The 72,089-nt window shown below is 42.6% G+C and overlaps 1 protein-coding gene across 1 annotated transcript; it reads left to right on the top strand.

The window, feature by feature from the left end:
* The first annotated feature begins 33,447 nt into the window (after window positions 1–33,447).
* Window positions 33,448–36,217, top strand: LOC134568490 (tripartite motif-containing protein 14-like). Its single transcript, XM_063427110.1, has 2 exons — window positions 33,448–34,616; window positions 34,815–36,217. Exons 1-2 carry the CDS (start codon window positions 33,458–33,460, stop codon window positions 35,366–35,368), a joined length of 1,713 nt encoding a protein of 570 aa, XP_063283180.1. The 5' UTR covers window positions 33,448–33,457; the 3' UTR covers window positions 35,369–36,217.
* Window positions 36,218–72,089: the final 35,872 nt, after the last annotated feature.

The following is a 72,089-nucleotide window of genomic DNA, read 5'->3' as shown; positions in this document are numbered from 1 at the left end:
CAAAGATTAGCGGTAGATAAACCATTACACCCGTGTGGTTTTTTTTTCCAGGAAACTTTCTGGGGCTGAGAGCAGATATGACATCGGAGACAGGGAACTGTTAGCAGTCATTAAAGCCTTAAAGGAGTGGAGACATTTGTTGGAGGGGACCCTACACCCTATTACGATTTTGACAGACCACAAAAACTTGTCATATATTGGGGAGGCTAAGCGCTTATCCTCTAGACAAGCTCGTTGGTCCTTATTCCTGACTCACTTCAATTATGTACTGACTTACAGACCTGGTTCTAAAAACTCTAAAGCCGATGCATTATCTCGCCAATATGAACCTTCTACTGTACCTGAACCAGTTCTTTCTTCTATAGTTCCGAAGTGCAATATCATTGCTAATACGAATCTCAGGATTCATTCTCCATTACTGGCCGAGATCATTAAGTTGCAACATCTCGCACCTAAACAGACCCCTGCGGGTCGTCATTTCGTTCCTCCTGCTTTTCAACTGGAACTTTTACAGTGTTTACATAATAGCAAGATGGCGGGACATCCTGGTATTCGCAAAACTTACGCCTTGATCTCTAAGGACTTCTGGTGGTCTACTTTACGGAGGGATGTTGAGGAGTTCATCGCTGCATGTGAAGTTTGTACTAAAACCAAACAACCCCATACGCTTCCATGTGGACTCCTGCAACCCTTGGAGGTTCCAGAGAAACCATGGTCCTGTTTGGCCATGGACTTTATTGTCGATCTACCTATCTCTAAAAGACAGACTGTTATCCTCACCGTGGTTGACAGGTTTACTAGGATGGCACACTTCATTCCCCTGCCTAAACTTCCGTCTTCTCCCGAATTGGCAGAGATATTCGCCAAGGAGATTTTTCGCCTACATGGGATACCCTCTCAAATTGTATCGGACAGAGGCTCCCAATTTGTTTCCCGCTTTTGGAGGTCCTTCTGCTCTCAACTTGGTATTAAATTAAACTTTTCTTCTGCCTATCATCCTCAGTCTAACGGAGCTGCTGAACGTACCAACCAGAAAATTGAACAGTATTTACGATGCTTTGTTTCTGAACACCAGGATGATTGGGTCGGTTTGATTCCTTGGGCGGAGTTTGCACACAACAATCTCGTTTGCGATTCTACTCATTCAAGCCCCTTCTTCATGAATTATGAACCGTCTATTCTTCCTTCGGATTCTCCTTCCCAGGGGGTGCCGTCGGTTGATGTTCATGTTGCCAATTTGAGGAAGTTGTGGGATCAAACTCGACAAATCCTTGTGCACAACTCTATGTTGGTCAAGAAACACGCTGATAAACGTAGAAGGGCGGCTCCGGTCTTTGTTCCAGGTGATAGGGTATGGCTGAGCACGAGGAACATCCATTTAAAAGTGCCCTCCATGAAGTTCGCTCCTCGTTATATTGGACCCTACAGGGTGCTGACCCGTATCAATCCGGTTGCGTATCGTTTAGCTCTTCCTAATACCTTACGCATTCCGAACTCGTTTCACGTTTCATTGCTGAAACCACTCATATGTAACAGATTTTCCTCCACAATAGCCCCTCCTCGCTCCGTTCAGGTGGAGGGTCAGGAGGAGTATGAGGTCAACTCTATTATTGATTCTCGAATCTCCCGGGGGAGAGTACAATATCTGGTTGATTGGAAGGGATATGGTCCTGAGGAGAGGAGTTGGGTACCTCAGGAGGATGTTCATGCTCCCCGTCTCCGCAGGGCGTATCACTCTCGCTTCCCATCTCGTCCCGGTTCATTCCGCCCGGTGGGCGTATCTGAGAGGGGGGGTACTGTCAGGGTACCTGTGGTCTCTACCTCCAAAAGAGGTAGAGACTTAGCTGTTCCACCATCCAAACAGTCTGATGACTCCCTTCCTCGCGGTCTATCCGGTCATGCAAGGCCGGCCGCGAGGGAGTGACTGCCTTTTACACCATCTAGGCAGGAAGTCATCATCAGGACACTCCCCCGGATCGACCTGTCAGTCAATTGCTGCAGGACCAATCAGGACGTCTCGGAGGTGTGGTTACTGCTCTGAACAGGGTATTTAACAGAGCTTCTTTCATTAGCTCATTGCCCTGTCGTGGTTCTAGCTTGTTCTAGTCACTCAGTGCTTGTGTATTCTATTATCCCTTTTGCTTTTGACCCGGCTTGTTTACCTTACTCTGCTTATCTCTGTTACCCTTGATTCGGCTTGTCTCTTGCTTACCTGTCTTCTGTTACCCTCGACCTCGGCTTGTCTTTGACCATTCTATACTGTACTACTTACATTAGTCCGGCCATTCTAAGGTCCGGTATACGTATCTGGCTACTGTTTGTACTCTGCGTGTTGGATCCCTGTCCCGATCCTGACATCTTTGTCCTCTGGGTGGCCGCCATTCGGGAAACGAACACGTGGCGGCGGCCATAAACTCCCGAACAGCGGTGTTTTGCCGTCGAGTGTCTGGAACTAAAATCGGACACTCGACTAGGCAAACACCGCTGAGACCTCCATACTTCCAGAAGTTCGTATGAGAACTACCGAACGGCCTGCCATTCGGTAGAAAGAACCCCACGAACTAGGGGATTCATTCGAATCCCCCTTAGGCTCCATAACCCAGGCAATTCGTCTGTTTTCATTCCCTTGTCTGTGACCGACCGCAGGGCCAAAATGCATGGAACTGTTTTCGGATACTTTACCCAGGCGGTCGGTCAAATCTGTACCTGGTCATAACTCCCGAACCCCTGGTCCGATCTGGGTGATTTTTGAGTATGTTGCTCACCCAGATCAGGGCTATCAGGGGATACCCTTACGTTTAGGGTACCCCTATGTTGAGGGGTACATCCAGAAACTGGGGAAATTCGTGTACAGTATAAGGGGATTATGATGTGCGAGGAGGGGAGGAGATGTGTGGGAGGTTACTAATCACCGATTGGACACTGTACTGATTGTTAGAAACTCCTCCCTTGCATGGGAGCATGCTTTATAAGGCACTGTGGAATAAAGCTTGTCAGTTCTGCTCCTGAAACTGTGTGTCGTCCAGTTATTGGGATTGCTGTTGGGATGCTGCTGTATTACTTTACCTGCTGGAAACCTTGCCTGTGGATTTATCATCACCTTGTTCCTGAGCCTCACTGGGATCGTTAGTGGAGAATAGCTGTGAGATATCGGCTCTCCGCTACACATATGAAGTCCCACTGCTTAATATTACTGGAAAGAGAGGTTTTGATCTCCGTAAAATGGAAATCGCCTGGTCTTTAGGGACCAAAGGAGTACCTGCATTACCCTGGTAAAGGGGTGGGTTTACAAGATTTTTCCCAGGATCTTGCCTACTCTGGGACCCTAGAGGTCCAAAACATTGATAATATGGTACACCTTTTCTGGTGGTTTCTCTACAACTACATTTAGTTAATTCAACAGCAGTATCATGCCATTTTTGTGCGACTTCTACTAAGTCATTATCTTCTAACCAACCTCTGTAATTTGCCATAAATTCACTCCATATATGTGGGTCTAGAGTGCTCTCTGAGGGCATGCCAGCTTTCTTAAGTAACCTCTTAACATTCTTAATTGCTCCTTGTCCTTTGTGATGCTTGACAATAGTCAAAGCCGTAAATCCTCCTTGAGTGCTCTGAGAGCTACCCATCTTAAAACTTGTAAGGGTTAATTACTTCCTTACACAAGACAAACTGTACAAAAACAGTGTATAAGACACTTAGGACCGCTGCAGTGGAATTTTCACAGTCTTGTCTTGGTTATTGTAAACACAGATAAGGAGATCTACCCTTGGAGGATTCTAACTCAAATTATAAACCAAATGACAAGGCAAACAATAAAAATAACTTAAAACCCACAGATATATTCCACTATCTCAAGATTCCTGTCCCAAGACATAACACAACATCCACCTGAATATAACCATAATACCACAGAAAACAAGTTCTTTAGATCAGACGTTTTTAAGTGGTTCCTTACCCAGACAGACCAGTAGGACGTGGATCTGAGAGCGAAATTGATAAAGGTAGAAAAAAAGGTTTTCTTACCTTGCTGCAGCTGATTTCACTGTCAGAGGGACGTCCACCTGTACGCTAGTGTCCGAGTCTTTCGACCGTCAGATCACGGGGTCACGGCACCAAAATGATATAGATCCAAATATTGCTCTTTGTTATATTCAGAGGAAGCCCAAATTAATATTACACGTGCACTTGGAGAAGTGAGAATTAGACACCAGACACCTGTTGGTATTCAAAATAAGCCTCTGCCGTTTTATTCATCAGCTGGGTTTTTATACATTAAAAAGTAAGTGCTTACATGCAAATACTCATAGGACAGTAGTAGGAAGGGAGTACATATAACAAATAAGTTCAGAGAAAGAACAGAATGATTAGAGAAGAGACATCTCAGGTGGGGGCTATCTACTCCCGGAACTAAACATATATCGCAGAACGACAAAATAAAAATAAAAAAATCTTTCGTTGATATTTTGTGGGGCCCAACAACCTACCGCTCTGCAAGTCACCCCCCCCCCCCCCATTCTCAAATGAGACCTGGCAGCTTCACCAGCTCTCTCTCTCTGCCAGGTCTCCGTGCGCTGGAGCACCCCCGTGCGATCGAAAGGCATAAAACACAGTTAAAGTAGAAATACATGGGGAAACACACATTTGATAATGGGAAATCCACAAATACAGAAGGGGCAATTCATAGGCAGGCAGCGGTTCCGCCACAGTTAGTACCTACCAAAAGTACTGCAAGGAAGGACAATCAATGAACTAGCGTCATGGGCGCCCAAGGCTCATTCATGCACGTGGGAGTGAAGGCTAGTTATAGAATAACTGTAATTCAAAACGCTGAAAAACTTGCTTGCTGTGGCGGCCAACCCGAGAGGAAGAGGGCAAAAGAAATTAATCCATCTTCACTGGGCGAAGGCACGGTGCAGACTGAGCTCCGCAGGCGGGGTAAGGCTTACAAAGCCTTGCCCCACCCTGCACTTAGGCTAAGAACACTCTGATTGGTTGGTTTAAGCCAATCAGAGTGCTCTTTGTCACAGTAGGTCCCCCTCAGTATTGTCATTTAGGGCCCCCACCCACTGCTCAGGTGTGGGGGCTGGGGGGAGGACAATAGGTCCCCCCCCGTATTGTCATTTATGGCCCCCACCCACCAGTCAGGGGTGGGGGCGGGGGGGAGGACAGTAGGTCCCCCCCGTATTGTTATTTAGGGCCCCCACCCACCGCTCAGGGGTGGGGGCCGGGAGGGAGGAGAGTAGGTCCCTCCCTTATTGTTATTTAGGGCCCCTACCCGCAACGCAGGGGTGGGGCCGGGGGGGTGACAGTATTTAGAGCCCCCACCAGCCGCTCAGGGGTCGGGGTTGGGGGTCGGGGGACAATAGGTCCCTTCCCACATTCTCATTTAGGGCCACTACCCGCCGCGCAGGGGTGGGGGCCAGGGGGGAGGACAATAGGTCCCCCTCCCGTATTGTCATTTAGTGCCCCCACCAGGGTGGGGGCTGGGGGGGAGGACAGTAGGTCCCCCCTTATTGTTATTTAGGGCCTTCCCGCAATGCAGGGGTGGGGGCCGCGGGGATGACAGTACTCCCCCCCTTATTCTTATTTATGGTCCCCACCCATCGCTCAGGGGTGGGGGCCAGGGGGGGAGGACAATAGGTTCCCTTCCACATTTTTGTTTAGCGTTTTCCCCCACTGCTCAGGGGTTGGGGCCGGGGGGAGGATAATAGGTCCCCCCCACATTCTTATTTAGGGCCCTCATCCACCGCTCAGGGGTGGGGCTCAGGGGGGGAAGGGCAATAGGTCTCCCCCACATTATCATTTAGGGACACTACCTGCCGCGCAGGGGTGGGGGCCAGGGGGAAGGACAATAGGTCCCCCTCCCGTATTGTCCTTTAGTGCCCCCACCCGCCGCTCAGGGGTGGGGGCCGGGGGGTGGGGGGAGGACAGTTGGTCCCCCTTATTGTTATTTAGTGCCCCCACCTGCAATGCAGGGGGGCCGGGGACCGGATGACAGTACTTCCCCCCTTATTCTCATTTATGGCCCCCACCAATCGCAGGGGGGGGATAATAGGTCCCCCCCACATTCTTGTTTAGGGTTCCCACCCACCACTCAGGGGTGGGGGCCGGGGGTGAGGACAATATGTCTCCCCCCCTTATTGTAATTTAGGGCCCCCACCCACCGCGCAGGGGTGGGGGGTGGGTGGGAGGACAGTAGGCCCATCCTTATTGTTATCTACGGCTCCCACCCACCGCTCAGGGTTGGGGACCGGGGGGGAGGACAATAGGCCCCCCCTCCTATTGTTATTTCGGGCCCCCAACCGCCGGGGGGGGAGGGGGCTACTAGGATTTATTTTGTGTGTGTGTGTTTTTTTTTTTTACAGTGAGCAGCCACTGACTGCTCACTGTTTAGTAGACATGCCCCAAGATATCCCCCTTTAATAAATTACAAACTGAGATGCTTAACTTACCTTCCTCTACCCACCTTATGATCCCCAACTGGAACTTGTTAGACCACAATATTTTATACATGTCCGTAGTCTGGTTTTAACATGTATGATTACTGGTACGCTCCAACCTGGCATTTATAGATGCCTCTCCGACTTACACCTGGCCCAACATACATTGATGGCAATGGGCAGTTGCAATTGGGAGACTGAGACCCTGTATGTGTATATGTTCCCTTTAAATCTACAGATCTGTTTAATTGGAAAACCCATTAGCCCTCATACATGGAAAACCCACAAGCTATGACTGATTTGGTCACATCGATCATACAAACCCACAACCCTACTTGGGCAGATTGTCAGCAGTTATTATTAACTCTATTTCAGTGGCGTACTAAGGGGGGGCCGGGGGGGCGGCCCGCCCCGGGTGCCACTGACTAGGGTGGTGCCATGACTTCCAGTGTCATGTGTCACCCCCCATCATTACGCTGCGCACAGCCGCAGCACCTTTGCGGCCAAACACCGGTGGGACTTCCTTCTTTATGAGGGGGAGGAGCGTTGCGGGCCGCGGCGTCGCGCAACGTGATGACGACGTGCGCAGCGCCATCAGTCCGCCTTCACGAATCTTCAGCGGAAGGATCCATTTCCGGGCGGTGAGGCACCCAGTGGTCGGACTCGGCGGGCAAGCAAGGCATCATCAAAATGTAAGTAGAAAGTAGTTATTTTATGACTGGGGCTGAATTAATTAAAGGGGGGGTGTATTAATTAGAGGGGGTGTATTAATTAGAGGGGGTGTATTAATTAGAGGGGGGGTGTATTAATTAGAGGGGGTGTATTAATTAGAGGGGGTGTATTAATTAGAGGGGGGGTGTATTAATTAGAGGGGGGGTGTATTAATTAAAGGGGGGGTGTATTAATTAGAGGGGGCTGAATTAATAAAAGGGGGGTGTATTAATTAGAGGGGGGTGTATTAATTAGAGGGGGTGGATTAATTAAAGGGGGTGTATTAATTATAGGGGGCTGAATTAATTAAAGGGGGTGTATTAATTAGAGGGGGGTGTATTAATTAGAGGGGGTGTATTAATTAGAGGGGGTGTATTAATTAAAGGGGGGTGTATTAATTAGAGGGGGCTGAATTAATTAAAGGGGGGTGTATTAATTAGAGGGGGGTGTATTAATTAGAGGGGGTGAATTAATTAGAGGGGGTGTATTAATTAAAGGGGGGTGTATTAATTAAAGGGGGGGTGTATTAATTAAAGGGGGGGTGTATTAATTAGAGGGGGTGTATTAATTAGAGGGGGTGGATAATTAGAGGGGGGTGTATTAATTAGAGGGGGCTGAATTAATTAGAGGGGGCTGAATTAATTAAAGGGGGTGTATTAATTAGAGGGGGTGTATTAATTAGAGGGGGTTGATTAATTAGAGGGGGTGTATTAATTAGAGGGGGTGTATTAATTAGAGGGGGTGTATTAATTAGAGGGGGTGTATTAATTAGAGGGGGGTGTATTAATTAAAGGGGGGTTGTATTAATTATAGGGGGCTGAATTAATTAAAGGGGGGTGTATTAATTAGAGGGGGGTGTATTAATTAGAGGGGGGTGGATTAATTAGAAGGGGGTGTATTAATTATAGGGGGCTGAATTAATTAAAGGGGGTGTATTAATTAGAGGGGGTGTATTAATTAGAGGGGGTGTATTAATTAAAGGGGGGTGTATTAATTAGAGGGGGCTGAATTAATTAAAGGGGGGGTGTATTAATTAGAGGGGGGTGTATTAATTAGAGGGGGTGAATTAATTAGAGGGGGGTGTATTAATTAAAGGGGGGTGTATTAATTAAAGGGGGTGTATTAATTAAAGGGGGGGTGTATTAATTAAAGGGGGGTGTATTAATTATAGGGGGATGAATAATTAAAGGGGGTGTATTAATTAGAGGGGTGTATTAATTAGAGGGGGTGTATTAATTAGAGGGGGTGTATTAATTAAAGGGGGGTGTATTAATTAGAGGGGGTGTATTAATTAGAGGGGGGTGTATTAATTAAAGGGGTGTATTAATTAAAGGGGGGGTGTATTAATTAAAGGGGGGGTGTATTAATTAGAGGGGGCTGAATTAATTAAAGGGGGGGTGTATTAATTAGAGGGGGCTGAATTAATTAAAGGGGGGTGTATTAATTAGAGGGAGTGTATTAATTAGAGGGGGTGGATTAATTAGAGGGGGTGGATTAATTAGAGGGGGTGTATTAATTATAGGGGGCTGAATTAATTAAAGGGGGGTGTATTAATTAGAGGGGGTGTATTAATTAGAGGGGGTGTATTAATTAGAGGGGGGTGTATTAATTAAAGGGGGGTGTATTAATTAAAGGGGGGTGTATTAATTAGAGGGGGCTGAATTAATTAAAGGGGGTGTATTAATTAGAGGGAGTGTATTAATTAGAGGGGGTGGATTAATTAGAGGGGGTGTATTAATTATAGGGGGCTGAATTAATTAAAGGGGGGTGTATTAATTAGAGGGGGGTGTATTAATTAGAGGGGGTGTATTAATTAGAGGGGGTGTATTAATTAAAGGGGGGTGTATTAATTAGAGGGGGCTGAATTAATTAAAGGGGGGGTGTATTAATTAGAGGGGGTGTATTAATTAGAGGGGGGTGTATTAATTAGAGGGGGGTGTATTAATTAAAGGGGGGTGTATTAATTAAAGGGGGGTGTATTAATTAGAGGGGGGTGTATTAATTAGAGGGAGTGTATTAATTAGAGGGGTGTATTAATTAGAGGGGGGTGTATTAATTAAAGGGGGTTGATTAATTAGAGGGGGTGTATTAATTAGAGGGGGGTGTATTAATTAGAGGGGGTGTATTAATTAGAGGGGAGTGTATTAATTAAAGGGGGGTGTATTAATTAAAGGGGGTGTATTAATTAGAGGGGGGTGTATTAATTATAGGGGGCTGAATTAATTATAGGGGGCTGAATTAATTAGAGGGGGGTGTATTAATTAGAGGGGGGTGTATTAATTAGAGGGGGTGTATTAATTAGAGGGGGTGTATTAATTAGAGGGGGTGTATTAATTAGAGGGGGCTGAATTAATTAGAGGGGGTGTGTTAATTAGAGGGGGGTGGATTAATTAGAGGGGGTGGATTAATTAAAGGGGGGTGTATTAATTAGAGGGGGCTGAATTAATTAAAGGGGGTGGATTAATTAGAGGGGGTGGATTAATTAGAGGGGGGTGGATTAATTAGAGGGGGGTGTATTAATTAGAGGGGGGTGTATTAATTAGAGGGGGTGTATTAATTAGAGGGGGTGTATTAATTAGAGGGGGTGTATTAATTAAAGGGGGGTGTATTAATTAGAGGGGGGTGTATTAATTAGAGGGGGGTGTATTAATTAGAGGGGGGTGTATTAATTAGAGGGGGTGTATTAATTAGAGGGGGTGTATTAATTAAAGGGGGGTGTATTAATTAGAGGGGGCTGAATTAATTAAAGGGGGGGTGTATTAATTAGAGGGGGTGTATTAATTAGAGGGGGGTGTATTAATTAAAGGGGGGTGTATTAATTAAAGGGGGGTGTATTAATTAGAGGGGGGTGTATTAATTAGAGGGAGTGTATTAATTAGAGGGGTGTATTAATTAGAGGGGGGTGTATTAATTAAAGGGGGTTGATTAATTAGAGGGGGTGTATTAATTAGAGGGGGGTGTATTAATTAGAGGGGGTGTATTAATTAGAGGGGAGTGTATTAATTAAAGGGGGTGTATTAATTAAAGGGGGTGTATTAATTAGAGGGGGGTGTATTAATTATAGGGGGCTGAATTAATTATAGGGGGCTGAATTAATTAGAGGGGGGTGTATTAATTAGAGGGGGGTGTATTAATTAGAGGGGGTGTATTAATTAGAGGGGGTGTATTAATTAGAGGGGGTGTATTAATTAGAGGGGGCTGAATTAATTAGAGGGGGTGTGTTAATTAGAGGGGGGTGGATTAATTAGAGGGGGTGGATTAATTAAAGGGGGGTGTATTAATTAGAGGGGGCTGAATTAATTAAAGGGGGTGGATTAATTAGAGGGGGTGAATTAATTAGAGGGGGGTGGATTAATTAGAGGGGGGTGGATTAATTAGAGGGGGTGTATTAATTAGAGGGGAGTGTATTAATTAAAGGGGGGGTATTAATTAAAGGGGGTGTATTAATTAGAGGGGGGTGTATTAATTATAGGGGGCTGAATTAATTAGAGGGGGGTGTATTAATTAGAGGGGGGTGTATTAATTAGAGGGGGTGTATTAATTAGAGGGGGTGTATTAATTAAAGGGGGGTGTATTAATTAGAGGGGGCTGAATTAATTAAAGGGGGGTGTGTTAATTAGAGGGGGTGGATTAATTAGAGGGGGTGGATTAATTAAAGGGGGGTGTATTAATTAGAGGGGGCTGAATTAATTAAAGGGGGGTGTATTAATTAGAGGGGGTGTATTAATTAGAGGGGGTGTATTAATTAAAGGGGGTGTATTAATTAGAGGGGGCTGAATTAATTAAAGGGGGGGGTGTATTAATTAGAGGGGGGTGTATTAATTAGAGGGGGTGAATTAGAGGGGGGTGTATTAATTAGAGGGGGGTGTATTAATTAAAGGGGGGGTGTATTAATTAGAGGGGGAGTATTAATTAGAGGGGGTGGATAATTAGAGGGGGGTGTATTAATTAGAGGGGGCTGAATTAATTAGAGGGGGCTGAATTAATTAAAGGGGGTGTATTAATTAGAGGGGGTGTATTAATTAGAGGGGGTTGATTAATTAGAGGGGGTGTATTAATTAGAGGGGTGTATTAATTAGAGGGGGTGTATTAATTAGAGGGGGTGTATTAATTAGAGGGGGGTGTATTAATTAAAGGGGGGTTGTATTAATTAAAGGGGCTGAATTAATTAAAGGGGGGTGTATTAATTAGAGGGGGGTGTATTAATTAGAGGGGGGTGGATTAATTAGAAGGGGGTGTATTAATTATAGGGGGCTGAATTAATTAAAGGGGGTGTATTAATTAGAAGGGGTGTATTAATTAGAGGGGGTGTATTAATTAAAGGGGGTGTATTAATTAGAGGGGGCTGAATTAATTAAAGGGGGGTGTATTAATTAGAGGGGGGTGTATTAATTAGAGGGGGTGAATTAATTAAAGGGGGTGTATTAATTAAAGTGGGGGGTGTATTAATTAAAGGGGGGGTGTATTAATTAAAGGGGGGGTGTATTAATTATAGGGGGATGAATTAATTAAAGGGGGTGTATTAATTAGAGGGGGGTGTATTAATTAGAGGGGGTGTATTAATTAGAGGGGGTGTATTAATTAAAGGGGGGTGTATTAATTAGAGGGGGTGTATTAATTAGAGGGGGGTGTATTAATTAAAGGGGGGTGTATTAATTAAAGGGGGGTGTATTAATTAAAGGGGGGGTGTATTAATTAGAGGGGGCTGAATTAATTAAAGGGGGGGTGTATTAATTAGAGGGGGCTGAATTAATTAAAGGGGGGTGTATTAATTAGAGGGAGTGTATTAATTAGAGGGGGTGGATTAATTAGAGGGGGGTGTATTAATTATAGGGGGCTGAATTAATTAAAGGGGGGTGTATTAATTAGAGGGGGGTGTATTAATTAGAGGGGGTGTATTAATTAGAGGGGGTGTATTAATTAGAGGGGGGTGTATTAATTAAAGGGGGGTGTATTAATTAAAGGGGGGGTGTATTAATTAGAGGGGGCTGAATTAATTAAAGGGGGGTGTATTAATTAGAGGGAGTGTATTAATTAGAGGGGGTGGATTAATTAGAGGGGGTGTATTAATTATAGGGGGCTGAATTAATTAAAGGGGGGTGTATTAATTAGAGGGGGGTGTATTAATTAGAGGGGTGTATTAATTAGAGGGGGTGTATTAATTAAAGGGGGGTGTATTAATTAGAGGGGGCTGAATTAATTAAAGGGGGGGTGTATTAATTAGAGGGGGTGTATTAATTAGAGGGGGGTGTATTAATTAGAGGGGGGTGTATTAATTAAAGGGGGGTGTATTAATTAAAGGGGGGGTGTATTAATTAGAGGGGGGTGTATTAATTAGAGGGAGTGTATTAATTAGAGGGGTGTATTAATTAGAGGGGGGTGTATTAATTAAAGGGGGTTGATTAATTAGAGGGGGTGTATTAATTAGAGGGGGGTGTATTAATTAGAGGGGGTGTATTAATTAGAGGGGAGTGTATTAATTAAAGGGGGGTGTATTAATTAAAGGGGGTGTATTAATTAGAGGGGGGTGTATTAATTATAGGGGGCTGAATTAATTATAGGGGGCTGAATTAATTAGAGGGGGGTGTATTAATTAGAGGGGGGTGTATTAATCAGAGGGGGGTGTATTAATTAGAGGGGGTGTATTAATTAGAGGGGGTGTATTAATTAGAGGGGGTGTATTAATTAGAGGGGGCTGAATTAATTAGAGGGGGTGTGTTAATTAGAGGGGGGTGGATTAATTAGAGGGGGTGGATTAATTAAAGGGGGGTGTATTAATTAGAGGGGGCTGAATTAATTAAAGGGGGTGGATTAATTAGAGGGGGTGGATTAATTAGAGGGGGGTGGATTAATTAGAGGGGGTGTATTAATTAGAGGGGAGTGTATTAATTAAAGGGGGGTGTATTAATTAAAGGGGGTGTATTAATTAGAGGGGGTGTATTAATTATAGGGGGCTGAATTAATTAGAGGGGGGTGTATTAATTAGAGGGGGGTGTATTAATTAGAGGGGGTGTATTAATTAGAGGGGGTGTATTAATTAAAGGGGGGTGTATTAATTAGAGGGGGCTGAATTAATTAAAGGGGGGTGTGTTAATTAGAGGGGGGTGGATTAATTAGAGGGGGTGGATTAATTAAAGGGGGGTGTATTAATTAGAGGGGGCTGAATTAATTAAAGGGGGGTGTATTAATTAGAGGGGGTGTATTAATTAGAGGGGGTGTATTAATTAAAGGGGGGTGTATTAATTAGAGGGGGCTGAATTAATTAAAGGGGGGTGTGTTAATTAGAGGGGGTGGATTAATTAAAGGGGGGTGTATTAATTAGAGGGGGCTGAATTAATTAGAGGGGGTGGATTAATTAGAGGGGGGTGGATTAATTAGAGGGGGGTGGATTAATTAGAGGGGGGTGGATTAATTAGAGGGGGTGTATTAATTAGAGGGGGGTGTATTAATTAGAGGGGGTGGATTAATTAGAGGGGGATGAATTAATTAAAGGGGGGTGTATTAATTAAAGGGGGGTGGATTAATTAGAGGGGGGTGTATTAATTAGAGGGGGGTGTATTAATTAGAGGGGGGTGTATTAATTAGAGGGGGGTGGATTAATTAGAGGGGGCTGATTAATTAGAAGGGGGTGTATGAATTAGAGGGGGCTGAATTAATTAAAGGGGGGGTGTATTAATTAGAGGGGGTGGATTAATTAGAGGGGGTGTATTAATTAGAGGGGGTGTATTAATTAGAGGGGGTGGATTAATTAAAGGGAGGGCGGATTAATTAGAGGGGGTGGATTAATTATATCGGGATTAATTAGAGGGGCTGAATTAATTAAAGGGGGGGTGTATTAATTAGAGGGGGTGGATTAATTAGAGTGGGGTGTATTAATTCGAGGGGGTGTATTAATTAGAGGGGGTGGATTAATTAAAGGGAGGGCGGATTAATTAGAGGGGGTGGATTAATTATATCGGGATTAATTAGAGGGGGTGGATTAATTAAAGGGGGTGTATTAATTAGAGGGGGCTGAATTAATTAAAGGGGGTGTATTAATTAGAGGGGGGTGTATTAATTAGAGGGGGTGTATTAATTAGAGGGGGTGGATTAATTAGAGGGGGTGTATTAATTAGAGGGGGGTGTATTAATTAGAGGGGGTGGATTAATTAGAGGGGGTGGATTAATTAGAGGGGGATGAATTAATTAAAGGGGGGTGTATTAATTAGAGGGGGGTGTATTAATTAAAGGGGGGTGTATCAATTAGAGGGGGGTGTATTAATTAGAGGGGGGTGGATTAATTAGAGGGGGTGGATTAATTAGATGGGGTGTATTAATTAGAGGGGGTGGATTAATTAAAGGGAGGGTGGATTAATTAGATGGGGTGGATTAATTCGATCGGGGGGATTAATTAGAGGGGGTGGATTAATTAGATCGGGGGGATTAATTAGATGGGGTGGATTAATTAGAGGGGGTGGATTAATTAGAGGGGGTGGATTAATTAGAAGGGGGTGTATTAGTTAGAGGGGGCTGAATTAATTAAAGGGGGGGTGGATTAATTAGAGGGGGTGGATTAATTAGAGGGGGTGGATTAATTAGAGGGGGTGGATTAATTAGAGGGGGGTGGATTAATTAGAGGGGGTGTATTAATTAGAGGGGGTGTATTAATTAGAGGGGGTGGATTAATTAAAGGGAGGGTGGATTAATTAGATGGGGTGGATTAATTCGATCGGGGGGATTAATTAGAGGGGGTGGATTAATTAGATCGGGGGGATTAATTAGATGGGGTGGATTAATTAGAGGGGGGTGGATTAATTAGAGGGGGTGGATTAATTAGAGGGGGTGGATTAATTAGAGGGGGTGGATTAATTAGAAGGGGGTGTATTAGTTAGAGGGGGCTGAATTAATTAAAGGGGGTGTGGATTAATTAGAGGGGGTGTATTAATTAGAGGGGGTGGATTAATTAGAGGGGGTGGATTAATTAGAGGGGGGTGGATTAATTAGATGGGGTGGATTAATTAGAGGGGGTGGATTAATTCGAGGGGGTGGATTAATTAGAGGGGGGTGAATTAAAGGGAGGGTGAATTAATTAAAGGGAGGGTGGATTAATTAAAGGGGGGGTGGATTAATTTGAGGGAGGGTGGATTAATTTGAGGGAGGGTGGATTAATTTGAGGGATGTGGATTAATTAGAGGGGGTGTATTAATTAGAGGGGGTGTATTAATTAAAGAGGGGTTGTGGATTAATTAAAGAGGGGTTGTGGATTAATTAAAGGGGGTGCAGCACGGGGGAAGTTTATTTAGAGGGGGTATGTTTAATTAAAGGGGGGGTGCAGGTTTTTTTTTATTAAGGGGGTTGCAGTATTTTATTTATTAAGGGAGGATGTGCACTGCAGATTTTTGTTTTTTATTAAGGGGGTGTGCAGGGTTTTTATTAAGGGGGGGTGCATGTTTTTTTGTTAGGGGCGTTGTGAAAGTTTTTGTTTTTTATTAAGGGGGTGTGCAGGGTTTTTATTAAGGGTTTGCAGGATTTTTTTAATTAAGGGGGGTTGTGCAGGTTTTTGGTTTTTTTAAGGGGGTGTGCAGCTTTTTTTTTTTAACTAAGGGGGATGTGCAGGGTTTTTTATGTGTAGGGAGTGAATGAAATTTATGTGATCGGGTGCAGGGTTTTTTATGTGTAGGGAGTGTATGCAAGTTATGTGATCGGGGTGCAGGGTTTTTATGTGTAGGGAGTGTATGAAATTTATGTAATCAGGGTGCAGGGTTTTTATGTGTAGGGAGTGTATGAAATTTATGTGATCGGGGTGCAGGGTTTTTATGTGTAGGGAGTGTATGAAATTTATGTGATCGGGGTGCAGGGTTTTTATGTGTAGGGAGTGTATGCAATTTATGTGATCGGGGTGCAGGGTTTTTATGTGTAGGGAGTGTATGCAATTTATGTGATCGGGGTGCAGGGTTTTTATGTGTAGGGAGTGAATGAAATTTATGTGATCGGGGTGCAGGGTTTTTTATGTGTAGGGAGTGTATGAAATTTATGTGATCAGTGTGCAGGGTTTTTATATGAAGGGCGAAGGGCAGGGGTTTTCTAGAAGGGGCGAGACCAGGGGCTTTGTAGAAAGGGGCAGGGGAGGAGTTTTCTAGAAGTTTCTCACCAGCCCCTTTCTACAAAAGCACTGGTCTTCCCCCTTCTACAAAAATGGCGCATTTATACAAAACCTCTGCCCTGGCCCCCTTCTACAAAACCTCTGCCCTAGCCGCTACATCTTTTGAACTCAAATCCCTTTCCTATGCTATCCCTCTAGTTTTAACCCTGCAGCTGAAAACATATGTTTCACTGAGGGTTAATCCAGCCTCTAGTGGCTGTCTCACTGACAGCCGCTAGAGGCGCTTACGCAATTCTCACTGTAAAACTCACCGTGAGAAGACGCTGGACGTCCATAGGAAAGCATTGAGTAATGCTTTCCTATGGGCAGTTTGAATGCACATGCGGCTCTTGCCGCGCATGCGCATTCAAATCTAACGTCGGCAGGGGGAGGAGAGGTCACCAGCGCCGAGGGAGCCCGACGTTGGAGAAAGGTAAGTGGCTGAATGGGTTTTAAGGGGTGACCTCTTCTCCCCCGCCGACGTCAGCTCCCGAGTGGAGCCAAATGCACATGCGCGGCAAGAGCTGCGCGCACATTCAAACAGTCCATAGGAAAGCAAAAAATTGTGGGTGTTTTCTTAAATTTTTATTATGGGGGGGGGGGAGGTGCCACACTCAGGGTCCGCCCCGGGTGCCAAATGCTCTAGGTACGCCCCTGCTCTATTTAATTCTGAGGAAAGGATCCGTATTAACCAAGCGGCCATTAAAGCTCTTGAGGAGACTGCCTGTACGCAAAACCAAGCAAATCCAGCAGCTTGGCCTGCTGCCCATTTCCCTAATACGGATCCTGATGGCTGATATGGTTCATTTAAAAGCTTACCAACAAGCCATTATTACAAGCATGAAAGCAGGGGGGGGAAAGGCTATAAACATGTCAAGAACAGCTAAAATAATATCCCAGTACCTTTTTATGAGAAATCAAAGTCTGTATTCTGCAATGATAACCGCAAGCCCAAAGAGTGATGGATCATTATTTGATATTCCAGGAGTATGAGCAGAAAATAATCCTCCAGGACTCGCCCGTAATATTCCACCTATACATTTTGAATTAAAGCTTGGGGCTTATCCTGTTAGCCTTCGTCAGTACCATATACCACAGAAGGCCAAGAAAAGCATACAGGTATACTTGGATAAGTTTGTGAAGTACAGCATCTTGAAATTCTGTACCTCCCCTTGGAACGCTCCATTATTACCTGTTCAGAAGCCGGGATCTGATGAGTATCGTTCTGTACAAGATTTAAGAGCAGTTAATGATGCAGTGGTTAACATACACCCAGTGGTACCCAACCCCTATAATTTGCTTGCCCTAATTCCTGGTGGTGCAACCTACTATGCAGTCTTGGATCTCAAAGATGCCTTCTTTTGTCTCCGAGTCGCCGCTGAAAGCCAGTGTATCTTTGCTTTCCAATGGGAGGATAATGTTACATGATCAAAACGCCAGATGAGATGTGTCAACAAGCAACTCATGAACTTCTTCATATCCTATGGAAGGCAGGATACAAGGTATCTAGGAAGAAGGCACAACTGTGTCAGTCAACTGTCAAATATTTAGGATTCCATATTTCAGAGGGTCAAAGAACAATGGGACCTGAAAGAAAAGAAGCTGTATGCCGCATACCCGTACCAAAGAATAGAAGACAAGTTCGAGAATTCTTGGGAGCAGCTGGATTCTGTAGGATATGGATTCCTAACTATGCGACACTGGCAAAACCACTGTATGAAGCTGTAAAAGGCATAGAACATGATCCCTTCCTGTGGACTACAGAGCAACAGAAGTAATTTGAGGAAATCAAGAAAGCACTCATGAGTGTCCCAGCCCTCGTCCTACCAGACCACTCGCCGTTTCTTTCTGTATGTATATGAGCAAAGGAAAATGCCTGTAGGAGTGTTGACACAATACTTGGGATCATGGCAACGACCTGTAGCTAGCAGGCCTGATCTCCACGATTTCCCAATCCAGAATCCGTATATATAATACTACACGGATGGTAGCAATTTTGTTAAAGAATGAATCCGCTATGCAGGTTATGCAGTGACCACCATGGACAAGGTGATAGAATCACGGCCATTGTCAAAAGGAACATCAGCACAAAAAGCGGAATTAATCATGCTAAAAAGGGCTTTGCAGCTATCTGAGGGACTGAGAGTGAATATTTACACCGACTCAAGATACGCCTTCCTAACAACTCATGCCCATGGAGCATTATATAAGGAAAGAGGACTCCTAAATTCAGAGGGGAAAGAAATCAAGTATGCAGCTGAAATACTTCAATTGTTGGAGGCGGTATGGCAGCCGAAGGAAGTCAGTATTATACATTGCAGAGCACATCTGAAAGGTGACAGTGATATAGTACGAGGTAATCGTGTGGCAGATAGTACTGCCAAACAAGCTGCAGAATCAAGACAGGAAGATAACGTGAGTTACGTTACTGCCCTTATACCAGCACCTTTGTCCCAATGGACTCCAGTGTATAAAACTCAGGAGAAGGAGTGGTTGAAAACTGAACCTGCTGTAAAGGTGGCGGAAGTGACTCCTTGGATTCGTCATTCTAGGGTTAAACCAGCGGCAGATTCCTGGCAAGTTACCCCAGATCCTGAGAATCCTTGTTGAAGCGAACTACCCTGTCACTGAAGTTTGATTAAAGGTACGAGACGATTTTAACCATAGTTGAGAAAGATAACAGAGAGCAGCAAGTAGGTGTTTTGATGGCCATAATAAAGCCTGACCACCTACCAACGTTTCATAGCCAGAGTATCTCGCAGGGACCTCTGTGAAGTGAAGAGAAGATCAGACGAACAACATTCCTTGCAGCCCTCACAAGCGGGAAGCTGAGGTGCTGTCGCACGGTTGAAAATAGGGATGAAGACTTCAATCATAATGTATTTCTTTCTGTGTCTTAGTGTTTTTAATATATATATATGGAATGTAAAGGTGATGACATACAAGGCTGTGATAGTTGTATTAAGACTACAAAAACAGGTAACCAGATATCCCAAACTCTTATTTGGCACTCGCATTATGAATGTAAAGGATCTGTGTCTAGATGTAGATACTTAGACAATGATTATAGTGTCAGCCAGTGTCAGGTGAACCCAAGTGCTTTAATCCCCAATTCCAACCCTGTATAATCTGGCTGGTTCTTCGAAATACCTTCTCTCAGGGCGCATTGATAAATAAAACTTTAAGTACCACTTCTTCCTTAGGCATCCTACTATTCGATGCATGCAAAGCAATTTCTGGTAGTGGAAAACCTTAGAACATATGTGGTAATCTTAAGTGGGAACGAACCTATGGGTTTAATGATAAATATCTATGCCCCAGTAGAAGATCTACTGACCCTGTTTGTCCAAATAGGGACTTCAACTTTTGCCCATATTGGTCATGTGTAAGTTGGGCGACCTGGGGAAAAACAGTAGACCAAGATCTGATAATTCAGAGGTTACCTACTGCTCCTCATTGTAAATCAATGGAGTGTAATCCTGTACATATGACAATTTCTAATCCACAGCAATTTATTAATACGTTTGGGAATCTTTTCAAAATATATGTTACAGGGACAGACCCAGGAGCCATCCTATATATAGGCCTTGCAACCGAGACCTTGAATGCCCAAACTCATCAGGTGTTCTGTTCCTTTTATGAGTAGATGAGTGTTGAAGATGAAGTTCCCCACACTGTTAAGAACCTGGTCATCGATCTGGCTGAGAGCATTGCAAGTAGTCTTAACCCCTTAAGGACACATGACATGTCTGACACGTCATGATTCCCTTTTATTCCAGAAGTTTGGTCCTTAAGGGGTTAATATAACTAACTGCTTTGTATGTGGAAGTACAAATATGGGACACCAATGGCCATGGGAAGCGTGAGAAGTATGGTACCCTGGTTCTGAGACAAATGAGCAACAGATGCCTTCCCACTCCAGTAATCAAGCAACCATACGGGAAAAATCAGAATGGCAACTAAAAACATCCATAATAGGTCATGTATGCTTAGCTAGGGGAGGCCCAATGTATAACACACCTATAGGCGAGTTGACTTGTCTAGGTCAGTAAGCATATAATGCTTGTACCCATAATACTACCTGGTGGTCAGCTTCAAATGTCTCAGAGCCTACCAATCCTTTTTTTAATTACACCAATTTAAGAGAGGTATGGTATGATCTATCGGCTACATCTAACTGGAGAGCCCCAGAAAATGTATACTGGATTTGTGGTAAGAAGGCATATTCAGAATTACCACAAGATCTTCTTCTTGTTACCAATCCAAAACAGGAGAGACCTTGGGAGTTAAGGTCTATGATGTAAATCATAGGAAAAAGCGAGAATCATTAAATATTGGTAATTGGGAAGATGATGAATGGCCACCCCAGCGAATTATTAATTATTATGGACCTGCTACCTGGGCTGAAGATGGTACTTATGGTTACCGGACCCCCATATACATGCTCAACCGCATCATAAGATTACAGGCGGTGGTTGAGATTATAACCAATGAGACAGCTGAAGCACTTAACCTCCTGGTAAAACAGAATACCCTTATGAGGTCAGCCATTTACCAAAATAGGCTGGCTCTTCACTATTTATTAGAAGTAGAAGGAGGTGTGTGCGGAAAGTTTAATTTTAATAATTGCTGTCTGCATATAGGTGATGAAGGGCAAGCTGTGGTTGACCTTACCAGCCACATGGTTAAATTAACGCACGTACCTACTCAGATCTGGAACAGGTATAATCCAGGTAGTTGGTTTGGAAGCTGGTATGAACAGTTTGGGGGGATAAAAGCACTGGTAAGAGGAGTGGTATTTATTATTATCTTATGCCTCTTACTACCCTGCTTGATTCCATTAATAATTTGGTCCATACGTAGTGTTATTGAGAGCACTATAGAAAGGAAGACAGCAGCTCACGTAATGGCCATCTGGAAATACTAACCTCTAGCCCAAAGATAAATCATTTGTAATCAGGTCGATGAGTTTTGAGAATTCCTAAAATTAAGCTAGAATGCTCACATGGTCTCCCCTGTTTTATAATTACCTGAGTGGTATTGTAACGGACCGTTTCACTTACAAGAGGATAAAACCCAGTTTAGGCGATATCCCCCTTTCCAGATGCACAGGCAGCTACTGCAAACACCACGCTCCCGACTGGAGACACACGAACACTGGAACAGCTGAACAAGAAAAGCATACAATCCGCTTACATGCCCGGCATTCAGCTTACAATCCAATTCCCCCCAAGAACGAGACGACACTTCATTTTGAGGGTTAAACAGGAACAGAGGACTGGCTCATCCAGCCTGGCTTTTATTTCCAACTCACACATACAGGCCACACCCAGGGGGAGGCATAAAAGAACCAATGACATAGGTGTTACCTCCCACACATCCCCTCCCCTTAGTGTGACACATAATCCCATTATGCATACAGTTTCAAATATACTTTCCACACATACACTGTAACTTTAAAACTATACATTCAATCTCCATAAAAATTACATATTTGGAATCAGCATACTTTTTTTTTTTTTTTTAATTCTTTATTTTTGTAGCGCATAGAGGTAACATAAGCAGACAAGAGGTGCCCCAAAGGCAATCCTCCAGTTTATCCCACGCGGAACATGCGGGGCACAGTAGTAGCATGCACAATTTTACATTTAAGTTTCAGCATTGTAATTTGACTAAACATAAACACCTATACTGCATACATGCTTAGTAAGAGCTTGATTTAGGTTATTTTCCTACGATTAGTACAGGAATATATCTATAGGTGTACATTGTTAGTTAGGTATTTAGACTAGCGTAACCACACTTTAGCATTGGTAAATATAAGAAACCAAAGTTATGTAGGTCAGGCAAAATAGAAGAGATAACGCTAAACCAAAGGCTGCATAGGTATTAAAGTGGGTTAGGGCTAGTTAGCTTAGTGAGTGTAATAAGGGATTCTACTGATACGTTGAACCAAATAGCTTAATTTATGAACATGCTGGGTCTAAATCATAAGCTTCGCATAAAATATCACCCTGGCTGGTCTAAAGGGCATGTACTGATACCGGCTCCAGGGGCTGACTGCAGGGCTGGCGTGACATCTCGCTGGTAGGGGCAGGTCGATCTGCTGTGTCCGAGTGACAGAGCATGAGTGTCCGCAAGAGCAGGGTTCCGAGCAGGGTTCAGCCATGCGTGCTTTCTGACTCTTCGTTGGCTTTGCTGTCGGTGCACCTCGCTTGACTGCTGTGCTGAAAGTCGCTGGCGGGGGGAGCCGCTGTGCGGTGTGCCATGGGTACATTTTCTGGGTTTCCCGAAGTGAGCGCCTGTCAGGATGGCTGCTTGTGCGCTGTGTGATACAGTTGGCTGCTCGATGAGACTGTTGTGATGGCCGCCGTTGATCAGAAGGTGTGTGTGGGTTGCTCTCGTGGTCGGCCTTGCTGTGGGAGTTCCTCGATCTACTGCGAGGTCGGCAATCTCTGGTGGTGGAAGGCCGGGTGCAGTGTGGGCCGGTTCCGCTGCCCTTGTGGCTCGCGCGAGTTCTCCTCCGCTGCTCGCCTGTGGCGAGGTCCGCGTGATGGGCTGGTAAGTTGTCGCTTGTGGGGTCCCTGCGAGGGCGCACTCCCTTTCCCCAGCCCCTGCGCACATGGTAATCGCCATCTTGGTTGCCGTGTTCAGGCCTATGAGCATGATGCTGGTGCCGTCGAGCCCTGGCTGTGTAGCCTCTGGGTGAGGACCGGGATCACCCCCGCCGGTCCATAGGGGGGGGAACAGGGCCAGGACCGCCCGGGTCTCAATCTCCGGCTTGGTACCTTCAGGCAGGATAGTGGGGCAGCGGCCGCCTGCCCCTCTCACCGCCGGCGTAGGCCCCAACTTGGTAGTCATGGGCCTCACCTCCTGGGGACTGTAGCTGCGAGAGCCAGCCTCTCCCAGGACATGGTAACTTCGTGGATCTGAAGACCCTTGCTGCCGGGTAGTAGTTAGGTCGTTTGCCATAATTTTTAAGCTTATTTGTGGGTATGGTGCAGGAGCTGAACTTGTGTGCGACCGTCCAGCTCGGTGGTCCGGCCCCGCCCCCCGGAATCAGCATACTTTAAACATAAACCCTCTCAAAAATCAGCCAAATCCCTCCAGTGGATCAAAAGTTAGCTGGAGGTCCCTTTATGACCGACCGCAAGCACATTTTCCTGCCCAAAACAGTTCCATAGATATGGGCTGTGCGGTCGGTCAATTTCATGCGAAAAAACGACTAAGTCCCATTTCGAACGGGACTTAGTCTCTGGAGCTGAAAAACGAAGTGTAGGAGAAGGTAAGGGTCAGCGGTATTCAGTAAAATGTGTAGCCGATTTCAGTTCCATGAATTTGGCTACACATACCGCTGACCTCGTTCGAATGAACAAAGATGGCGGCCACCACGTGTTTGTTTGTCGAATGGCGGCCACTTCGACTACTTCAGCACTTCGGCTGCATCCGAAGTGCCCATTTAAAGCTGCAGCACTGTTCCAAATTATGTAAAGGGACAGTCTTATAAAATCCAATCTGCTAAAAGAGTCTTGAACAGGTAATACCTTCCAGGGGCCATAGTCTTAAAGGGTATTGTTACCCAAAGTCTCAATATGGCCCCAGACAGTTCTTAAAGGGCCAGCAGCAGCCCAATATAAGATAAAACATGCCCAAATGTAGTTTTTAAAGTGCAATATGTCCAGGGGCCATAGTCAGCGGGCAGGAGGCTAGCAACCAGGCTTCTCCAGTTCACAGTGGCGAAGTTGGCTTCGCCACAGGTATTGGCAAAAAATGGTAAGTGATGCATCTGGAGTACTTTGTATCAGAAGCATCAAAGGGGGAAATGTGATGGGATTTCAGCTAGGCCCAAAATTTAGTAGGCCTAAAATTTCCATGTGGCATATACAAGTACAGGTATCTGTTAGTCAGTTACATGTAGCTAAGATACTGTCATCAGTGTACTGAGCATGTGCAAGAACTGAAACCACATTCCATTCTCCTAAAAGGGCCATGTTGCCTATCCATATAAGGTGATCCTGGGTATCCTGTTTGTTGATTGGTGTAAGGGTACAGATAGGGGATGCATAGCTTATAAAAAGCCTCTGCTCCATGTGCTCAGACAGGAGATCAGTTGAGACCCGATCGGTGAGAATAAGGACCTTTACTTCCTGAACTGACCTGTGTCCGGACTCTGTGTGCGTGGCTTCTTCAGTGTTACACGGTAACAGTATCAATACGTCAGATGGCTTTCTTTGTCTGAGAACTCTGGAATGTAGATTGGGGGTCTTGTCCTTATATGGCCAGAGTTATATTCAAAATGTCTGACGTCAATTATGGTCATAGCTATATAGAAAAGTAAACAAAGGACCACGAGACTTGATGCCTGCTGCTTGCTGTCCGGCAGTTCAGACACATGCAACTTATATTTTAGCCACACTCCTGCTTGTTACCTTTTTGGTGCAGGAGGGTGGCTAGAGCTGATGGGAGTCAGTCTGGCAGCGGGCTCATCCCTTCTCACTGCCTCCTCCTTCCCACGCGGAGCAAGCTGGGAGGTAGTGACCAGCCGTCACTTCCTCTCAGCATAGTTGTGGCTGCCATTTTTACATGGTAACTAGGCATGACTAGTTGACTAGGCCTCTGAAAACATATGCCCATCAGCTGGCTCAAAGTGTATGGGCCACCCGATGGGCCACATCGGCATGCAGGGCCCTGTGCAGATGCACCGGGGACAGATCCGTCACTACATATCGTAAATGTGGGGCTCGGGCAGCTGGGTTCTACAGGGCCGCCGGATAAGTGACAACTGTCATGGTTGTCACGCCCTGATAGCAACCATGTCTGTCTGTATGTGTGTTTGATAGTGTGTATGTATCTAACTATGTATGTGCATGAGTCTCTGGCAATGTGTGTGTCTGACAGTGTATGACAGTATGTGTGACTGCGTGTACTTAACCATCTGTGTGTCTGTTTGGCGTTGTGTGTGAGCGTGTCTGTTCTAGCATTGTATAGATGTGTATATAACTGTGTGCGGGGGTCCAACCAGTATTTTTAAGGGGTCCTGTTATTTTCTGATGGCAGCCGTCCTCCCACCTGTCAGTCAATTCTTGTAGCACAGACTACATGCTAATCATTTGACTAACAAGGGAGAGCAGTATAGTCCTCCGCAAGGCGGTCATTCTGCTCTCCACACATAGCAACCACAGCACATGTACTGTGGTTGCTATGGTAACTCCCTAGCCAACGTGTTTTACTGTCATCTTTCAGTCTCACAAAGGGTGAAAAAATACCCTACTTTATTTTAATGATTTTACTTTAAGTAACATAACATCTTCCCACATATCTATGTTTGATTATATCAAAAGGAGATAGATTCAAGGCAGATAAATTATTTAATTCTTTATTTATTATAAAAACATTACATTAACAAAGTCACATCAATGAGTAAACCCATGGGTGGGGCCTGACCTCTGAGCAGACTGGTCGCACTAAACCGGAGCTCCGTGAGAAAACCCTGCAAACAAGCGACTTTTACTCACTAACTCACACTGAGCTTCCTAATCTGGCCCAGCAGAGCAGCGGTGACACCCGGGGACTTATCTGGCAGGACCACCGGACTCAGAGAGGCACTCTGGAGCAGACGCAGATTTGCGGCCTACCAGTGCGTGCTGGCGTGGGAGAGGTGGCCGACCTCCCCGCTGACGGACCAGCGGGAAAATACTGCGACGCTCAAGATCACGATCACCCCCCCTCGCCGGTGACCGATATCCCGGCACAAGCAATCGACCAAGCGACAAACATATTAGCAGACCCCACATGGGGATGAATAAGCTTTCGACTAAATGAGACCTACTGGGCCCATCCAAAATGGCGGCATGGACGCAGCCCAGGACCAAGAACACACTAATTAAACCGCCCAAGCACGCACAGGAGTACATAAACCGACTAAGTACCTACCTGTGGGCAAGACTCAAGACCCAGAGACAGCTATACAGGATGGTTATGAGAGAGGTGACGGCATGGATCCACCCGGCCACTCGACGCAGCCTGCAGGGAAACCCACACCGCGACTCCAGAGCGGCCTTCAGCATGCAGCGGAGCCGAAACTCAAAAGGGCAGGCACAAGCACCAGGTCCCCCACACGAAGCAACAAACGATCTCATGCCACTAACCAGGACCCAACTTGCCCAGCACTCAGTGGCCCCAGCAACAAACAACCAGCACCTAGCGGCGGAACAACCATACACTCCCGCAGAAAGCAGATCACAGCAAGAACTCACTGGTGGAAGACGAGTCCGTGCTCACAAGCCGCCCTATCGAACGGCACACTCCTGGTGGCAACGAGGCACGAGCACTAGGAATACCCAGAGGCCCGGGGCCGGTTAAGGGACTCTGCTGCTTGACTGTTGGCGGGATGCAGGAGCATGCAGGCATTCGAAGCTGGCAGCGACCTCACACGTTGAAAGGTGGACTTATGTTATCAGGGGCTAGCAGCCTGCCATTAATGGGCATTGGCTAAGCAAACCCACGCAATGGACCATTCAATGCACAGTTTATTTTAACTCTGAAAGGTAAAATTTACACTAGCTCATTCCTTAGATGTGTAGCTGTATACTCAGATATACACCCACTTTTTTCTTTTTTTTTGCCCTATATAAGGTGGCACAGTTGGGCAACACTGTCCCTAGCTCCAGAGGGGACCTGTATTTTCAGTTGTTTTGCTGTTTTTAATTCCTTATTATTAATCTTTACTTACATGCCTTTAAAGTTAATCTCTCATACTACATATAGATTTAATATGTTAGATCTCTTCCAGTTACCAATATATGATGACCTAAACATGTTTATTGTGATAACTATAACACAGTGTTCCAACTTTGCAATGCCATACTCTAATTGACCGCTATGTATGACGCCATGTAACCTGTTACCCCACGACAAATGTTTTTAATATGCATGCAGTAATTATATCGATAGATAGGACAGGGCGGGCTCCTTCCCCAGCCTAACTAAAATACTGTAAACCACTGTACCTAACATGCTTCATGCCCCTAGCTTGTTTAAAGAAATATATAATTGTGCATCTATCTTCGATAACCCCAAATGTTGAGCGGAACTTCAATGATCCCACGCAGACCACACGCAGGCAAACAAAGTCTTACTTAATGTACCTGTATGGCTGATGCTCTCTGTTGTACCAACCACCAGGGCTACTAATTTACCTACGATACCTGCTATGTATATGTTTTTCAGCCACATCGTTTTAATCTACTCAGGTCACCTACATCTAAAATGACTGCTTGGTTTACCTGTAATTGCTATGTTGTGTTTATCTGCTTAACTAACTACGTTACCTTAACTATAAAAATTCATGCTGACCCGTCAAATGATGCAAAGTAATGTCTTTAACAGTTTACAATACTACTCAACATGTATCATTAAATGTACTGCAACCCTCGCATTCGCTGTTGTGGCGATGCAGGATCCACTGTAACTTTACGCACGAGCAAAAATAAAGAATTAAAAAAAAAAAAATGAGTAAACCCATAGTAGAATGACGCTATAAGGCAGCTCGAGACCGCTGTGCTCATCCGCATTTAGCGTCTGAAATACAGAAATCACAGCTGTTAATCGTGAAGTAATGGAAACTGGGAGAAATGGCGCTAAACTATCCTTCTACAATACATTCTGAGTCGGGAGAACGCTGGAACTTTATATAAATTAAATCTTTTCATCTCTCCATCCATTTACAGCACTTCTTGTTTTCATTTATATAGATACAGATATATAAACATAAAATACAATAAAAATTCAGACATCGATAGTGTTTCAGATAACAATAGTGGGACGCAGTTTGCGTTCCAACGCGGCGTCTACAGGGAAGCTTGGCTTTTTGGCGGTCCTTCCTACACACGGTCAGTAGCTGTTTTGCATTAATTTATGTTGATTATTCATTTAAGCTCATTACTAGCACAGCTGTCATTTGTCTTGCATACTCGTTCACATATGTGTTGTGCTTTATTAAATTGTATAACTTACCTATACATACTGAGTTAGTTGATGTAGTTGTCAGCTTGAAAAAGACCGAGAAGGTCGAAACGTTGCTGTGGTTCTAATAAATTGCCTATTTTGAACCAAGGAGTGCCTGGACCTCTTTCCTTTACTATCGATAGGTTTTCGGCACAATGCATTCGTGTTAATGGGAGGAACAAACAATAGACATGGAGACAGGAGAATTCACACTGGAATCTAATAAAGGATTTTTTATTTCCTGAAATATGTGTCTTGCCTTTTCATTAATATATCCTTTTATCGATAGTTTGTATTTGATTTGTGTTACGGGGCTACCCTGCAGGTATTCTGCTTTTAGTGTTTGCACACACCTCACTTCATAGCGATGGTTTGTCTGCACCATGCTTATAGAAAGGCTTTCATGCTTAATTTCACTGATACAGACAATTTATTGTTATAATTATTTATATAGCGCCAACATAGTCCACAGCGCAGTATAATAGGTAAACAAGACAAACATTTCATTCTAACATTGTTTGACATACTGGAGCAGGAGGTGAAGAGGGCCCTGCCTAAACGATCTCACAATCTAAATACATCTAAATACATCGATAATAAGACGTATTGATGGGTTGTTGTACTTCTCCACTCCTAGTACAGCCAGGCGTAATGTGTAGTCAGACAGTGACAGCATGTGACGGGGGGGCAATTGTAATATAACGGCTCAGTGTATTATCACATCTTATTATATTATCACAGCTTATTGTATTATCACAGCTTATTATATTATTACATCTTGTTATATTATCACAGCTTATTGTATTATTACATCTTGTTATATTATCACAGCTTATTGTATTATTACATCTTGTTATATTAATACAGCTCAGTGTATTATCACATCTTATTGTATTGTCACAGCTTTTTGTATTATTACATCTTGTTATATTATCACAGCTTATTGTATTATAACATCTTGTTATATTATTACAGCTCAGTGTATTATCACAGCTTATTGTATTATTACAGTTTATTGTATTATTACAGCTTATTGTATTATTGCAGCTCAGTGTATTATCACAGCTTAATGTATTATTACAGTTTATTTACACTTCTCAGTGTAGAATCACAGTATATTATATTACTACGACTCATATTTTTATTACAGTTTATTAAAATATTGCAGCTTATTCTCTCATTACAGCACAGTGTGTTCTTACAGCTCGTTGTATTATTACAGCGTATTGTATTATTACAGCTTATTGTATTATTACAGTTATTATAGCTCATTGTATTATTACAGCGTATTGTATTATTACAGTTATTATAGCTCATTGTATTATTACAGCGTATTGTATTATTACAATTATTATAGCTCATGGTATTATTACAGCTTATTGTATTATTACAGTTATTATAGCTCATTGTATTATTACAGCGTATTGTATTATTACAGTTATTATAGCTCATTGTATTATTACAGCTCATTGTATTATTACAGTTATTATAGCTTATTGTATTATTACAACTCATTGTGTTATTACAGGGTATTGTATTATTACAGTTATTACAGCTTATTGTATTATTACAGGGTATTGTGTTATTACAGTTATTATAACTTATTGTTTTAGTACAGCTCATTGTATTATTACAGCGTATTGTATTATTACAGCGTATTGTATTATTACAGTTATTATAGCTCATTGTATTATTACAGCGTATTGTATTATTACAGTTATTATAGCTCATTGTATTATTACAGCGTATTGTATTATTACAGTTATTATAACTTATTGTATTATTACAGCGTATTGTATTATTACAGTTATTACAGCTCATTGTATTATTACAGCGTATTGTATTATTACAGTTATTATAGCTCATTGTATTATTACAGCTTATTGTATTATTACAGTTATTATAGCTCATTGTATTATTACAGCTCCTTGTATTATTACAGCTTATTGTATTATTACAGTTATTATAGCTTATTGTATTATTACAGCTTATTGTATTATTACAGGGTATTGTGTTATTACAGTTATTACAGCTTATTGTATTATTACAGGGTATTGTGTTATTACAGTTATTACAGCTTATTGTATTATTACAGGGTATTGTGTTATTACAGTTATTATAACTTATTGTTTTAGTACAGCTCATTGTATTATTACAGCGTATTGTATTATTACAGGGTATTGTATTATTACAGTTATTACAGCTTATTTTATTATTACAGCTTATTGTATTATTACAGGGTATTGTGTTATTACAGTTATTATAACTTATTGTTTTAGTACAGCTCATTGTATTATTACAGCGTATTGTATTATTACAGTTATTTTTTTTGTAAATCTTTCTTTTATTATGGCATATGCGTCATGGGGTACAGAAGAGAAAGAGGAGGCATTGTGGGATAACATGAGTTAACAATATCGAGACGGTGTACAATGCACCTCAAAGAATGATTGCCATGGGTTTTTTTTTTTTGAAACAGAGTAATACAGGCTTTGTAGAGAAACAAAAGTAATAAAAGTAGTTTGGTCTAAAATGTGATAATGCTTATGTCTATGCTTTAAATTAAAGACTGGATAAACAAGGCTATGGCATATTATTCGAACTATACGGTGATACCGTCAGCAATAATGTAAAGGCAACCAGGGTAAAACTAATGAGCATCATCTGACGTACAGTTTATGCTTAACTTGGCATGGAAATAACATAGAAATAAACAGGCTATGAGATACGCAACCTGGTCAACGGTTATTCTGAGCTAGTTTCAGGCTAAACAGGCTTAGGACGTTGCTACACAATTTGCATGCATTAACGTTGTAATGAAAGAGGCCTAGACCTTCAAGCTCGGCAAGTAGAGAAAGATTACCCAGAGTTGTTTAAACCAAGGTAAGGGAGAAAAGTAAAGCAGCATTAACGGTACTGTGCGGCTGATAATTACAGCAATGTTAAGCGTCCCAAGTCCCTTTCAGTGTCTAGACTGGTGGCTGGGATGCGGATGGTTGAGAGATGTCACCCGATGCCACTGGGATGGTTCCGGGTGCAGACCCTTCCGTGGTCTGGCGCGGTACTCTCGGCATCGTGTCTGCCTGGAGTCTTCTGATTCCCCGCTCTCTGCCCGCTCTGTCCTGTTGCTTGGTGTCTGGGGACCATCTGTCCTCGGCCCGAGGCCTTAGTAGGGGTTCTTGCCACAGTTCCATTGACCCCATCAACAGGGTCGTGGGCCCAAGGGCTTGCCGGTGCTCGGCTGTCTCCTCGGGTGTATGGGTGGCTTGGGAGGGTTACCTCTTGACGAACCCCCAGCTCGGAAGAAGAGCGTGTGGCCCCTTTAGTGGCTGGGTGCGTTTGGTTTACTTGGAAAGCGCTCAGGAGCTCGCATGAGACGGGTCTTGCATCCGCCCCGTGTTTGCCGGCATGTTTTGGAGAGGCTTCGCTTAGGCTGTGGTTCTGCTGGGATGCCACCTTGGCTGTTCGTGTGGGGAGTACCCTCATTTGGCGCCGGACGGCCGGGCGGATCCAGGCCGCCAGTGCTCTGATCTCTCGTTTGTAAGGCAGTCCCTTGGGCATGTGTCCTCCCCACATGCGTGTGCCTAGCTGGTTTAGGAACTCTAGTGCGTCTCTGGGCGGCTTAAGGAGTGTGCTCTTTGAGGTGTCCGTTAAATGGCTGGGCCCAGAACCTCCGGAGTCCCGTCTTAGGTGGGAGGTTGCAGTTTTGATTTCGCGTATGTCCCGTTGGTGGGGACCGGGATAACCCCCGCCGGTCCATAGGAGGGGGAACGGAGGCACAGACCTTGTCCCGTAGCTTGTTTCAGCGGCGAGAGAGCGGCCGTCTCTCCGCCCGCCGCCATGCTCGTAGGCCGCATCTTCGTGCGAGTTGGGATCGGTGTTAAGATCAGCTTTCCTGGTGTCTACGCGTAGGTCACGGTGGCCCCAGTCGTTTGGGAGTTGCTGTAATGTGATTTACAGCCTCAATCTGTCGGTATTCGGCAGTGAGCACGGTTGAAAACCGGAGCAGCAGCGACATGCGACTGCTCTGTTCCGCAGTCAGGCCCCGCCCCCATTATTACAGTTATTATAGCTCATTGTATTATTATAGCTCATTGTATTATTACAGCTTATTGTATTATTACAGTTATTATAGCTCATTGTATTATTACAGCTTATTGTATTATTACAGTTATTATAACTTATTGTGTTATTACAGCTCATTGTATTATTACAGTTATTATAGCTCATTGTATTATTACAGCTTATTGTATTATTACAGCTGATTGTGTTATTACAGTTATTATAGCTCATTGTATTATTACAGCTTATTGTATTATTACAACTCATTGTGTTATTACAGCTTATTACAGCTCATTGTATTATTACAGGGTATTGTATTATTACAGTTATTATAGCTCATTGTATTATTACAGCTCATTGTATTATTACAGGGTATTGTATTATTACAGTTATTATAGCTCATTGTATTATTACAGCTTATTATATTATTACTGTTATTATAACTCATTGTATTATTACAGCGTATTGTATTATTACAGTTATTACAGCTCATTGTATTATTACAGCTTATTGTATTATTACTGTTATTACAGCTCATTGTATTATTACAGTTATTATAGCTCATTGTATTATTACAGTTATTATAGCTCATTGTATTATTATAACTTATTGTATTATTACAGCTGAAGCTTTCTCTCCATGGTCCTGGTGCCCTCAATACAGTGGGTGAATGTGTCCAATAATGGCTCACTCAGTGCTGGCTGGGGAAAGTTCCCTAGAGCCCCCAGATGCAGGACACCAATGAACCAAATAGGAGAGTCCCACCGTAATCAGAACTGTTTGGAGACTAACGACGGTTAGAGCATTGCAGACTCTGGTTAGAATCCATTAAAATGACCTGCAGCCGTTACTGTCACTGTAACACGTTACTTAGAGCTTTCTATAGAAAATAAACTTACAATAAGGAACAACAATTAATTACAGTTTATACGCTCTGAATATTGTGTTATAGAAAAGACAGACCATCAGGAACTCTCAGGGTTAACAGCCAGGAAGTTAAATCCTATGATACAAACTGTCCGCCCCCCTGGGTGTGGAATATAGTATACAATGACTCACTGATTTCTGAGAAATGACAAACATTAAGTTTTGTTTCTTGTTCCTGCTTCCAGTGATGGCGTCTGCTGATCTGAGAGACGAGCTGACCTGCTCCATCTGCCTGAACATTTATACAGATCCTGTAATCCTGACATGTGGACATAGCTACTGCCGGGTCTGCATTGACAATGTGCTGGACACACAGGTGGTGAGAGGATATTCCTGTCCTGAATGCAGACAATTATTTAACACAAGACCAGACCTGCAAAGAGCTCTAAGACTGCGTAACATAGTGGAGAGTTTCCTATCTACTCACCCAGAGCAGGAGGAGGTTGGGATCGCCTGTACTTACTGTGACTCTCCTGTACCGGCTGCTAAAACATGTCTGCACTGTGAAGCTTCTCTGTGTAATAAACACTTAAAGAAACACAGCCAGTCAGCAGAACATGTCCTAACTGAACCCACCACTTCACTGGGAGACAGAAAATGCTCCGTCCACAAGAAGGTCCTGGATTATTACTGCTCTGAGGATGCTGCCTGTATCTGTGTGTACTGCTCAGTTGGAGAGCACAGGGGACACGCGGTGGAGACTCTGAATGAGGCCTCTGAGAAGAAGAAGGAGAAACTGAGAAATATTCTGCAGAAACTGACCTTAAAGAGAGAGGAGGCTGAGAAAAGCTTCCAGAGCCTGCAGGAGCTCAGGAGAGAAGTGTCAGATAAAGCATCTGGGGTAACAGAGGAAGTCACTGCCCTGATTAGGGGCATCAAGGAACAGCTGGAAGCTCTAGAGCAGCGAGTCCTGAGTGAGATCTCCAGGCAGGAAGTGCAGGTCTCACTCCGAGTCTCAGATCTAATCCGGCAGCTGGAAATAAAGAAGGAGGATCTGTCCAGGAAGATGGGTCACATTGAGGAGCTGTGTAACATGATGGACCCATTAACTGTCTTACAAGGACGGGAATCAGACAGCGCTGACTATTGTGATACTGAGGAGGGAGATAATGAGGACAGAGAGAGAGATGATAACAAGGTCCGTGCTGTAGGGGATCTGGATGTGGGTCTGATCTCAGCGACTTTACACTCAGGATTAGCTGGGATTGTGACCGGAGTGAAGAGACAGAGCCATGTACCGGCTAATATATTACTGGGGGTAAACACAGCTTCAGACTTGTTACTGGGGGTAAACACGGCTTCAGACATGTTACCGGGTGTAAACACGGCTACAGACATGTTACTGGGTGTAAACACGGCTTCAGACATGTTACCGGGTGTAAACACGGCTACAGACATGTTACTGGGGGTAAACACGGCTTCAGACATGTTACCGGGGGTAAACACGGCTACAGACATGTTACTGGGGGTAAACACGGCTTCAGACATGTTACTGGATGTAAACACGGCTTTAGACATGTTACTGGGAGTAAACACGGCTTCAGACATGTTACTGGGGTTAAACACGGCTTCAGATATGTTACTGGATGTAAACACGGCTGGTAATAATGTAACTGTATCAGGTGATATGAAAACTGTATCCAGGTCAAGAATAAACCAGAGTCGCCCAGAAACACCAGAGAGATTTCAGTCTAATCAGGTTTTAAGCTCCAGGAGTTTCTCCTCAGGGCGACATTACTGGGAAGTGGAGGGCAGTGAATCAGGGGGATGGGTGGTAGGGATGGCCTATCGCAGTATAGACAGGAAAGGACGTCAGTCAGAGATTGGATGGAATATCAAGTCCTGGGGTTTGAGAAGGAGCTGGTATAATAATCAGTATTATGTGAGACATGACAGTAAGAGAATCCAGTTACCTCCCCCCTGCCCCCCTTCCAGCCGGAGATTCGGGATATTCCTGGACTACGAGGCCGGGCGGCTGTCCTTTTATGATCTGTGTGACCCCATCAGACACTTACACACCTTCACTGCCACCTTCACTGAGCCGCTTCATGCTATATTCGGGGTATATGGTGGCAATACCTGGCTGAGAATGTATTGAATGATTTATTAATCTAATTAAAGAGATTTAATCCCGGAGTGGGAATCACGAGCCGGTAATATTGATCTGGGTGTGGGCGGAGCATAATAACAGGGTTAGCTCCGCCCACTTGAACTGGGTATGGGCGGAGCCTGTTACTAAGCAACAGCTGCTCTGTGTGTCACTGTGTGTGATTGTGGGTGAATGTTACTGACATTAAAGCAGAATTACTCAATACAGACAGACATCTCTATAATTAAACTATAGTCACAGCGTGTATCCTGCATGTTAGAAATTGTTTTTTAATTCAAATCCGTGTGTGTGTGAGTGTGAGTTTGTGTTGTCTGATTGTGATGAGAGTTAGAGTTTATTGTATCTGAAATGTCAGATACACTGGGCTGTCGTTCCTTTGTTTCCTTGTCTCAGGTCGCTGCCCCGGCTCCATCCCTCCAATCCCTTATCACTCTATGTATACCTAATAATGTAAATCCCGGATTGCTGTCATGTTTAATATTAAAGTGTTGAGACACACTGTGTCCCTTAAATCCCGTGTTTATATAACGTATATGCTCTTCCACTCGAACGTGTGGTTGTCTCTTGGTACGTCCTACGTAACACAATCCACAGAGCCATGTAAGTAGGTATACTGTAATGTCAGCTCTGGTACTGATAGCTGCTCTCGACTACAATTCCCATCATGTGTTTTATGCCTGTGTGTGAATGTGTGTGTCATTATGTGTACTGGCTGATTATTATTGAATATTAGCTGACTGAGTGTGATGGGAGCTATAATGATTAATGTAATTTAAAAAACTGCCAAATCCGTAAAATCCCACTGTTTTCCTATTCAGTCAGCACTATATCTGTATAAAGACCGTTTTCATGTAGAAATTAATGAGATCAGTACACAATGTTCCCTCTAATATTTAGTGATTGTTGTAGTAGAAATATTTTGTTGTGTAAATATTTTCCTGTTACGCAGTATGTGCTGAATGTTTGTACAAATGTAAACCTGTAATGGTGTCAAGATAATGTAGTCACGGCCTCTCTCATGGCTAATAAAACCGCATTGCTACATTTTAATACAATACAAATATGATTGCTTGCTATATGTTTATACCCACATCCATGCCACATTGCCCACATGGCATGTGTATTGTCGCGATAAGGGCAGGTAGATCTAAAACTCCCCAACAATCCCCTCCCCAAATAATCACCACATTACTGATTTATGGATAAATGTGTCCACGGCTTTAATAAATAAGTAAATATATAATTAGGCTTAACATAACCAAAAGTCATTGCCCACCATCCCCAGCCATATTATATTTTGGAATGGCCGTGTCTGGATTGCTTGCTATATGTTTACAGTGTTATGGGCAAATGCAAATATTACAAGTTTTAGAATGAAACGTTGTATTTCTTAACCCCTTAAGGACCAAACTTCTGGAATAAAAGGGAATCATGACATGTCACACACGTCATGTGTCCTTAAGGGGTTAAACTGTGTACTTTGTCTTTAAGAGATATTGCAAATTGACAAGGTGTTAGAAATGGAACATATTGTTTTTCATAGATGTTTCTTTAAGCAATAACCTCAGTGCATAATATGTTTGCGCCATTTTGTCCCAGACGAATTACAATAACAATAATGCATAAACAAGCTTCAAGGCTATACTACGACTCTTTCAGTACAAAATATACTGTGGTAACCCCAAGTTAATGGAACTTCCCCAAATCCGGGAATCTCCCACGACTGTGCACTTACGTCTTAGTATAAACAACAGATAAGCTATTCAGACTTTGGGAAGCCATCTTGACCCAAGTTGATGGAAGATGAATAGAAAATGGAAACAGTTACAACTTTACCTCGTAGCTCTAGTTAAGTCCCGTAGAAGTTCTGGAATATGTTGCCTTATCGTGTTGTTTGTTTGTATCAGTGTATTTTATCACAGATGCCTTATTTGTATTTTTTGTTTGTACCATGACGTGTGCACTTGCTTTTAGTTATGGCCTTGTATCTTTGCCAATTTAAGGGAGGTCCTACATTGATTTAAAGTAGACAAGTTACTTTTTCATATATGAACTATGGTGACCCTAAAATGACGACACCTAAGGTATATATAGGTGTACTTTTAAATGACAGAGGAGAGACTTGGAGACAGACGCTGCTCCATCTGAAAATGACTGAGAGGCTGACATGGTGACACGTTCAGAAGGGTATGTTAACCTATTAATGATATTTGCAAGCATTTAATTTCATCTTATAAACTCTGCTATAATGGATTTTATATGTCTATATTTATATTTTTATATAATAAATATCTAAAAGACAAAACTTTATTGCTTCCAAGACAATCCTTATTTTATATTGTATTCTCAATTATTTATATATGTTAAATAGAGGATCTCTCACTAACTATCTAAAATTATGGCTAAGATATCTGTATGGTTAGCCCTACTAAGTTCTATGCTTTAAGACATTATAGAGGTAAATAAGGGAACCGCCAGCGGTTACAATAGTAAAACAAAGAGAATGTTACCTGCGCTCTGGCCTAAATCCCCAAATACATTTAAACAAAATGGAGGCTCTTTAGTTTTTATTCCAATGGCCATTTGAATATATAAGCTCACCTGCCACGTCAAGGCAAGTCAACTAAAGAGCCTCCATTTTGTTTAAATGTATATGGGGATTTAGGCCAGAGCGCAGGTAACTTCTCTTTGTTTTTACTATGTATTTTAAGCTGTTGGATACAAAGCTACTGCTGCTGTAAGCGCAGTGCTTTATCTTTGTGTTTGCTATATGTTTATACCCACATCCATGCCACATTGGTCAGGTAGATCTAAACCCCCCCCCAATAATCCCCTCCCCAAATAATTACCACATTACTGATTTATGGATAAATGTGTCCATGGCTTTAATAAATAAGTTAATATATAATTAGGCTTAACATAACCAAAAGTCATTGCCATCCCCAGCCATATTATATTTTGGAATGGCCGTGTCTGAAGTTGTCCCCTGATGTCCACGGAACCCTGGATACCACCCCGAGCTGCATCTCTCCTGCTTGAGGGGCAGTCCGCCTCTTGACATGCGCACAGTCGTTATTCATCATGTTCCATAAACCATCCCCATTACCTTTAATAATTTCTGTTGGAAATATAAAGTCCACAGCTTTATTATATTATCATCAATAACTTATACAACATTTTAGGGTCATTGCCAAACAATAAGGATATTTTAATCCTATCTCCTTCCGTACCTAAATACCCCTGGCAATGACCCCATACCAATATAACAGTGTATAACAGTACAGGGGCAGACTGACCACTAGGGCACATTGGCCCGGCCGCACAGCCATGCTCCAGCTGGAGAGATCAGAGATCAACTGGAACGGCAAACAAATTAAATAAATCTCTTTCATTGACAGGTTGTGGGGCCCCTGATGGAGCGCAGGGCCCCACAACCTACCGCTCTGCATATTACTCCCCCTACCCCCCCATCCTCAAATGAGACCTGGCAGCTTCACCAGCTCTCTGCCAGTTCTACTTCCTGTCCCACGCAACGCTCTGTGTGATGGGGAGAGGCGGGGCCAGGAAGTGACATCACTCAGAATATTCCGGGAACAAGTGAGGAGACACACACTGAAATGCTTTCCAAACAAGTTTAAAATTTAATTAAACGCAAGTTATATTTATACATACTTTATCATGGATGTAACAGGAAGCAGCTGCTCGTGAAAGATAACAACTATGGTGATTTACACAAAATATTACAAATACCTGTGAGAGGAAATGTGGTGTGGCATATATATTCGGCCTGATTTACTGAACAGCAGCCTGAGGTTTGAGAGGTAAATGTCCCAGGGAGAGATGTTAGGTTTGCAAGATGCATTACTGGTACTCTGCAAACCACGGTATGGGTCCCTGGGACGGAGCACTTGGAGAGCAGGGTGGGCCAGTGCTCCAATAGCACCAGCTGCTAAGTAACAGTCGGACCAGAACCTTTATTTTGCTTAGTAGTATCACTTATGTCTAATTGCACCTCACCTGTATCTGATCAATTAGCTAGCAGGCTTTTAAAAAGAAGGGATCAACATGCTGCAGAGTGAGGAGGAAAAGCCAGAGGAATGGTGTCTTGCAGTTATACTTTTTGTAAATTGGCAAGTGGGAAAGCCATCCAATTCCAGATAGGGATTTGCTGTGTATAGTAAGTGCTCAAGCAAGAGCAAGGAATTTTGTTTTGTTTATTTTTCACTTTTTGAAACACTTGTATATATATTTCACCAAATAAATCTGAAAACAGAGCTGGATATGTCCTGGACATTCATTACCCTAGAAGGCTGTGGTTACAAGATCTGTGACAAGATCCAACCTGGAAGAGAGGTGGCGTGTTACATAACAAGAACATTTGACGTAAGCGGTAATGTTTTCCAAGAAATGAAATAACTGAACAACTGTTTAAGTTTCCCCATAAAGTTTCAAATTGCCCTTAATAATACGAACAGCTAGAATAGATAGTGAAATGGATATTCTATCCTTCAATCCCCTCTTAGATCATATCATGATCTACTTTACTAAAAATATCGATGGGAGGCCTGTGGCAGAGAGACAAAAGGAGGTATATTCAGACGTGCTAATCACGGTCAAACCGGCAGCCCTTACATTATTCACAACGAACCGGACTTTCACAAGGTGTGCTACCCAGTCCACCCTGTGAATCACCACATCATCAACGTAGACAGCTGCATACTCTCTGTGGGGCCAAAGTATCCTATTCATCATATGCTGAAAGGGGGCCAGTGCACTATGCAACCTGAATGGCAGTACTTTATATTGTCGTAACCCCTCGGGAGTAGAAAACGCTGTTCTTCCCTTTGCTTTCTCTGTCAGGGGAACCTGTCAATACCCTATGATCAGGTCCAAGGTACTCATATACCTGACCTTACTTATTCGCTCTTGCATTTGAGCTGCATGTTCTATAGGGGCTTTACTAAGTAGAGGTTCTACCTCATTACCCAGGCACCCCAAGGGCGTCTTTTGCTCGGTACCAAAATCATGATCCATATGGGAGAAAGTAAAATGATCTATTCCCTCTACCCCCTGTAGCTCCCCATAGTGCATTTTCGGGTGAACTGAGAATTTCCTCCCTACCACCACATCCAGGGGTACCACACCTATAGGACATTTAACATTTACCACCTCTGTGACAAACTCTACTTCTGCCGTGGGGGTATGTGTGGGTGTCACCATGTGTACACACAATATCAATCATTTGTCTTGTTTTAAATTTCTCTAGCTGGAGCAGAACACTTTTCATCAAAGTAACGACACTCCCTGAATCAATCAGTGCTTGTACACTCTTCCCTTCCACCATCACCACTTCTAGCTGTGCTGTAACACCTCCACTAGTCACCACACACATTTTTAAGCCAGTCAATACAATCCTATGCAGAGCCCTTATTACTATGTCACATTGTATTGACTCTTCACTCTCAGGACAGCTATATCTAATATGTCCTTGCATGTGGCAGTTGAAGCATCTGAGTTGTTTCTCAGTCTGGTCTCGTAGCCGTAATGGGACTTTTGGGTACGGTGAAGGATTCCCCTGTATTCACCTATATCCATTCGGCTATTTCCTCTCCCTGCTATCTAAGTACGTTGAAAGTATTAGTTTTATTTGTACATTCGGTAAATTGTTCGTTTTACCGAACAAGACCACCCTGGGTAGCAATTAGAACTTGGAACACTATGTAACCACACAAAACCGCAAAGTAATCAAATGCCGCCATTTTGTGCATACGAACGCACGTGGTGAGAACAATGGATGGTGGCCATTTTAAGCTTCCGTACACGGTCAGCGGGACTTAGTCATCGAGTGCCTGGAACTGTTTTCGGCATGGCACTCGCATGAACACCTGGTCCCCATGGAAGTCCTGTCTGACCTATTTCCACTCACAGTACAAGAACGGCGTTCGGGAGCACTACTAATGGGCGGGATGACGTGACGTGAGCACGCCGCGTCTGAGGGGGGTGGCGGAGTTCCCGAAGAGAGAGGCAACGGGAAAAGTTTGAAGCCGGCGGGATTGGGAGCGGATTGAGAGCGGTGGACGGCGTGCAGCGTGGTGCACACGACTAGTTGCAGCAGTGACTACTTGACGGCCAGCGGCACTAAGGAGGCAGATATTGAGAGAGAGCAGAGAGAGAGCAGAGATCCCCTTGGAGCTTGGAGCTGTGTGGAGAAGACTGGTGGAGAGGTCGGAAAACGTCAGGCACCAGCCTAACATCAGGAAGACGAGACATGAGGTTTACTTTCTCCATTTGGGGAATAGTACCCTCCACCTTACGCAAGTAGCAATAACACTGAGCAATAATCTGTAACAATTAGTATAAAATCAGATTAAGGGCAGATTAGAGGGGCTTGTGTCCATTTCAGTACTTTTTGCACTTTTTTTTCCCCTTCATTTGTCTGCTGTTGCATTTATTACATCTGATATACTGATATATTGATACATTGATACCTGGATACATTGTTTAGTGGGACTGAGCACTAAACCTGAAAATTGAATTTGATACACTAAATACTGAATACTGAATAATGGAAAACTGTATCATTGTATAAATTTATTGTTACTAGGAGCAATATCGATACAGGTGCATAGAAGAATTGGATAATTTTATCCGATAGCTGATGGCTGGTAGGTGATTTGCATTATAGATGCTCCTTGCTTGCTGCTTTCTCAAGTAAGGGTCAGCTATTAGCCTATTAGCTAGCTAATTATCAGTCTAATTGGGTCTAATTGGGCTTAATTGTGCAACTTTAACTATTGCGATACACTAGGCTGCTGGACTAGTGCCGAATAAGGAACCTGTAAAACTGGTATTTCAGTGATACTTCAGTAATATATTTAGCGATCTCCTGAAGCTCTCTAAAGTATAAGGAACCCATAAAACGGGTACTTCAGTAATACGTCAGTGATACTCGGTGGGGTGTGAAATTCATAGCCCTGAGATACCCCTTGAGTATAACTGGATATATAAGGCATTAAAATATTAAAATACTAAACAACATTATTTATACATCAAGCTTTACTACTCTGTTACTACGTTGGTAGTGTAAAGACTGGGGAAGACTGTTAACCCAGACTTTAACTTAATCTAGACCTATTTGATAAATAATTGGTCCTAAAAAAAAACGTCAGACAGCGACAATTGCTGTAGGTCTTAAATCTGCTATACCTAATTCATCGCCACAAAGATTATGTACAGACCGAATAGGCCAGGAACAAGACCACACTGAGAAAGGGGCATCTCCAGTCTATGAATCTTTGAGTTCACCAGTCAGCCCTACAATGTCGGAGAGTTTAACAGAAGGCGCAGATATCAGAACAATCTTGGCACAACTACCCTCTAAAGCGCATTTGATGGATATGTTTAAAAAAATGGAAGATAGTTTTTGTGAAAAATTAAAAGCAGTTACCTTAGAAATACATCATTTAGGAGATAGGGTCTGTACACTGGAAGATAATCAAGAAACAAATGAAAACCAGTGGACTGAATGTTGGAAATTCCAAAGATCACAGACTGAAGCTATCTTGTCCTTACAAAGGAAATTAGATGATATTGATAATCGGGGAAGACAAAATAATCTACGGATAAGAGGGGTCCCTGAAACCATGCAGGACGAACTAGAAGATCCCACAAAGATTCTTAATCGTATTTTCAATCTGATTTTAGGAAGATCTTTGGACACTAAGATTAAGCTCGATAGAGCACATAGAGTGGGAAGACCAAGGAATCCACCACAAGAAAATCCTCGAGACTTAATTTGCTGTTGTAGCGTTACTTACCTTATCCAGGGGCCGGCCACGGTCCTCTCATCGAGCCGCGCGCGGCTCATCCGACGGCTTCAATATGAAGGCGGGCAGTGACCGCGAGAAGCGGTCACGTGTCCCGCCTGAATCTAAGAGCGCGCCGCGAGTCTCGGGCGCGCTCTTAAAGAGACAGTGGGAGCCTAAATTGTCAAAAGGCTCCCATTGGCCCCTGTCATGCCACACTCCCCATACACTTACCTTTTAGGGGTGTGGATATGACAGGAGCCAATGTGGATATGAAGACCCTTCTTGCTAATGGTCTTTATTGTAAACTAGAAAAATGTTTATTTGACCAATCCGAAGTCCAGTTCTTGGGGTATTTGATTTCCGCCAAAGGGTTTCGTATGGATCCCCCGGAACTTTCTGCTGTTATAGAGTGGCCCCTACCACAAGGTTTGAAAGCAATTCAGCATTTTCTTGGTTTCTCTAACTATTATAGACGCTTTATTAAGGGTTTTTCTTCTATTGTAGCGCCTATCACCCGTATGACAAAAAAGGGTGGTAATACTTGTGTCTGGTCTCCCGAGGCACTTCAGGCTTTCGACTTTCTTAAAACTACATTCGCCTCTGCACCTATTTTACAGCACCCTATCCCCTCACTGCCTTATATTCTTGAAGTTGATGCTTCTGATATCGGGGTAGGTGCTGTTTTGTCCCAAAGAGAATCGCCTGAAAAGCCATTGCATCCTTGTGGCTTCTTTTCGAGACAAATGTCCAAAGCTGAAAAGAATTATGATGTGGGTAATCGTGAACTCCTTGCTATTATCTTAGCTCTTAAAGAATGGAGACACTTGTTAGAAGGAACTAAGGATCCTATCCTCATTTTTACGGATCACAAGAATCTATCCTACCTTGGTGAAGCTAAAAGATTATCTTCTAGGCAGGCTAGGTGGTCACTATTTTTGTCCCGTTTCAATTATATTATCACCTATAGGCCAGGTGATCGCAACATTAAAGCAGACGCTCTGTCCAGACAGTTCGAAACTACTGACAAACAGGAGGTTGATGTTACTCCTGTCATTCCCCCAGACAGGATAATAGCTACTACTATGTTGTCTATTTCTTCATCCCTCTTGCAGACCATACAGGTGAAACAAAGTATGGCACCTAGCGAGAGGCCTATTGATAAATTGTTTGTTGATGTTCCCGAGAGACGGGAGATTCTGTCATTATATCATGATACTAAGACTGCTAGAAATCCTGGTATTACCAAAACTATGTCAGCTGTTTCTCGATATTTTTGGTGGGGCTCCTTACGCAAGGATGGCACTGACTATATAGGTGCTTGTACTACTTGTGCATGTATGAAATCGTCTCGTAGAGTTCCTTGTGGGCTTCTGCATCCCTTACCCGTTCCCGAGAGACCTTGGTCTAACCTATCCATGGATTTTATTGTTGAATTACCCCCTTCAAATGGTAACACAGTCATCCTGATAGTAGATCGGTTTTCCAAGATGGCTCACTTTGTGTCTCTTCACACGTTGCCCACATCCAAGGAACTGGCTCTTATCTTCGCTAGAGAAGTATTTCGGTTACATGGTATTCCCGTATCTATGACCAGCATCCCGTTGTTCTTCAGGCTGCATTCTCCTCACAGGGCATGTCAGTTCTGGATGAGCATTTGGCTGGTTTGCGTAATACTTGGGAGCAGGTTCAGCATTTTTTGGTGGATTCTGCTGCTCGCCAGAAGGCTCAGGCTGACAAGCATCGCAGAGCGGCTCCTTCTTATGTTGTGGGGGACAGGGTTTTGCTTTCCACGCGGAATATTCGCCTACGGGTGCCTTCTATGAAATTGGCTCCACGCTTCATTGGTCCTTATCGTATTCTGCATAAGGTTAATCCTGTTTCATATGCCTTGGGTCTTCCTAAGAATCTGCGTATTCCTAATGTCTTTCACATCTCGTTGTTGAAGCCTTACGTACGCAACCGCTATACCCGGCATACTCCGCCTCCCCCTCCTGTCTCCGTGGAGGGTCATGAGGAATTCGAAGTTTCTGCTGTTCTTGACTCTCGTTACCTTAGAAGTCGACTTCAGTACTTGGTGCATTGGAAGGGCTATGGGCCTGAGGAGCGCAGTTGGATTTCAGCTGATGCTGTTCACGCTCCCCGCCTTGTGCGTTCTTACCATTCTCATTTTCCTGCCAGGCCTGGCCCTACCCGCCAGCAGGGCGTGTCCTCAGGGGGGGTACTGTAGCGTTACTTACCTTATTCAGGGGCCGGCCGCGGTCCTCTCTTCGAGCCGCGCGCGGCTCATCCGACGGCTTCAATAGGAAGGCGGGCAGTGACCGCGAGAAGCGGTCACGTGTCCCGCCTGAATCTAAGAGCATGCCGCGAGTCTCGGGTGCGCTCTTAAAGAGACAGTGGGAGCCTAAATTGTCAAAAGGCTCCCATTGGCCCCTGTCATGCCACACTCCCCATACACTTACCTTTTGGGGGTGTGGATATGACAGGAGCCAATCACATTAGTTTAGAAGCTATTTAAACTTACCTCTCCCTTTACTCCCTGCCCTATTGTGGTTTCTGTTTCAGTTCCCTTTAGCGCTTGTTGTGTTCAGTTGTGTTTCTTCGTATTGACTTTGGCTTTGTTTCTGACTACGTTATCTCTTTATCCTTATCTGTTCTGTTTGCCGGCTTGGGTCTTTTACTGTGTAATAGACCCCGGCTAGTCCTAGTTTACGCTGTCTCTCTGTGCCCTTGACTTCGGATCGTTCCTGACTCTGTCTTCTCTCATATACGTCGAGTCCGGCCATTCTAAGGTCCAGGAGACGTATCTCTCCTTTGTGTTGTCTTCTGTTTAGCTGAATCCTGCGTGTTGGGGTATTTTCTCGTTACAGCTGTATCCATGACTTTTCAATAAAAGAAGAGATAGTACAGAAAGCCTGATTGATGAAGGAAATTAAATATGAGGAGTATATTATTGCAATTTTCCAGGACCTCTCACCCTCTACCTTAATGGCACGTAAGGCTTTGAGACCGATTACTCTTCTACTAGGACAGAAACAAATAAAATACCAGTGGAACTATCCATTTGCTCTAATGGTTTTTTCAGCACTGCAAAACATATACAATAAAGGCTCCAGCAGACATACCAGATTTCTTACAAGCTTTGGGGCTCCATCACATAGAGATCGAAGACTGGACAGGTCTTTCATGTATCTCTCCATTACAAGAGATACAAAAATCTAAATGGCAAAGCAAAATAAAAAATAAAAAAATCGCTGAAATCGCCATTAGGGAATGATGGCCTTAATAACATTAGATGGCCTTGCGAAGGAGGATAATATGAGATGACGTATTATGGCAATGTAGAATAACCATGGAGGGCACCTGGAAAATTAGCCTATAATTCTGTTCTCACCTACCTTTCTCTTCCTCTCTCCCCCCCTCCCCCCCCCCCCCCCTCAGGAAGTTGCTGATATGTCTTGTGGACACAAATGGGTCTCCCACGGGGTCGGCATCTTATCCTATCTTGAAAATAGCATTTATATTATGATTATATACTTAGTTTTTTTTTACTTCTGTTTTTTCTCCTTTTTCTTTTTTCTGTTCTGCCTTCTGCATAAAAATAGGAGTAGTGGTAAGTGGCTTGAGTTCAGTAATCACAGAAATTGATTTTTTTTTTACTGCTTCTATGGTACAGATTAGTTGTTGAAATATATTTTTATGAACTTTAAATGTACTCAATGTGTTGTAGGAATGTAGGAATATTATAACGTTATTATTCTAAGCATATCCAAACATTAAGGGGTCATACATAGGCATATATATTACAAACATACTGTAATTTATACACATATGGCTCTAGTCAAGAATGATGGATGGAGACTTGTGGACCCTGTTGATAATAACCTTTGACCTAGCCTTGAAAGCTTGAATTCCTGTGGACTCACATTTCTACAGACAATTATTCATTACATCATGTATATAGAAGTCTTTGTGTGTGTAATTTACCAAAATAATATAACGTATGGCTTTAATCAGAGATTTGGGTTACCACCTTTCTTTCTTAGATAACCAATTATTTTAAAGAAGGCAAACCTTATGTCCTTATGTATACGCCCTATGTAACTGAATTTAAACATATAAAAAACCTTTTGCAGATAGAATTTTTACCAATACTTTTAACATCAAGCTTGGATAAGATCTAGAAGTGAATATACATTGTCTATTGGTCCATATGATTTTGAAAACAGACTTTTGTTGTTACCGGATGATGTGTATATTGGAATAAATATATGGTTTTAACTGCAAGACACTCTGATTCGATTTCTTCAGAAACTGGTGTGAAAAACAAGTATCTCACGGAATGCCAATTTCCTACATTTAATGGTGGAGAATGCGGGCACCCTTTTGATTTAAGTCTGAAATATTACTGACTTAATATTTAAGTGTTCTGCTACAAGCTACAAGAAGATTACAAGAAGATAAGAAAATCACTGAAGAAAAGCTGAAATTGTTACTTGAAGAAAAAGCTTTACTACCCGGCTTGAAACAGGAAGAAACACAAGTGATTGATGCAGCAGGATGGCATCCCAAAGACTTTTTTTAACATCCCAGATCTGATGCGAAGACAGAGGTGAAGCAGGGTGAGAAGACGTTCGAACGAGGCTGATGTGTATGCCCAGTACTGGAGGAAAAAAATTTGAAGATAAATAATTGAGATGGACAATCCGGGTCCTTTTTATCCACACTTTATTAAGTAATTTGTGACGACTTGCAGATCGAAGATTGCAATTCAGGGGATTCTCAAGAAATAACTACATACTCCAGAAAGTATTCTTCTATCAGAAAGTGGCCATATCTGTGGAGCGGAAATACTTAATGGGTATGTGTCTGTTTTAAATCATATGTAAAAAGTGCTCTCACATATATATTGTTTTGTTAAACAAATAGTTTTTTTTTTTTTTTTTAATTCTTTATTTTTGTTGTGCAAGGTAATACATTAGGCTTACTTAGCCACAACAGCAGTCGTAAGCGTTAACATACAATGATGCAAACATGGCATAGGAAAATACGGCACAAATTTTAGTTTTGTTGAGATAAAACGTAGATAACATATTGACATAACACTTAAGGGCTTTCCTGTCTGGTATGCACTCTTTCTTTAAGAAGGTAATACAATAAAAGTTGACTGTTGCTAGGTTAAGGTGAGTGGGTACATGCTAGTGAGGCTATACACATTAAGCTTCGTTATGGTAAGATCCAGTAGTACGGTTTGCGAGCGTAGTCATGCAAAGAGTTAACAATAAAAATGAATTGAGACAATTAAGCATATACTTAGCGGGCGCGTACATGCTAATGTCCGGGTACCCCCTGTCGTTTATCGTAGCGATAAGATAACTCGGTAACGTTATTCTGAGTAAACATCTGCTAGTAAAAATGTTATTTAAATAAGCTAAGCGTCGTGTGTGTAATCTCGTTACCTCTACTGGGCATTTTCCCTACCAAGAAATACAGTATGGGTTTGTTTATAGTGAGGAGAGTTTAGGCCTAGATATTGGGCCCGTGAGTAGGGGTCACTAAGGCAGATAGGATCTGGCTGTTAGTGCTCAGGCATGCAAAGACATTGTTTGGTGTGCCCGATTTATAAAAGCCTGCTCAGTTAAAGCAATCTGCACATACTTAGGCATTTATAGGCAGGAATGAAAGTAAAAATAAATCATGTAGAACTATATATAAAAACAAAAGCTGAACGATTGCCATAGACCTGTGTGAAGGAAAAGTAATGAAATTGAATTAGTGGCCAGTACAGCCTAGCAGTCCTCTGGGAGCCCTCAAGTGGTGGCTACAGTCTATGCAGCGCTGGCGGGTCCCCCCGGAACGAAGGGCTTGGAGGTAGCCGGGTTCCATCTGTGTGGCTTGTAGGTTGTGTGGCGTCGCTGTATGGCATCCGTCGGTAATCCCAAGGCAGGGAGGTGGGTCTCCGCTTCCTGTAGGTCCGCTATGAGATAAGTGGCGTCTCCGTGGTATATTTGCAATTTGTGCGGTGAGCGCCACCTATATTTAACATCCCGTTCGCGGAGCAAGGCGGTAAAAGGCCTCAAAGTGGAGCGCCAGGCCATAGTCCCCTTGGAGAAGTCTGAAAAGAATGATAATGACATGTCCTCAAAGCTATACGGTGCGGTACCCCTGCTTGCGGCCATTACTGTTTCTTTGTCTTGTCGTTTCTGGAATCTTATTATCAGGTCCCTGGTTGCTGATGGTGGGGCCGTTGGTGGCTTAGGGAGCCTAAACACGCCGTCAAGGCCTATCCCTTTGGCCTGTTTTGGCGGCAGTATCGTAGTTAATAGGCGCCGCACAAGGTGAGGGAGCTCAGAGTCCGGGACGGAGTCGACGATGCCCCTAACCTTAAGATTCTGGGCGCGTCGGGAGTCCTCCATAGCAGCCATGGCCTGCTCCATTTTCACTTGTTTCTGGTGTAGTATATTCATCTCCTGTCGGAGTGCGGCCACTTGCCCAGTGTGCGTGTTGGTGGTCTGCTCCGCTGTTTCCATGCGGTCAGTGAGGCCCTTTATGTCCCTCCTCATGCCTGCCACGTCCTCCTGGATATTCTGGCGGAGCTCCGCCAGCAGCTCCCTCATTTCAGCTTTGGTGACTGGGGCCGAGTCAAGTGGCGTGGCAGGTTTCGGATCGGGTTTCCCCGGTGCCCTTGTCATGGGCTGGTATAGCTCCTCTGGCTCAGAGAGTAATTCGTCGGAGTCCTTGATGCCCTCCATGTAGGCGGCCATTTCTGGTTCGTGTGCGCCATGTGCTCGCCTCCACAAGTCTCCTATGCTGGCGCCTGGCCGAGGTAGGTCAGGCTTAGGCTTCTTACTTTTCCTACCCATGTTTGCTTCCTACGTGGATAGGTAGGGTGACTTTGTTTGGGGGGTGATTTTTCAATATTTAGGGTTTTAAAGTCGATTTCGCCGGGAGCTCTCTGAGGATGCGACCTGTCGGTTCAGTAGCTGGCCGTATAGCTCGTTAAACAAATAGTTTTAACTGTTTAAATTAATTATGGAGTGGTTCCAAAAGATTGCTGCCAAATCTAATAGTGATCTTTCTGTAAAAGGGGTTAATCCTGAAAATATTTGGGATGATTGTTTATTGAAATTGTTAGACGGATTAAGTGAGATTGAGCACAGCAATGTATTTAAGAAGGAAAGTCAAAAAATTGCATTACTGGCAAAGAGCTTTTTGGAAACTAATGATGCAATGAATGAATGGTGTCAACTTTAAAAGACCAGTAATTGTTATGTGTGTAGTACATCAAAACAAAAAAGAGATGTTTTGTTAAAACAACTGAAAAATGTATGTGTTGTCACAAGGACTAGTTATTTCCCTAGCCCCCCCAGCAAAACTGTGAAATCTCCTCAAAAGCTGTTAACAGAAGGGAGATTGCCCCCAAGTCTTTCTTTTGATAGTGACTTAGACTCCACGTTAACTGAAGCAAAAACTCAAATAGAAGATTCTCGGCGATTGTTGAAAAGATTTAGTGAGGATGAAGTAAGTGAAGATATTACTATAATGAAAGAAATGCTTAGGAATCAGACTGATCTGTTAGATAGAACTCACAAAACCCTGTCTCACATGTCTAAAGAGTTAGACATAAATGTTACTAATTTTGACAAATTGCAGAGAAAAATTACTAATCTGGGGAATGCTACAGATATTTTGTGGAAAGCTACAAATCAGAAAGATTGGATTTTACTTTGAAAGAGGAAAGTGAAAATGAAATAGCTCAAAGGTTAAGTTGTGAAAACGGGCAGGCGAGAAGTGAAATAGAAAATAAATTGGGAAATGTACAAGGAAAGGGTCAGTTGGATATTCTCAAATTAGCTAAATTGATTAAGGATTTGCCTAAATATGATGAGAAGAGAGGACCTTTTTACAATAGGAGTGTTTTTGAAGGTGAAATGAATAAAAGACAATTTGATGATGTGGTAGCCACAAGAGGTCTTTTGATCTGGCTGTCAGCCTCATTTAGTGAATGGGTTAAAGTTAAACTCATTGATGTGTTGGAAGGGAAGTCAAGTGAAAAGCCCCGAGTTGAATTGGAAGAATTGTTTCCAAATAATACACAAAGATTGCTAATGGTGGTACAGTGTGCAACTGGTGTGGAGAATTTTCAATTTTCTACTCTTGATTCATTTAAAATGGAGAAAAATTATGATATACGTGTTTGTGCTAATTTGTGGAATAAGGCATGGAATTTAATTACTGATACAGAACCGTCTGCTATGTCTAAAGAACAACATAAGCAGAGTGTTACCGAATTTGTCTCTAGAATAGCAGGGTTGCCAAATGAGATAAAATTAAGAGCTTTTGATTCACCCACAGTTGATTTTGCTGCTACTGAAATAATGAAATCTTTGCAATTGTTGCAAAAGAAAAACACAGAAACAGCTAAGATTTATGCTTTCACAGACACACTCTTCTCTAGGGATACTTCAGCAGGTCTGGCCCCTATTAACTATGTGTCTCGTGAGGAATGTAGAGGAAGATATGAAAATGATAATAGAAATGGTAATTTTAGAGGGAGGTCTATGAGTAAACCACAAAATTACCAAGGTACTAGAAATTATTCAGCCCCATCCCATGATAGATACTATAGGCAGGGCCGGTGCAAGGATTTTTGGCTACACAGGCGAAGATGAATTTTGCCGCCCCCCCCCCCCCCCCCACGAATGTCTCATATCCAGCCTTTTGAAATCCCCATGTAGTGTATTGTACCCCCCTTTAGTGTGTCTTACACCCCCTTGTATGTCTCTTACAACCCCCATGTGTATCTCCTTCCCCCCCCAGCCCCTTTGTGTGTCTTTCTTTCCCACAGCCCTTTTCTGTGGGTCTCTCCCCTCAGCCTGTTTTTTGTGTGTCCCTCTTCCCCTCAGGCTCCTTTGTGTAACTTTTACCTCCCAAGCCATATAGAGAAAGATATATAGCTACACCCACAAACAGGCACATAGTCACAGAAATATGCAGGCACACAATCAAACAAACACAGCCATACAGGCACACAGACATACAATCAACACATACAGGTACACAGACATACAGTCATACAGACACACACACAGAGACATGCAGACACTGGCATATAGATAAATAAAGACACATTTATACAAACAGAGATATGAAGATGCAGGCATACAGAGACATACAGAACAAGGCATACAGATACATACAGGCATGCAGAGACATACTTACATAGGCATGCAGGGACATATATACACAGACAGTCACACAAAGATATACAGAACAAGGCATAGAGAGACATATGGATAGTGGAGTGAGTTTTAGTGGGGTAATAGGGGCTCTAATTGAGGAGTTAGGGGCTGTAGTAGGGGGACAGGGGCTGTAGTTGAGAGTTAGGGGCTGTAATTGGGGACTTAGGAAATGTAGTGGGGAATTGGGGCTGTAGTAGGGGGTTAGGGACTGAAGTAGGTTGATGGCTGCAAGTGGGAACAGGGGCTGTAGTGTGGGGGATATGGGCAGCAATTGGGGGAGAGGGGGGCTGTAGTGGGGGTAAGGACTGTAGTAAGGGAATAGGGGCTGTACTGGAGTTATGGGGTATAAAAGGGAGTATAGGGGCTGTGGTGGGAGTTAAGGAGCAAAGGGGCAATGTGGTTGGAAACGGGCAGTATGGTGGGAAACAGGGGCAGTAGAGGGGGACACAGGGGCAGTATGGTGTGGGCACAGGCTGTAACGAGGGACATTGAGGCAATAAAGTGGTGTCACAGGGACAGTATGGTAGGGGGTAAATGGGAAGTAGAGGGGGGACAGGGGCTGTTGAGGCGGGTAGAGGAAATAGAGGGGGGAGACAGGGGCAGTAGAGGCGTGTGAAAGGGGGGCAGAGGCAGGGGGCAGGGGCTGTAGAGGGAAATAGAGGAGGCACACGGGATAAAGAGGGGGGCACAAAAGCAATAGAGGGGGGCATGGGCAGTATAGTGGGGACAGGGGCTGTAGAGGGGGGCATGGGCTGTATAGGGGGCGCATGGGCAGAGGCTTTAGAGGGAAAGAGGGGCTGTAGAGGGGCAGTATGGTGGGGCAGGGGTTATGGAGGGAAATATATGGAAATAGAGGTGCTGTAGAGTGGCACAGGGGGCAGTAGAGGAGGACAGGGGCAGTATGGTGGGGGCAGGGGCTATAGAGGTGCTGTAGAGGGGCACATGGGGCAGTATGGTGGGGCAGGGGCTATAGAGGGACGTAGAGGGGACATGGGCAGTATGGTGGGGCAGGGTCTATAGAGGGAAATAGAAGTGCTGGAGAGGGGCACATGGGGCAGTAGAGTGGGGACAGAGGCTATAGAAGGGCTGTTAAGGGGCAGGGGTAGTATGGTGGGGCAGGGGCTATAGAGGGGCTGTTAAGGGGCAGGGGTCGTATGGTGGGGCAGAGGCTGTAGAGGGGCTGTAGAGGGGGCAGGGGTAGTATGGTGGGGCAGGGGTAGTATTGTGGGGCAGGGGGAGAATGGTGGGGGCAGGGGGAGAATGGTGGGGGCAGGGGAGAATGGTGGGGGCAGGGAGAGTATGGTGGGGGCAGGGGGAGTATGGTGGGGCAGGGGGAGTATGGTGGGGGCAGGGGGGTATGGTGGGGCAGGGGGAGTATGGTGGGGGCAGGGGGAGTATGGTGGGGGCAGGGGGAGTATAGTGGGGGCAGGGGGAGTATAGTGGGGGCAGGGGGACTATAGTGGGGCTGTAAAGGGGGCAGTATGGTGGGGGCAGGGGCTATAGAGGGAAATATAAGTGCTGTAGAGGGGCAAATGGGGCAGTAGAGGGGGCAGGGGCACTATGGTGGGGCAGGGGCTATAGAGGGGCTGTAAAGGGGGCAGGGGTAGTATGGTGGGGCAGTTTGGAGGGGCAGGGGCCATAGAGGTGGCAGGGGTAGTATGGTGGGGGCAGGGGTAGTATGGTGGGGCAGTTTGGAGGGGGCAGGGGCCATAGAGGTGGCAGGGGTAGTATGGAGGGGGCAGGGGCTATAGAGGTGGCAGGGGAGTATGGTGGGGGCAGGGGCTATAGAGGTGGCAGGGGAGTATGGTGGGGGCAGGGGGGTATGGTGGGGGCAGTGGAGTATGGTGGGGGCAGGGGGAGTATAGTGGGGGCAGGGGGAGAATGGTGGGGGCAGGGGGAGAATGGTGGGGGCAGGGGGAGAATGGTGGGGGCAGGGGGAGAATAGTGGGGGCAGGGGGAGTATGGTGGGGGCAGGGGGAGTATGGTGGGGGCAGGGGCTGTATGGTGGGGACAGGGGCTGTAGAAAGGGGCTGAAAAAAAAACGTTTTGATTTAAAAAAAATACAAATAAAAATGCTTAAAGTTCTTCCCCATCCCCTTCCCCTCCCAGAAGCTTACCTTGGGCCAGGGAGGGAGAACCTTACAACTGGTGGTCGGCTGGGAGACTGGAGCTGCAGTCAGGACCGCTGGGGAGTCTGGGAGCAGTAGAAGTCCCGCCCCCTTCTGACATCATCAGAGGAGGACGGCTGACTTCACTGCCCTGCTCCTGCTGTGTGCTGGCTGCAGGGAGAGAGGTGAGATTACAAATCCGAGTCTCCAGCCAGAGGCAGGAGATTCGGATTTTTGCGCCCCCCCTCCTCTGGCGCCCTAAGGCGGCCGCCTGTGCCGCCTTATGGACGCGCCGGCCCTGACTATAGGGTTAATCAAAGTAATCCTATGGTATGCTATAAATGTAACCAAGAAGGTCATGTTAGGAGATATTGTCCCAAAAATGAAGAACAATCTTACCCAGTGAAAGGAAGAGAAAATGGCATTGTGCCAGGCTATAAGAATCGACTGAGAGTGGCAGCTGTAGAAACCAAAAATACATCTTCAAAACCCCCTCATATAGGAAATCCATATGAAGAGTGTAGACGGATGTTAAATGCCATTGAAATGAAGGTGGAAGCAGTCACAAGTCCAGAAGTGAATTTTGCTTACCACACCAATAAATAGGGATGTGTAACCCCTAGTTGTTCTCTGGTCTATCTTACTGATATTACTCTGGGTGAAGATGGACGGCCATATATTTATGGAACACTAGAGGGGAATATAACAGAGTTTTTAGTAGACACAGGAGCTGCAGTGTCTCTAACCAACAAAAGCTTGCCTTTAAAAATTGAAGCACCAACAATTTCCCTTTTTTTAATGGAGCACATGCACATGCAACTCTATCCACTGATAATGACATTGAATTTGAAGGAGGTAAAATAAATTGTGACTTATGGGTCGACCTCTCCTCCCACTGTACTATTATGGGAATGGATGTTATCAATGGAAAAAAATTGTATGTGGATTTATTGAATTTGGTTTTGTGGCAAGCTCCAGGTGAGAGCAAATCAGGTGGAGTGGCTAAACCTAATGATTTAGGATGGTATAGTCATGTCATGGCTGTAAAACAGAGTGAAGTGTCACCTTCTATACAACAAGATGATGAGTTTGTAACCTATCTTAAAGAAAAATACCCCACAGTGTGGTCTAAGTCTAAACAAGATTGTGGGAGAATGAATTTACAAGTTGTCATTGAAGGTCCAGACCCCCCTGCAGTAAAACAATATACAATTCCAAAAGAATCAGAAGAAGGTGTGAGTCAGGTGATAGAGGCATTGGTATCTCAAGGAGTGCCGAGAGTGGGTAATTCCAAATGTAATTCCCCCATTTGGCCAATAATCAAGCCAGATGGCTCTTATCGGTTAATTGTGGACATGCGAGTGGTGAATAAGTATACCCCACCAGCAGCCCATATAGTGGCCTCCTCACCAGATATCATGGCACAAGTAGACGGCAATGCTAAGTATTTTTCTGTCCTGGATATAGCTAATGGGTTTTTCTCAATGCCAGTACACCCAGATAGTCAGTATCGTTTCGCTTTTACCTTTAAAAATCATCAATATCTGTTCCAGGTGCTGCCACAGGGCTTCCACTCCTCGCCAGCTTATTTTCATAAAGCATTGGCTCAAGTATTGGAACCCCTGGGGTATGGGAGCAAGATTTTGCAATATGTTGATAATCTGTTGGTTCAAACAGTAACAAGGGAAGAGCATGAGAAGATACTGTGTGATATTTGTCAAGCACTGGCAGATAATGGGTTAAAACTGAACACATTCAAAGTGCAGATCTTGAAAGAAAGTGTGGCTTTCCTAGGAGTAAATATAGATCCAGAAGATAAAACCCCACGAACAGCAAGGGTTAAAGCGTTACAGCAATTGCCAAGGCCAATGACAGTGTCTGACCTAAGGAAATTTTTAGGTTTGGTACATTTTAGCAGAGAATTCATCTATGATATGGCAGAGATAGCAAAACCCTTGTACAATATGCTAAAAGATAGTGCCAATACAGATAAGCTACTCTGGACAGAGGAAGCTGAAAAGAGTTGGAACCTGTTAAAAGATGCTCTTACACAAGCGCCTGTGCTAGCTGCTCCCATTGAAACAGTACCATATATTGTTCAATGTTACGCAGGTGTCTCTTCATTAATAGCAGTTTTGATGCAAAGGCAACATGGCTCCTTACGAATACTGGGATATTTTTCTAAAATCATGTCTCCAGTGGAAAGGGGAATGTTTTCCTGTGTAAAACAGCTTGTGGAGAAACCAACCTCGCCACTGGGCCCTGGAGAAGCCTGTTTGCCCGCCTCCTACCTGCTGACTATGGCCCCTGGGTTATTTGGGGCATATTGTATTTTATTGTGCGACTGCTGGCCCTTTAAGCACAGTGAATGGTATTTTATTGTACTGCTGCTGGCCCTTTAAGAACTGTCTGGGGACATATTGAGACTTTGGGTAACAATACCCTTTAAGACTATGGCCCCTGAAAACGTATGGACTTTTATTCAGTGATTATGGCCCTGTGTGAGCGGTGATACCCCAGATAGCTATACCATGGAGCCTATTCATATAATGAAAGACTATGGGAAAGACTTTAGCTCCATGGCAATTGAACTGTGTGAATAGGATCTGCGCACTATTCGGTAGTTTTGTGCGCTCAGATCCTAGCTATCTGGGGATATGTGAAATGTCTGTGTGTTATGGATAAAAAGTAACTTTCTGTATTTTAAAGTGTTTTATGTCTTTCTGTAACCATGTGGTTAATGGAGTCTTCTTCTAGCCTGGATAATTGGATTACTTTCCTCTTTGTCTCCAGGATAGAGGCCTAGGTAAAATCTGTCTAAAACGGTTTGCCATGCGGCTAGTAAGGGACAAAAGATACTTTTAGTAACTTTTGAACCCCTGTTCGGATTCATGCCATTTTTTTAATATGTTGTTCCCCTGAATGGATTGATTGTGGATATGGATTTTTATGTGAATGTGATGTATGGTTTTGAAGTTACAGATATTGTGTAAAAGTTATGTTTTAACCCTTTCAGGACCGCGGACGGTTCAGGACCGTCAGCGGTAAAACGTGCGTTTGGACCGCTGACGGTCCTGAACCGTCATAGCGGAAAACGGGCTGCAGGAAGCGATCAAAGATCGCTCTTGCCAGTACAATGCTGTTACTATCTGCCAGACATCCCAGGCAGATAGTAACAGCCAATTACGGTGTGTGAGCGATCCGCGATCGCTCACAATTGGCTGCTGTCAAAGTGGGTGTTACAAACACTCACTTTGACAGTGATCTCTGCCCCTCTCTCCTCTGTAGCGTTTTGTGAGGCGAGAGAGACAGAGATCGTGATAGTTTGTTGCAGCAGAGTGTTCCAGAGAGTTGTAAAAAGTATCAGCAGTGAATTAAAAATCCATTTTAACCCCTTCCCTGCCAGATCTGTTTCAGCAGTGCATTTGTACTGTCTGTCTTTTTTTTTTTGCCCTTAAAGGGTTAAATTTGTTTTAAAAATATTTGTCTTAGTCTGTCTTAGTCTGTTTTAGTCTGTCTTAGTCTGTCTTAGTCTGTCGTAGTCTGTCGTAGTCTGTCGTAGTCTGTCGTAGTCTGTCGTAGTCTGTCGTAGTCTGTCGTAGTCTGTCGTAGTCTGTCTTAGTCTGTCTTAGTCTGTCGTAGTCAGTCAGTTTCCTTCCCCCAAATCTCCATTAGATTTTTGTGACAGGAGTTAGTTTAGGGATTGCTGTTTAGTCTGTTTTAGTAAAAAAAAAAAAAAAAAAAGTATAAAAAAAAATTTGTGTGTTTGTAATTTGTTTTAGTCGTGTGTAAAACATGCAGCGTATGTATAACTTGCAGGAGGCATATGCCTTCTTGGCGTCAGACTCTGACGCCACTGACACTGCGTCAGATTTTGACCCAGGTCAGTTTTCTGACATGTCTAGTCAAGACGACATGTCATCTGTGTGTGAGCCGGCTGAAGAAAGAAGCTGTGCTTCCTCTGCTATGCCAAATGTGGAGGAGGACTGGGTACCTCCACAGTTAGCCGAGCCCAACGTCCCCCCTTTTAGTGCCAACGCAGGCATTAATGTTAATGTGGATGGCTTCTCCCCAATGCAGTATGTAGAACTATTTTTAGGGGATACCATCTGGGAGGAGATTGCTTCCCAGACTAACTTGTATGCTACCCAATTTATTGACAACAATCCAGGTAGCTATACAGCCAGGGAGCATGACTGGCATCCCACAGATGTCCCAGAGCTTAAAAAATTCTGGGCTCTCACAATGCTCATGGGGATCATAAAAAAGCCATCGATTCGCTCATACTGGAGCACCAACCCAATAATGTCTTATGAGGAGGGGCGTGACGAGAGAGATGTGAGCGTGCACGCACCGTAAGGAGGAGCTCGAGGGGGGACGCGAGGCTGGAAGAGAGGGTGCCACGAGGAAATGGCGTCCGGACATAACTAATGGATTTGGACCGACTTATTCCGACTTATTCCGATATGCAAGCTGAATTTGTACGCTGAACTTGCTCAGAGCTGCAAGGTGTTATCTGGGACTGTTCTCTGTGCTGGCAGGGTCGAACTACAAATACGCAAGTATTCTAAAGCCTGTTGGAATTATATGGGGGCACATAAGTAAAGTGGGACCTCTTAACAAGTGACTCAGATGGCGATTGGTATTTTTTCTTCCTCCTGAATACAACCTGCTTGAGCTAGGGAACTGCTCGCTCAGCAGTGACTCAGATGCTGTTAAATATTTATTTTTCTTTTTTTTTCTGGGACCGGTTTGATTTTGCGAATTGCTAGCTTTCATAAAAGGTCACAATAATATTACTCCGACATAATATTCAGATAAAAACGTAAAACTGAATAACGAATTATATGGGGGCACATAAGGAAAGTGTGACCACTTAACTGTGACTTAGATGGCGATTGGTATTTTATATTTTCTTCCTTCTGAATACAACCTGCTTGAGCTAGGGAATTGCTCGCTCAGCAGTGACTCAGATGTTGTCAAATATTTCTTTTTTTTTTTTTTTTTTTTTTTTTTTTTTTTTTTTTTGGAATCGGTTTGATTTTGCGAACTGCTAGCTTTCATAAAAGGTTGCAATAAGATTATTCCGACATAATATTCAGACAAACACGCAAAACTGAATAACAAGCTGAATAACAAGCTGAATAACAAGGCTTGAGAAGCAAACTCTCATAATATCCGGATGTCCCACGATATATAAGTGATAATTTAATATATGCCTGTCTGAATGGAGGCACAAATAGGGTTTGTTTAGCAGTGTATAATTATCTAAATTACATTGGTGGGCTGAAAAGGTCCATCACAGAAACTGCAAAAGTAACAAGCTATAAATTCAGACTGGGCCAAGGAAAAAAAAAGAAAAAATAGAGAGAGACCATTTGAAGTCGGTGAATTGAAGGAGATAAGAGATCTTTCCTATCTAAGTGGAAGGAAGAGAGGGGAAGAGAGGAAGGAAAATAAGAAAGGGAAGGAAGAGACACAATAAAAAGTCAACAAAAATAAGAGTTATAAGAAATATAAGCGGCTTTAACTCTTGGGGTCTAATATCTGTAGAAAAAGAAATAAAGGGAAAGGATAAAGAAAGAGAAAAGGAAAGAAGAAAAAAGGGAAAAAGAAAAGAAAAAGGGAAGGAAAAACATAAGAAATAAGGAAATAGTAAAGAAGAAAATGGCTATGCCAAAGATACAGAAAAAAACCAAGGAGACCAAAAAAGAAAAAGTAAATGAAAAATTCCCAACAAACTTTTTTTCTCCTCAAAACAAACAAGGAGGAGAAATGTCCTTTTCAGATGAATCTATACCTGAAGATAAAAGAAGCTCCATGACTAACTTTCAAGATTTTATAAAAATGAGTTTAGACAGTCAAACTGAAATTTTTAAAAAGGAGCTGGAGAATAGCACGACCCAAATGACAAAGAGTATGGAAGAAATTAATAAAAGGATAACTAAAGTAGAAGAAATGCAAGAACAAGTAACCAACTATTGTAAATTAATTAAAGAGGAACAAATCAAGATGAAATTGGAATTGGAGACAATGGAAGATCGATTAAACACGCTGGAAGAAAAAGCGAGAGCTAAAAACATCAGGATAAAGAATATTCCAGAAATAATTACCCAGGATAAAATAAAAGCCTATCTAAATGACCTGTTCCTAACTTTGAATTTGCAATATAAAGATCTGGTTACAAGTATGGAAAATATATACAGAATTAAAAAACCGCAAGAAATTCAAAACACTGTCCCTAGAGACTTGATAGTCTCTTTCCATTCAATGACCTTCAAGCAACAACTAATGCAAGCTTTGCGAAATAAAAACTTCCCAGAAGACGACAAATTTAAGGATATTCAATTTTATCAAGATCTTTCTAAAGCTGTAAGATTGGAGAGAAAGAAATACTTTGACGCGCTGAAACCACTCAAAGAAAAGAAAATAGCTTACAGATGGGGCCCAGGCAAAGCCATCACAATATATTGGAATGATAAGAAGAAAGTTTTTCTAAACCCAAAAGAATTACAAGAATGGACGAATTATTCCTTGAGATAAGAGTCTAAAGAGGGGGGAGAGAGGAGGTGGAAGAAAAGGACTTATTATTAGTATTTTTATATATATATATGTATAATATTTTTTTTTTTTTTTTTTTTTCTCTACTTTTCCCTCTCTCTCTGTTCAACAGAGAGGAGTAGAAAATCGAATATGATGGGCAATCCGAAGATGAATATTTAATACAATTGGTTGGTGGGCATACGATAAAACGATTTAGGAAATGGCAAAGTTATTATTTTGGTGATAAATACACGTCACGAATATGGTAATTTATGAACAGGGGGTGGTAGGAAAGTAATAATTAATAAATAGGATGTAACCCAATGTTATAAATGAGTAAAAGCATGAAACCCACTTAGAACAAATAGAAGGGAGATAAGATTTCCGAGTGGATCGACATAAATGGTATATATGTTTGCTGATTTAGATTGGTGGGTATAATAAAGCACTTAGAAGTAGTAGGATTAAAAGGTTAATTAAAGAAATTGATTAGAAAAGAGGTGAATATTAATATTGGAAATTGGTTGATATTTTTAGAAAGGAAAGTAAAGTGGCTACTATATGGTTAAATACAGCACGACACATTTAAGCTTGAACAAAGGGAGTCAAATAATAGATATTGAGGGCTAAGAGGAGGAAAATTTAACTCATCACAATAATAATGAGACACTGAACATGGTTAAACCCAAATGAAATCAATATATGGAGATAAGATATTACTGATTTATTATATGTTGTTTAATTAAGCACTAAGGGGCAAATAGATTAAAAAGTTAATAATAGAATGTGTTTAGAACACTGAGGAATATTTATTTTTGGCAAAATTTTCCTTTTATAAGTAGGTGATGTTTGGAATTTATATTGTTATCATCGCACAATAGACTTAAGAAAGAACATTACGATGGGTTGATCCAAAAGATAAATTAATTAAAATAAGTGAAGTTTTTTTTTTTTTTTTTTTTTTTTTTTTTTTTACGTTCCCTCCCTCCTTCTGGTCTTCCGCCTCCCGGGCTCCCTTTTCCCCCATAGGTTAAAATTTACTATGGAGAGACGAGGGGATAGGGGGAGGACGGCAGGGAGCAGGGAACAGATAATAATAACTTCAGCCTCGTAGGTCCCCCTTACGGGCTACCACTTTAGGGTCTGACTTAGACCTTAGCCCTAGGCATCTCATGAGAGATTTTCTAGGCTTACAGACTGAAGAGACGGTTGTATTTATACTGTCATATCAGCTTGTAAGAATGAGTGTGTATGGGTTTCTCTGTATTATGAGAACTCAGATGTGTGTGAATGAAGTGGGTAGGATGACAGCTCAGAAAGGAATTACTTGATAAAAGAAACAATATGAAGTGTATTTCACTTAATGTACAGGGGCTTAACACCCCTTATAAAAGAATTATGATGAAGGAACTACTCAAGAAAAAACAAATAGACCTGGCGATGTTGCAAGAGACACATTGGAACACAGAAGATAGGAGATGGGCATATGAAGGATATGAGATAATATCACAAGCGTCCTTAAAAAAAAAAAAGAAAAGGGGAGTGGCTATAATCTTAACGAAAAAAATTAATAAAGAAATAATACATGAGGAAATAGATAAAGAAGGAAGATTTCAAATATTGATATGTAAGCTAGATGAGAAAATATATACTCTGGTCAATGTATACCTCCCGAATATACTCCCAACTAAATACTTTAAAATGATAATGGGAAAAGTTGATAAGATCAAAGTGGGACTTTTGGTAGTTTCGGGAGATTTTAATTGTATAATGGATCCTGTCCTAGATAAAAAAATCAGAGATAATAAACCAATATCCAAGCATCTGAACAATCAAGCCAGAATACTTAGAAATATATCATTAGAACATAACCTATTAGATATATGGAGAGTATATAATCCAGAAGCAAGGGAATATACACATACATCAAAAGTTCATTCTTCTCTTGCAAGAATAGATCTAATCCTGGGAGAAGCAAATCTAGTAGAACAAATAATAAATATAAGGATAGAAGAAAACATATGGTCAGATCATAGCTATATGGTCTTCAATATAAAAACAGAAATCAAAAAAAGATCTAACACGACATGGCGGCTAGATGACTACATTTTGAATAACAAAAATGATCAAGAACAAATAAGACAACTAATCACACTGTATTTTAGAGAGAATTGTTCAGAAGAACTCTCAGCAGCCACAATATGGTGTGCTTTCAAAGCTGTCGTTCGGGGGTACTTGATTAAGCTAAAAAATAAGATCCAGAGAGAAAAAGGCCTGAGTAGGGAAAGACTTTATATTGAATATTATCAATTAGCAAGGAAAAATACAATTGTACTAAACACAGAGTCATCTAAACAACTATCAGAGCTTAGAATGAAGATAGAAAAAATAGAAAGGGAAAGAATAGAAAAAAAATTAGATCGGATGAAAGCAAACTTCTATTATGAAAATAATAAGATCAATAAATGGCTTACTAGAAAATTGAAAAAAACAGAAGGAAAAAACAGGATACATAGTATTAGGAAGGAAAAAATATTATTAAAGAAACCAGAAGATATAGCAAAGGCTTTTCAAATATATTACGAAGAATTGTATAATATTCCAAATCAACCAAAAGATCAAATAATAAATGATTATCTGAAGGAAATATGTTTCCCCAAGATTGCAGAAGACCAAAAAGGAAAGCTTAACGCTCCCTTGCAAGAAACAGAATTTCGTACAGCTATAAAAAAATTACTGAGCTATAAAACTCCTGGTCCGGATGGTCTGACTAATAGATTTTATAAAATCTATGGAGATATTTTGGTGGAACATCTGGCCAAAACATATAATGAAATAACAATGAATGGCAGGGGCCCAAAAGAACTTTTACAAGCCAATATAATTCCTATTTTTAAAAAGGACAAAGATCCCCTAGAATTAAAAAACTATCGCCCCATTTCTCTTATCAATGTGGATTCTAAATTATTTTCTTCTATACTGGCAGAAAGGCTGAAAGGGATAGTAGGAGATCTAGTACACAGTGATCAGATAGGATTTGTCCCCACAAGACAGGCGAGCACTAACATAAGGAGAATGATCGATGTCCTGGACTGGAGCGATGGCTCAGGGATTCCCCTCCTGACCCTGTCATTGGATGCAGAAAAGGCCTTTGACAGGGTCGGGTGGGGATTTATGATGGGGGTGTTGAAGGCAATGGGAATAGATGGCTGGATGCTTTCAGCAATTGGTTCTATTTATCAAAACCCGATGGCAAGAGTGGTAGGATTGGATTTGTGTTCAGAGTGGTTTCATTTAAAAAATGGTACCCGTCAAGGGTGCCCATTGTCACCCATTTTATATATACTGTCCATGGAAGCATTGGCGATTAGAATAAGAAATAACCCCAATATTCGGGGAGTCCCTTCTCTAGACAGAGAATTGAAAATCAGTATGTACGCCGATGATACCATTCTGACCCTTACAGACCCAGCCGAGTCAATTGAGAGCCTGATGAAAGAGATAGAACAGTATAGTATAGTCTCGAATTATAAGATAAATATAGAAAAAACGTTAGTGATGTTCAAAAATTGCAATAAAAACTGGAAAGATGAATTTCTTAAGACCTATGGCTTTTCAGATGCTAACGGCAGCTTTGAATATCTAGGCATACTTATATCAGATGATATTGACAAAATAATAGAGATTAATTATAAGAAGCTACTGAAGTCCACTGGAATAACACTAAAAAAATGGAATTGTCTATTCTTTAGCTGGTTGGGAAGGATAAATATAATCAATTCGTATATAATTCCTAGATGGACCTATTTTTTTAGAATGGTTCCCTTAAAAATTCCCCTACCCTGGATTGAGATTGTACAAAGGTTAATTAAAAACTTTATTTGGAAGGGGAAAAGACCGCGTATTAGCCTAGATCAATTAACTAACACTATAGGACAGGGAGGGGTAAATTTCCCAGACTTGATAAATCATTACGAAGCCACTATTGTATACCATACCCAATTATTGACAAAAATAGATTCTCGAAAATTGGCTTGGTATTGTTTAGAGACCCAAACATTGAATGGGATAAAACTAACAAGGGCTATTTGGCAACCAAAAAAGTATGGAGAAGTAATTGGTAATAAAATCCTCTCCCATCTATTAAATCAATGGTTTTTGATTAGAAAAAAACTAAAAATTTTGGGAAATCTATATGGATTTATGGAGATAGGTTTATTAGAGGTTTTCATAAATGACTTAAAAATTGACTCTTGGAGGGGAAGGAATATCCTAACACTAGAAGACATATTATTGAGAGATAAAATGAAAGATTTCCTAACCTTGTCAGAAGTATTTGGTCTCCCCCAAATGGAGATTTTTCGATATCTAAGGATAAAATCCTGTCTGGGGAAGAACCTCGCAAGCAGTAATAATAATAGGAATAGTCTTATAATACAGATTTTTGGAAATGAAAATCCAAACAAAAATATGGCTAAATGTTATGCCCTGATAAGATCATCCCCTAAAATTAACTCATCTAAACAGATAAAGAGCTGGGAACAAGAATGCAATCTAAAAATAGACTTACTAGAATGGGGCAATATGTTGACACAAGTCAAAAAAAATATTCATAATACGATTCTATTTGAGACACACTATAAAATCTGCTATCGGTGGTATTTGGTACCAAGCAGATTAAACAGAATCGATCAAAGGGAGTCCAGCCAATGTTGGAGATGTGGATCAGCAGTTGGTAGCTTTATACATATATGGTGGAACTGCGAAATAATAAAAAAAATTTGGGTGGAAGTCTTTAGAAAATTATATATTTGGGATACAATCTGGATAGAACAATCCCCAATCACTGCTCTGCTTCATTTACATTGGCCGGACCTTTGTTTATACCAACAATATTTAGTGACCCATGCTTTTGTAGCAGTTAAAATACTAATAGCCAGAAAATGGAAAAATCCCACAACAATTGAGTATAAAAATTGGGAAAACCAATTGGTTTTACAGCTCAAAAACGAGAAAACACTATTTAGAACTAAGGAGAACATACGTAAATATGAAATGAGTAAAAAATGTCTACAACTGTTAGAAAGGAATCAGTAGCTCCCAAAAACCCTGATTCAAGGCTTCATCATATTGAATTGCTATATACATAATCATATTCAAAGCAACTCAACTAGGTTGTTACCCTATCCCACTATGTCTTGTGTGTGTGTATGTGTGAGGTTCTAGTATGTACAAATGAGAATCCGTAAAATGGAAGAATTATATATGTGTATATTTTCTATATATGTATTAATATTTTTTATATGAGATATTTGTATGGTATATGTTATATGTTAAAAATCAAATAAAGAAATTTTAGAAATTAAAAATATTTGTCTTAGTCTGTCTTAGTCTGTCGTAGTCTGTCGTAGTCTGTCGTAGTCTGTCGTAGTCTGTCTTAGTCTGTCTTAGTCTGTCTTAGTCTGTCTTAGTCTGTTTTAGTCTGTCTTAGTCTGTCTTAGTCTGTCTTAGTCTGTCTTAGTCTGTCTTAGTCTGTCTTAGTCTGTCTTAGTCTGTCTTAGTCTGTCAGTTTCCTTCCCCCAAATCTCCATTAGATTTTTGTGACAGGAGTTAGTTTAGGGATTGCTGTTTAGTCTGTTTTAGTAAAAAAAAAAAAAAAAAAAAAGTATAAAAAAAAAATTTGTGTGTTTGTAATTTGTTTTAGTCGTGTGTAAAACATGCAGCGTATGTATAACTTGCAGGAGGCATATGCCTTCTTGGCGTCAGACTCTGACGCCACTGACACTGCGTCAGATTTTGACCCAGGTCAGTTTTCTGACATGTCTAGTCAAGACGACATGTCATCTGTGTGTGAGCCGGCTGAAGAAAGAAGCTGTGCTTCCTCTGCTATGCCAAATGTGGAGGAGGACTGGGTACCTCCACAGTTAGCCGAGCCCAACGTCCCCCCTTTTAGTGCCAACGCAGGCATTAATGTTAATGTGGATGGCTTCTCCCCAATGCAGTATGTAGAACTATTTTTAGGGGATACCATCTGGGAGGAGATTGCTTCCCAGACTAACTTGTATGCTACCCAATTTATTGACAACAATCCAGGTAGCTATACAGCCAGGGAGCATGACTGGCATCCCACAGATGTCCCAGAGCTTAAAAAATTCTGGGCTCTTACAATGCTCATGGGGATTATAAAAAAAGCCATCGATTCGCTCATACTGGAGCACCAACCCAATAATGTCGAGTCCAGTATTCTCCCAAACCATGCCTAGAGCCAGATACGAGTTACTGCTGAGATTTTTACATTTCAGTGACAATACCCTCTGTCACCCTAGAGATCACCCCCAATACGATAGGCTTTATAAAATACGCCCACTGCTAGACCATTTTCAGGACAAATTTTCGGATGTTTATACCCCCCAACAAAATGTATCCATAGATGAATCTCTAATGAAATACAAAGGGAGATTAGGGTTCAGACAATACATCCCCTCAAAGCGCTCTAGGTATGGCATAAAACTGTACAAACTGTGTGAGAGCGAAAGCGGATACACATTTGCCTTTCGTGTATATGAGGGGAAAGATGGTCAACTGGACCCTCCTGACTGTCCTGACTCCCTGGGGACTAGTGGGAAACTTGTATGGGGCCTACTAAACCCCTTGTTTAATAAAGGTTACCACCTTTATGTGGATAATTTTTATAGTAGTGTCCGTCTATTTAAAATACTTTATGCTTTACAGACACTGGCCTGCGGCACTGCCAGAAAAAATTTGAAAGACTTTCCACGATCTCTCATAGATGCAAAATTAAAAAAAGGCGAATGTAAAGCACTTCGCAAAGCTGAGGTGCTTGCACTAAAATTTAGGGACAGGAAGGATGTCCACATGCTCACCACCATCCATGACGAACGCATGTCAGACGTCTCTGTCCGGGGCAGAGTAGAGTCCAAACCGGTTTGCATCAGGGCGTATAATAAGTACATGGGTGGTGTTGATTTGGCTGATCAACTGATGCAGCCATATCTTATTTTACGAAAAACCAAATCATGGTATAAAAAGGTGGCTATCTATCTGATGCAAATAGCAACCCACAACTAATTTTTACTTTTAAAAAAAAATAATCCAGGGAAAATCAACTTTCTCCAATTTCAGTTGAAAATAATTTCTTTAACAATTTATGGAGATGGACAAGTTCCAACAACGGTGCAAGCTGAGTCCAGACATTTTATTTTTAAGTTACCGCCAACTGCTAGAAAAAAAAACCCCCAGAAACGTTGCCGGGTCTGTTTTAAAAACGGGAAAAGGACAGACACCCCTTTTCACTGTCCTGATTGCCCTTCGAAACCAGGACTGTGTGTAGGAACATGTTTCAAGCTGTACCACACAGAACAGTTGTAAGAAGTGTTCCTGAATTTTTATTTTATTTTCTGTTTCTTTGGAAAGCAGCCATTTTTTTGTTAGTCAGTTTCCTTCCCCCAAATCTCCATTTAGATTCTATTTGCAGGAGTCAGTTTAAAGATTGCTGCTAAATGTACATTTGCTACCTGCACATTTGGCCTAACAAGTTTTCTGGCAGTAACACATAACCAGCTGGCCAAAACCAGATGACGTGTGCATAAAAACCAGAATAAAGAAAATACCACTACACTTTCTTTGGGGGGCAAAATGGTTGGGGGAAAGAAGTCAAAACACCCCATCCTCTATAACATTTGATGTCTACTTTATAAAAATATATACTATACATATTGTCATGATGGTAACATTAACTGGGGGCTACAAAAATATGTCAAACTGAAGATAGACCAAGCATACCTATATATCAAGTTGAAAAAGTGACATGTACAAGTTCTGATTGTTGCCTTTTGGCCCCCAAACAACCCGGCAACCATATACATGGGGGGTATCACTGTACTCAAGAGATGTTGCTGAACATATTGGCGTGTTGTTTGGCAGTGACACATAACAGGATCTGAATTCATGCCTAAAGTAGAATGTGTGTGAAAAAAACAGAAAATAATACTAACTCAATGTTTGACAAAGCCTGGTGGTAGAATTAGTGCATGGAAAGTGTAAAAATTCCACCATGTGAAATACCCTAGGGTGTCTACTTTTCAAAAATATATGGCTTGATGGGGGTAAAATACATTGGCTCAAATGGGACATGGGCGCAGGTTGATTACATGTCAAAATTCCAAGTTGGGAAACTGATAAGCGCACCTGCCAAACGTGGCCTTTTAGCCCCCAAATAACCCGACAAGCATATGCATGGGTGGTATCACTGTATTCAGGAGATCTTGCTGAATACATATTGGGGTGTTGTTTGGCAGTGACACATAACATGATCTGTTAATTCATGCCTAAAGTACAATGTGTGTGAAAAAACCAGAAAAAAAATTACTAACTCAATGTTTGACAAAGCCTGGTGGTAGAATTAGTGCATGGAAAGTGTAAAAATTCCACCATGTGAAATACCCTAGGGTGTCTACTTTTCAAAAATATATGGTTTGATGGGGGTAAAATACATTGGCTCAAATGGGACATGGGCGCAGGTTGACTACATGTCAAAATTCCAAGTTGGGAAACTGATAAGCGCACCTGCCAAACGTGGCCTTTTAGCCCCCAAAGAACCCGACAAGCCTATGCATGGGTGGTATCACTGTATTCAGGAGATCTTGCTGAATACATATTGGGGTGTTGTTTGGCAGTGACACATAACATGATCTGTTAATTCATGCCTAAAGTACAATGTGTGTGAAAAAAACAGAAAAAAAATTACTAACTCAATGTTTGACAAAGCCTGGTGGTAGAATTAGTGCATGGAAAGTGTAAAAATTCCACCATGTGAAATACCCTAGGGTGTCTACTTTTCAAAAATATATGGCTTGATGGGGGTAAAATACATTGGCCGGCTTCAAAAATGTCCCAAATAGGACATGCATGCAGGTTGACTACATGTCAAAATTCCAAGCTGGGAAACTGATATGCGCACCTGCAAAATGTGGCCTTTTAGCCCCCAAACAACCCAAAACACCTATACATGGGGGGTATCCCTGCACTCGGGAGATGTTACTGAACACATATTGGGGTGTTGTTTGGCAGTGACACATAACAGGATCTGTTAATTCATGCCTAAAGTACAATGTGTGTGAAAAAAACAGAAAAAAAAAATACTAACTCAATGTTTGACAAAGCCTGGTGGTAGAATTAGTGCATGGAAAGTGTAAAAATTCCACCATGTGAAATACCCTAGGGTGTCTACTTTTCAAAAATATATGGTTTGATGGGGGTAAAATACATTGGCCGGCTTCAAAAATGTCCCAAATAGGACATGCATGCAGGTTGACTACATGTCAAAATTCCAAGCTGGGAAACTGATATGCGCACCTGCAAAATGTGGCCTTTTAGCCCCCAAACAACCCAAAACGCCTATACATGGGGGGTATCCCTGCACTCGGGAGATATTACTGAACACATATTGGGGTGTTGTTTGGCAGTGACACATAACAGGATCTGTTAATTCATGCCTAAAGTACAATGTGTGTGAAAAAAACAGAAAATAATACTAACTCAATGTTTGACAAAGCCTGGTGGTAGAATTAGTGCATGGAAAGTGTAAAAATTCCACCATGTGAAATACCCTAGGGTGTCTACTTTTCAAAAATATATGGTTTGATGGGGGTAAAATACATTGGCCGGCTTCAAAAATGTCCCAAATAGGACATGCATGCAGGTTGACTACATGTCAAAATTCCGAGCTGGGAAACTGATATGCGCACCTGCAAAATGTGGCCTTTTAGCCCCCAAACAACCCAAAACACCTATACATGGGGGGTATCCCTGTACTCGGGAGATGTTACTGAACTCATATTGGGGTGTTGTTTGGCAGTGACACATAACAGGATCTGTTAATTCATGCCTAAAGTACAATGTATGTGAAAAAAACAGAAAAAAATTACTAACTCAATGTTTGACAAAGCCTGGTGGTAGAATTAGTGCATGGAAAGTGTAAAAAATCCACCATGTGAAATACCCTAGGGTGTCTACTTTTCAAAAATATATGGTTTGATGGGGGTAAAATACATTGGCCGGCTTCAAAAATGTCCCAAATAGGACATGCATGCAGGTTGACTACATGTCAAAATTCCAAGCTGGGAAACTGATATGCGCACCTGCAAAATGTGGCCTTTTAGCCCCCAAACAACCCAAAACACCTATACATGGGGGGTATCCCTGCACTCGGGAGATGTTACTGAACACATATTGGGGTGTTGTTTGGCAGTGACACATAACAGGATCTGTTAATTCATGCCTAAAGTCCAATGTGTGTGAAAAAAACAGAAAAAAAAAATACTAACTCAATGTTTGACAAAGCCTGGTGGTAGAATTAGTGCATGGAAAGTGTAAAAATTCCACCATGTGAAATACCCTAGGGTGTCTACTTTTCAAAAATATATGGTTTGATGGGGGTAAAATACATTGGCCGGCTTCAAAAATGTCCCAAATAGGACATGCATGCAGGTTGACTACATGTCAAAATTCCGAGCTGGGAAACTGATATGCGCACCTGCAAAATGTGGCCTTTTAGCCCCCAAACAACCCAAAACACCTATACATGGGGGGTATCCCTGTACTCGGGAGATGTTACTGAACTCATATTGGGGTGTTGTTTGGCAGTGACACATAACAGGATCTGTTAATTCATGCCTAAAGTACAATGTATGTGAAAAAAACAGAAAAAAAATTACTAACTCAATGTTTGACAAAGCCTGGTGGTAGAATTAGTGCATGGAAAGTGTAAAAATTCCACCATGTGAAATACCCTAGGGTGTCTACTTTTCAAAAATATATGGTTTGATGGGGGTAAAATACATTGGCCGGCTTCAAAAATGTCCCAAATAGGACATGCATGCAGGTTGACTACATGTCAAAATTCCAAGCTGGGAAACTGATAAGCGCACCTGCAAAATGTGGCCTTTTAGCCCCCAAACAACCCAATACACCTATACATGGGGGGTATCCC

This window comes from Pelobates fuscus, chromosome 7 (genome assembly GCF_036172605.1).
Source record: "Pelobates fuscus isolate aPelFus1 chromosome 7, aPelFus1.pri, whole genome shotgun sequence".
Classification (NCBI taxonomy): domain Eukaryota; kingdom Metazoa; phylum Chordata; class Amphibia; order Anura; family Pelobatidae; genus Pelobates; species Pelobates fuscus.
Note: the sequence above shows the minus strand (reverse complement) of the source record. Positions and strands in the feature narration are given on the sequence as shown.

Coding starts and splice junctions, on each gene's coding strand:
- LOC134568490 (XM_063427110.1), top strand. CDS start 33,458: ATGGCGTCTGCTGATCTGAGAGACGAGCTGACCTGCTCCATCTGCCTG. Junction 34,617..34,814: donor GGCTACAGACATGTTACTGG/GTGTAAACACGG, acceptor ACACGGCTTCAG/ACATGTTACTGGGGTTAAAC.